The 72,089-nt window shown below is 42.9% G+C and overlaps 2 protein-coding genes across 2 annotated transcripts in view; one reads left to right on the forward strand and one right to left on the reverse strand.

The window, feature by feature from the left end:
- Positions 1-11,393: 11,393 nt before the first annotated feature.
- LOC311134681 (cytohesin-1-like) lies at positions 11,394-41,848 on the forward strand. Its single transcript, XM_084168434.1, has 13 exons — positions 11,394-11,458; positions 21,574-21,656; positions 30,325-30,389; positions 31,453-31,519; positions 31,617-31,735; positions 32,097-32,177; positions 32,269-32,381; positions 32,463-32,611; positions 37,950-38,061; positions 39,523-39,599; positions 39,756-39,827; positions 39,947-40,101; positions 40,392-41,848. The coding sequence occupies exons 1-13, from the start codon at positions 11,431-11,433 to the stop codon at positions 40,468-40,470; spliced, it is 1,200 nt and encodes a 399-aa protein (XP_084024560.1). The 5' UTR covers positions 11,394-11,430; the 3' UTR covers positions 40,471-41,848.
- A 21,854-nt stretch (positions 41,849-63,702) lies between these two features.
- LOC311107774 (CDP-diacylglycerol--glycerol-3-phosphate 3-phosphatidyltransferase, mitochondrial-like) overlaps positions 63,703-72,089 on the reverse strand; it is an 18,239-nt gene continuing 9,852 nt past the window's right edge. The window contains exons 8-10 of the mRNA XM_084150312.1: positions 71,987-72,089; positions 71,557-71,693; positions 63,703-64,255 (exon numbers count right to left, since the gene is read on the reverse strand). The exon at positions 71,987-72,089 is cut by the window's right edge and continues 46 nt beyond it. Of these exons, the coding sequence (XP_084006438.1) occupies positions 71,574-71,693; positions 71,987-72,089 (223 nt within the window). The 3' untranslated portion in view covers positions 63,703-64,255; positions 71,557-71,573. The remainder of the gene's footprint in view (positions 64,256-71,556; positions 71,694-71,986) is intronic.

Consider the following 72,089-nt stretch of genomic DNA (forward strand, 5'->3'; position numbering starts at 1 on the left):
GGAGAGAGTGTGGGTAAGCAGTACATTGAAAAATAGAGAGGTCAAATGAATGAATGAGATTGAAGAGGAGAGAGAGAGAGAGAGAGAGAGAGAGAGAGAGAGAGAGAGAGAGAGAGAGAGAGAGAGAGAGAGAGAGAGAGAGGTGGGTGAGAGAGAAAAGGAGAGCGCACTAATAGTAGAGACAGTGTGTGGCAGGAGGGGAGAGAGCACTGGAGTCTGGAGAGCTGAACCTAGAGACGGTGCCTCGGCTTTGGGATTCTGTGCATGGAGGGGGGGGGGGGGGGGGCTGCCTGGAGGGACAGACAGAGACACAAGAAGAGAGAAAAAGAAGAGAGAGGACAGCGAAAAGAGGAGAGACGCTAAGAACGTTGGGGCTCTTTGCTTCAACACCTAGTTCAACTCACACAGACACACACACACACAGTGCAATGATGGGGACGGTTAGTGAGCTGTGTGCCTCCAGTTTCCAGACGTTTCTCTGTCCAACAGCAAGACCTGCAGCAACTAAAGGTAGGTCACCTCTCACCTCTGATCATCCAGGATAACACAAGAGGGAGAGAGAAAGTGTGTCTGAGTGTGAGATGAGTATTTATCTTTGTCTTGCTTTCCACCCCCCTCTCTCCCACTACCTCTCTCTCCCTCACACTCTGCCATTTCTTTCTTTGAAGCCGAACTCTGTAAAGAAAGTTATAATTCAAGCACAAAGCTGCTAAGTCCCTCTCTACTTCCATCCTGTTTATCGGTCTCTCTTCTCAAGTGCAAGTGATATAAAACACCAAATATATAATTACATATTCACTGTTAGCAATTGCTAACAGTGAATATGTAACTATATTTTTATTACATTTACATTTTGGTCATTTAGCAGACGCTGTTATCCAGAGCGAAGTACAGTCAGTGTATTAAACTAAGGTAAACAAGAATATAGCAAGTAAAAATATTGTGTTACTGTTACCGAGAATGTTGTAGTTAAGCAGGCTACTTGCAAGTATATATTTGTATTAGAAAATACAAAAAACGTGTATTCTACTGTAAGTAAACTGTTACAAAATAGGCTACATGAATTGTAGTTCAGGCCAGTGAAATACAAATGACAAAATAGGTATTGAAAGTATTGAAAAACCTACTGTACTGTATATCAAATACATGTAACAGAAATACTGCCCGTCGTTGACACTAGCTACCTGCACTGTAAATCTGCAACAGTTTACTTAACACTGTGCTTCCAGTAATATGCTGTAAATTTGTGTTACAGTAAAGGTCCTGTAAATCTACAGTAATTTACTGGCTTCGGTGCTGCCAGTAATTTACAGTAAAGATGAAAGGATTTTTTTTACAGTGAATCTTTCGCTGACTAGGAGCATACACAAGACATTTTCAGATTTTCAACCTAGTATGGCAGGTAAGCATTCCTCTATATACATATACTTAATGTGATATGTTGCTGTATCATGTGTGTACTGTATCATAGCATGGTAATAAAGGGAGAGAACACACTCGACTCTTACCCTCTTGCAAATGAAAGGTTGCTTGGAACCAAAATAATCACATCAAAAGTGAAAAAGTACTAGTAAAGAGTGTTTTAAAGTACTAGTAAAGAGATTAAAGTAGTAAACATATTTATTTAACATGTTTGTTCTACATAATGGTCGCATTCCTGCCCGACAACATTGCAGACACATGCCAAATCTTACAACACCTGTATAGGTATTTAACATATCAGCAATGAGCTAACCACATCATATGATATAGCAATCTGGTGCCCGACAGCACGTATTAAATATGTAATAACAGGTTAACAGCAATGTATGCTAACAAGATGATATGTAGGCTAGCAGTGCAATGGAAGCAGTACAAAGACAGGTATGGCATAGGGCCTACATAGTGGCTAATGGCAACACAGGCTAGCAGGCTAAACGTAGCACTCAATATAAACAATATACGCAACAACTAGCATTAGCAGGGCTGGGCTAACAGTGTTGGCTAGTTAACACAGTATACAGTATATCAATTAACAGTGGGCTAGGGTCAAGGCTCTAAATGAACTTTTTTAATTGGTAGCACTGGTGCTCCTAATGTTAAAAAGTAAGGGGCACCAGACAAAATTTAGGAGAACAAGAAAAGTATTATTATTATTTTTTACTACAAATAACTGTCCTATCATTCTTTCTTAATGTAGAATGTAACATACAAAACTGAATATTGATTGTATTCAAAAGTGCAACAGCAAACATATTTATACCTTTATGTATTTAAAAGTACAACTGCAAACTGTTATTCATTACTCAAGTCAAATCAAATGTTATTTGTCACATACTGTCACGATCGTCAGGGAGAGACCAAGGCGCAGCATTGAATGCGAACATTATATTTATTAGAATGATCACACGATCAAAACAACAGACGAAAACGTGATGTCTACGGTTGAACACAAACCAAATAAGAACAAGAAACCACAAACACAAAGTGAAAGACAGACAGTTAAATATGGCTCCCAATCAGAGACAACCAGCTGACACTCGTTGCCTCTGATTGGGAGTCACTCAGGCCAACATAGAAATACAAACATAGAATTACACACCCTGGCTCAACATAACAGTGTCCCCAGAGCCAGGGCGTGACAGTACCCCCCCCTAAAGGCGCGGACTCCGACCGCGCCAACTAAATACCACAGGGGAGGGACCGGGTGGGCACTCTGCCTTGGCGGCGGATCCGGCTCCGGGCCTGATCCCCACTCCCTCTCCAACCCCCCAAAGTACCCCTGGTCCGGTCTGGCTCCGCTGGCCGGAGCTGGACTGCACACTGATGGAGCGGATTGCTCTAGCTCCGGCGTAACGCCTCTGACCGGTGCCGGACCAGGCACCAGTGGAACAGGCACGGGCCGTGCCGTGCCGGACCGACGACGCACACCACTGGCTTGGTGTGGGGAACAGGCACGGGCTGTGCTGGACTGACGACGCACACCACTGGCTTGGTGTGGGGAACAGGCACGGGCTGTGCTGGACTGACGACGCACACCACTGGCTTGGTGTGGGGAGCAGGAGCGGGCCGAGCCGGGCTGACGAAACGCACCACAGACTTGGTGCGGGGAGCAGGAATGGGCCGAGCCGGGCTGACGAAACGCACCACAGACTTGGTGCGGGGAGCAGGAATGGGCCGGACTGGGCTGGCGACGCGCACCACAGACTTGGTGCGGAGAGCAGGAACGGGCCGGACAGGGCTGACGAAACGCACCACAGACTTGGTGCGGGGAGCAGGAACGGGCCGAGCCGGGCTGACGAAGCGCACCACTGACTTGGTGCGGGGAGCAGGAACAGACCGGACCGTACTGGGGACACACACCACTGGCCCTACACCGGGATCTGGAACGGGCCGGACCGGACTGGTAACACACCCCAGTACCTCTCGCCGTGCCTCTCCACCTTCCATCCCCTCTTCGACCAGTGGCCCCCGTAACCTGGCGGCCTCCTCTGCCAACCCGCTGGACCGCTCTATCGCGGCCTCCTGCTGCCCCGACGTCGTGAGCCCCCCCCTAAAAAATTTCTGGGGGTCTCTCCTCCCCGTGGGCCAGGCCTCTATCGTTCTCGCCCAACTCTCGCTCTTCTGTCTCCAACTCCCGCTATTCAGCTCCTCAATGGGCTTGACCCAGTCGAAGCTCTTCCTCAACTGTTCCCAAGTCCACCCTCTCTGCTCCTCACTAGGCTTGACCCAGTCGAGGTTGCCACGGAGATCTGCTAGCGATGGCTCCTGGACACGCTGCTTGGTCCGGTTTTGGTGGTTTCTTCTGTCACGATCGTCAGGGAGAGACCAAGGCGCAGCGTTGAATGCGAACATTATATTTATTAGAATGATCACACGATCAAAACAACAGACGAAAACGTGATGTCTACGGTTGAACACAAACCAAATAAGAACAAGAAACCACAAACACAAAGTGAAAGACAGACAGTTAAATATGGCTCCCAATCAGAGACAACCAGCTGACACTCGTTGCCTCTGATTGGGAGTCACTCAGGCCAACATAGAAATACAAACATAGAATTACACACCCTGGCTCAACATAACAGTGTCCCCAGAGCCAGGGCATGACACATACACGTGTTTAGCAGATGTTATTGCAGGTGTAGCGAAATGCTTGTGCTTCTAGCTCCGACAGTGCAGTAATATCTAACAAGTAATATCTAACAATTTCACAACATATACCCAATACACACAAATCTAAGTAAGGAATGGAATTTATGAATATATACATATATGGACTAAGATACAGTAGAATATTATAGAATACAGTATATACATATGAGATGAGTAGTGCAAGATATGTAAACATTATTAAAGTGACTAGTGTTCCATTTCTTTAAGTGGCCAGTGATTTCAATAGGCAGCAGCAGCCTCTAATGTGCTAGTGATGGCTAGTTAACAGTCTGATGGCCTTGAGATAGAAGCTGTTTTTCATTCTCTCTGTCCCAGCTTTGATGCACCTGTACTGACCTCGCCTTCTGGATGATAGTGGGGTGAACAGGCAGTGGCTCGGGTGGTTGATGTCCTTGATGATATTTTTGGCCTTCCTGTGACATCGGGTGCTGTAGGTGTCCTGGAGGGCGGGTAGTTTGCCCCCGGTAACGCGTTCGGCAGACCGCACCACCCTCTGGAGAGCCCTGCGGTTGCGGGTGGTGCAGTTGCCGTACCAGGCGGTGATAAAGCCCGACAGGATGCTCTCAATTGTGCATCTGTAAAAGTTTTCCCAGATAGTGTCCTCAATGGTGCCAATAATGTTTGCGCAGGACACCTCGTTTCCATATGTCAGTGTTAAATTTAATCTCTAGCTCAGTTAGCTCCGCCTGTTAAACCAGCTTGGGCTGCCACCTGTTGCCTGTCAAATACGGCTACCTGGTAGTAGACATATTGATGCTGCTCTAGCCTTAGCCCTTGAACATGACTCTCATTTCCATTACATTACACATAAGAGTCATTGGACAAAGGCGTCTTCTGTATGGGGGAGTTTTGTTGTTGAATATTAACACGTTAAATTGATACACACCTTTTATAGGGTTAAGGTTAGTGTTCCCCCACGGCCATATCTCCATGTTACAGCACTAGTTTACGGGAAACAGACGGAAGACAGAGGCGACCCTACTCGGGAAGTGTAGCGGAAGTATAGTTTCATTGGATGGAGGCACCCTTAGCTGTTTGGATCAGTGCAAAACTGCTACAGTATGTGTATCTTTTTTATTTGAAGGATTCTTTCTCGCTGATGAAAAAGATGAGGGCCTTATGTTTCGAAACCCGTATCGCAAGCAATGATTGACGTTTCTAAACGTTAAAGTTAAAACACAGCGTCTGGATTGTAGTTCACATGAGCCAGTCGTGGGCGAAGCTAACCGCTGAAAACTGTAGGGAAAGGCAGAATGCCACCTAGAGTTTTCGAGAGCTACTCCAGCCCCTGCCCCGAAGCACTTGTCCCCGCACTTGATGTGCTTATGGCTTACGTTATGTTTTAGACTAGTGTTTTAGGTTGCTAGACCCAGTAGCAAAATAAGTATTCCCTGCTGCTATTACTCCACACTTTCGACAGTACTCACAGAACATTGTGCTGCTAGTTTTGTCCCTCCTTAGCCACTTGAATTCGCGAACCAACCCCTCTCGAAACATGTAGATATTTTTATGGATCGGTAGCAGTATCTCCGATATTGTCCTCATCTTTTTCTTCTGGTTGTGGTTGATCATTTCATAATTTGTTTTTTGTTTGTTAAAGAAAGCTTAAATTCCGCATCATTTCATTGTTGTTGTTCTTGCTTGCTAGCTAATGCCATTACTTAGCTGATAGAAAGGGTCGACTGAACAATACAATGTCATATACACACAAATAAATTAGGGTTCCTCAAGGGTTCTTTGGGAAGGGTGATGGTTCTATGTGAAACCATTATGACTCAAATAACTCTTTGAGCTCTTCAACTCAATATTAGGAAGATGTTCTTAATGCTTTGAACACTCAGTGTATGTGGAACCATAATGACTCAAAGAACCCTTTGAGGTCTTCAATGGTTCTTTACAGTTCACAAAAGGGTTCTTTGCTCTTTTAATGATAATTTAAATGTAAGTGGAGGCGGCTCATTCGTTGATTTTGGGGAGTGGTTTGTGCACAGCTTTTTTTGTGCAACCGTGAGTGATGGTGTCATTCCAGCTTATCTAATGTGTTGTGTTATGCTTTTACACATTATATATGATTATGGCCAGTGAAGCTATCCTGTGGAAGATTCTGGTATGGCCTTATGTCAAATGAGAATGGTTGACTAAATCAGACAGTGGTTTTCAATTCTCTACTCGGGGACCCCCAGCTGTTTCAGAGGTAGCTCACCTGATTCAAATTGTCAATGAACACAATAATAACACCTATGGAATATTAACAATATAATATGGCTGACCAGAATAAAAAACCCAGTATGGTTCTTCAAAAGGATCTACCATTGTCCATAAAGGTTCTATAAAGAATCATAAAAAAATAGTTATATATAGCCCCAAAATGGGTTGTGACCATAGCGGAACCCTTTTTTGGTGCTATATAGAAACTTTTTAATGGTTATTTATAGAACCTTAGGAAAGAGTCCTTTATAGCACCATACAGGTTCCATTTAGAACCTTATGAGCATGGTTCTATATAGAACTTTCAAAAAAGGGTTCCATATACAGTAGCACCAAAAAGGGTTCTGCTATGGTTACAAGCCAAATAACCCCTATCTGGTACTATTTAGAACCATCATTGTTTTGTGTGTACATGTTAAAACTCAAATGACAATTTGCTTATTCTTCACTCTGCCTGCTCCACCCAGAGCCATAGAACCTGACATTCTCCACTGTGTGCCACATTTATGCATAGACAAATGTAGCTGTTTTAAAACAAACTCACCAAATAGAATTTAACAGTGAGCTTGAAGAACAGTAATTCTATCTAGTGCCTATTCCTGTACTTAAAACCATGCTCAATAAAAATGTCCATTGAAGGGGTTTTTAGTCCTCTCTCTTTCTTAGCGTTTGCCCTCTCCTGCCACTGTGGTAAATTCACCATTCACCATGGTTTAAATAATTTTACTGATAAACTCCTTAAGCAAAAAGTCAGATTTGCTATTTAAATATATTCCTTTCAGAGACTTATCTATTAATACAGTGCATTCGGAAAGTATTCAGACCCCTTGACTTTTTCCACATTTTGTTAGGTTACAGCCTTATTCTAAAATTGATTCAATTGTTTTTTCCCTTCATCAATCTACACACAATACCCCATAATGACAAAGCAAAAACAGGTTCGTAGAAATTTTTACATAAGTATTCAGACCCTTTACTCAGTACTTTGTTGAAGCACCTTTGGCAACGATTACAGCCTCGAGTCTTATTGGGTATGACGCTACAAGCTTGGCACACCTGTATTTGGGGAGTTTATCCCATTCTTCTCTGCAGATCCTCTCAAGCGCTGTCAGGTTGGATGGGGAGCATTGTTGCACAGCTATTTTCAGATCTCTCCAGAGTTGTTCGATCAGGTTCAAGTTCGGGCTCTGGCTGGGCCACTCAAGGACATTCAGAGACTTGTCCCGAAGCCACTCCTGCGTTGTCTTGGCTGTGTGCTTAGGGTCGCTGTCCTGTTGGAAGGTGAACCTTCGCCCCAGTCTGAGGTCCTGAGCGCTCTGGAGTAGGTTTTCATCAAGGATCTCTCTGTACTTTGCTCTGTTAATCTTTCCCTCGATCCTGACTAGTCTCCTAGTCCCTGCTGCTGAAAAACATCCCCACAGCATGATGCTGCCACCACCATGCTTCACCGTAGGGATGGTGACAGGTTTTCTCCAGACGTGACGCTTGGCATTCAGGCCAAAGAGTTCTTGGTTTCATCAGACCAGAGAATCTTGTTTCACATGGTCTGAGAGTCTTTAGGTGCCTTTTGGCAAACTCCAAGCGGGCTGTCATGTGCCTTTTACTGAGGAGTGGCTTCCGTCTGGCCACTCTACCATAAAGGCCTGATTGGTGGAGTGCTGCAGAAAAGTTTTGGTACCCTTCCCCAGATCTGTGCCTCGACACAATCCTGTCTCAGAGCTCTATGGACAATTCCTTTGACCTCATGGCTTGGTTTTTGCTCTGACATGCACTGGCAACTGTGGGACCTTATATAGATACAGTGGGGAGAACAAGTATTTGATACACTGCCGATTTTGCAGGTTTTCCTACTTACAAAGCATGTAGAGGTCTGTAATTTTTATCATAGGTACACTTCAACTGTGAGAGACGGATTCTAAAACAAAAATCCAGAAAATCACATTGTATGATTTTTAAGTAATTAATTAGCATTTTATTGCATGACATAAGTATTTGATCACCTACCAACCAGTAAGAATTCCGGCTCTCACATACCTGTTAGTTTTTATTTAAGAAGCCCTCCTGTTCTCCACTCTTTACCTGTATTAACTGCACCTGTTTGAACTCGTTACCTGTATAAAAGACAACTGTCCACACACTCAATCAAACAGACTCCAACCTCTCCACAATGGCCAAGACCAGAGAGCTGTGTAAGGACATCAGGGATAAAATTGTAGACCTGCACAAGGCTGGGATGGGCTACAGGACAATAGGCAAGCAGCTTGGTGAGAAGGCAACAACTGTTGGCGCAATTATTAGAAAATGGAAGAAGTTCAAGATGACGGTCAATCACCCTCGGTCTGGGGCTCCATGCAAGATCTCACCTCGTGGGGCATCAATGATCATGAGGAAGGTGAGGGATCAGCCCAGAACTACACGGCAGGACCTGGTCAATGACCTGAAGAGAGCTGGGACCACAGTCTCAAAGAAAACCATTAGTAACACACTACGCCGTCATGGATTAAAATCCTGCAGCGCACGCAAGGTCCCCCTGCTCAAGCCAGCGCATGTCCAGGCCCGTCTGAAGTTTGCCAATGACCATCTGGATGATCCAGAGGAGGAATGGGAGAAGGTCATGTGGTCTGATGAGACAAAAATAGAGCTTTTTGGTCTAAACTCCACTCACCGTGTTTGGAGGAAGAAGAAGGATGAGTACAACCCCAAGAACACCATCCCAACCGTGAAGCATGGAGGTGGAAACATCATTCTTTGGGGATGCTTTTCTGCAAAGGGGACAGGACGACTGGACCGTATTGAGGGGAGGATGGATGGGGCCATGTATCGCGAGATCTTGGCCAACAACCTCCTTCCCTCAGTAAGAGCATTGAAGATGGGTCGTGGCTGGGTCTTCCAGCATGACAACGACCCGAAACACACAGCCAGGGCAACTAAGGAGTGGCTCCGTAAGAAGCATCTCAAGGTCCTGGAGTGGCCTAGCCAGTCTCCAGACCTGAACCCAATAGAAAATCTTTGGAGGGAGCTGAAAGTCCGTATTGCCCAGCGACAGCCCTGAAACCTGAAGGATCTGGAGAAGGTCTGTATGGAGGAGTGGGCCAAAATCCCTGCTGCAGTGTGTGCAAACCTGGTCAAGACCTACAGGAAACGTATGATCTCTGTAATTGCAAACAAAGGTTTCTGTACCAAATATTAAGTTCTGCTTTTCTGATGTATCAAATACTTATGTCATGCAATAAAATGCAAATTAATTAGTTAAAAATCATACAATGTGATTTTCTGGATTTTTGTTTTAGATTCCGTCTCTCACAGTTGAAGTGTACCTATGATAAAAAATTACAGACCTCTACATGCTTTGTAAGTAGGAAAACCTGCAAAATCGGCAGTGTATCAAATACTTGTGTGTGCCTTTCCAAATCATGTCCAATCAATTGAATTTACCACAGGTGGACTCCAATCAAGTTGTAGAAACATCTCAAGGATGATCAATGGAAACAGGATGCACCTGACCTCAATTTCGTGTCTCATAGCAAAGGGTCTGAATACTTCTGTAAATAAGGTATTAGTTTTTTATTTTTAATAAATGTCCATAAATATCTAAAAACCAGTTTTCGCTTCGTCATTATGGGGTATTGTGTGTAGATTGCTGAGGATTTGTATTTATTTAATCAATTTTAGAATAAGGCTGTAACTTAACAAAATGTGGAAAAAGTCAAGGGGTCTGAATACTTTCCGAAGACACTGTATTCAGACCCCTTGGATTTCTTCACATTTTATTGTGTTACAAAGTGGGACTAAAATGTATTTAATTGGCATTCTTTGTCAACAATCTACACAAAATGCTCTGTAATGTCAAAGAGGAAGAAAAAAGTATATATTTTTTAAAAGATGAATATAAATGATTTTGTATACTTGTATTCTTCTTCTCACTCTGCCATTTACGTCATTATTGTGGATTCACTACAATGTTGTTGATCCATCATCAGTTTTCTACCATCACAGACATTGAACTCTGTAGCTGTTTTCAAATCATGGTAACATCCCGGAGCAGTTTCATTCCTGTCCTGCACCTCAGTTCAGTAGGACAACTGTATCTTTGATGCGTCTGGGTGGTTTAATATATAATCCACAACATAATTATTAACTTGACCATGCTTAAAGAGATATTCAATGTCTGAATTGTTATTGTTACCCATCTACCAATCACTGCCCATCTACCAATCACTGGTCTTTGCAGTTGAATCTGTGCTTGAAATTCAAACCTTGACAGAGGAAGGGTTAGTCATTAAAAAATCATGTCAAACCGAGTCCAAGTAACTTATTATGTGATATGTTAAGCAAAATTTTACTCCTGAACTATTTTAGTCTTGCCTAAACAAAGGGGCTGAACACTTATGCAACAACTATATTTTAGTTAATTTAAATCTAAAAAATTACAATTAAATCTATTTCAATCCCACTTCGTAACACAATAACATTCGAAGAAATCCAAGGGGTCTATATACTTTTGCAAGGCACTGTATATATACAGATGTATACCTTATTTTAATAAACTTTTCCTCCTTGGTTCTGCAGATATCAGTGGCATATCCTGTAATGCTCTCTATGACTATATTCCTCCCCTCTCTCAGCATGCAGCATATCCTGTTTTCCTCTCTCTGTGGCCAAACTTAGTGAATGAAGCTCTGATTCAAGCACCCAGCTGCTCTATAAAAACCCTCTCCCTCCATTGTCCCATTTTTCTCCCTCTTACTCTTTCTCTTCCTCTCTCGTCTATCATTTTCTACTGTCGTTGCATACTCTCACCTCGCTCTCTTTCTATCTCTCGCTCCATATAGAAAAGCATCTGATTCTCTACCCAGTAGTAACTGTTCCTAAACCACGCCTCGTTTCTACAGCATGGGACGCCCCAGTTCAGATTCAATTCACAGCTGTTACATTTGAAGATAGAAAGTCGACAAAAAGAATTCCTCAAAATTATTTCTAATCTGAGCTCTCCAATAAAGTGGTGCTACGTAAGTAGCAATCTGTAAAGTTTTTGAAAGGATTCGTAGTTTACAGAACGGCTAGACGATGGTTCTGAAGTCGGAAGACGGAGTGGGTAAGTAGCGATCGACCTAATTAGCCTAACGTTATCTAGCTGAGGCTATTTGATGTAGGCCCTAGCTTTATAAACAGTTAATACTTGTAGGCTATTTCTCTTTCATCTAAGTTATTGCTACATTGTTTCTGTTGGCTGTTAGTCAAATGTTTTAGCTGTACCTTTTCAGGTTGACTGGCTAAAAAGTTAATTTACGCAGCCTTCAGAGCAACAGGTCTATAGTCTGGCTTCCTTCTTATGCTAATTTCCAGACGACCTTAGAACAATAGGTTTATTGAGCGGACTGAATTGAGGCCATGCAACTATGTGTGCATTGTGTAACACTGAATTCATAATGCGTGTGTCTATAAATATGATGAAAGGGTCCATTGATTAAGTTAAAAGGATATACAGAGGCTGCATTTAAAGGTGTGTGTGTGTGTGTGTGTGTGTGTGTACACATATGTTGTGGGGATGCTCTTCTGCTCTTAAAGGTTGTGTTGTGTGGGGTGGTAGGTGTCAATTTAATCAATCAAATGTGTATTTGTATAGGTAAACAGTTGTCACAAAGTGTGTGTGATTTGTGTGCAGTATTGCCACTGGTGAGTGGTTTGTTTTGGCCTATATGTGTGCCTGGATCAATATGAATTTTCCCAATTGACAGACAGACAGTGAGAATTTTAGAGAACATTTTAAAGGCCCCCATCTTGTATTTCTTTTTTGTGTGTGCAATTTGCATATTTTTTTTGCCAATTTCCTGCAATTTTCCATGAGAGAAAATGTTGCAGTTTTCAAGCTAATTTCTAGGGATTCTACATATTCTGCCATGGAGCTGAGTTGAGCTGCAATTCTATGCATTTTGCCATGGCTAATGCTGTGTTCTTTTGCTCGAACTTAATAACAAAATCAATACTGCTAAATTAATTGTTTTGGGAATTTTCAAATCCCTTGACTGTCTAGCTTTTTTATTTTGGTGATTGTTAGTTCTCAAAGATAAAAAAAAAAAAAAAAGGTCTGTTATCTTTTCTGCATACATTATATCTGGTTTAAGTTTACACTGAAAGCGTTTTTCCATCCCGAACATTGGGAAAAAAAAAAAAAAAACGCTTACAAGGGTTTCTATGGCAGAAAAATCCCTGCCTACTTCAGCAGAGGATGCACTAGAGTATCCTCCCGGCAACTAGCGCGGAAGTTTTTTAAATCCTCCACACGCCCATTGAATTGGCTGTTGTTTTCTCGAAGGAGAAAAGCATGCAAACATTTAATAATGATACCATACTTTTCCTTTTATCTATAAAATGTCTTGCACATCTAGCTACATTTGTTTTTATCACTTTACACATTTATTTTGGGATTCCACCCCTGTAAACGTAATTTGCCTGATGACCTGCGAGTGGAGGAGAGTCTCATTTCATACAAGGGCACTTGTTTCCACATTCCCTCTCCTCGATTACCTTTGACCTTTTTCAAAAGCAGGAGAGGATGGAGGAGAGAGGCGATAGGAGTCGAGTAAAACTTATTGAGACTTACCCACTCTCTCTCTCTCTCTCTCTCTCTCTCTGTGTCTCTCTCTCTCTCTGTGTCTCTCTCTCTCTCCACTCTATCTGTATCTCTCTCTCTCCACTCTATCTGTATCTCTCTCTCCACTCTATCTGTATCTCTCTCCTCTCTCTCTCTCCACTCTATCTGTATCTATAATAATAATAATAATAATAATATGCCATTTAGCAGACGCTTTTATCCAAAGCGACTTACAGTCATGCGTGCATACATTTTTGTGTATGGGTGGTCCCGGGGATTGAACCCACTACCTTGGCGTTACAAGTGCCGTGCTCTACCAGCTGAGCTACAGAGGACCACTCCTCTCTCTCGCTCTCTCCACTCTATCTGTATCTCTCTCTCTCCCAGTCTCTCTCTCTCTCCACTCTATCTATATATCTCTCTCTCCCAGTCTCTCTCTCTCTCCACTCTATCTGAATCTCCTCTCATCCCTCTCTCTTTCCCTTTGGCCTCATCTTTCTCAGTATCAGACACAGAGGGTGTGTGTGACCAGGGAGCTCACCACAACCACATGATTGTGTGTGTGTGTGCCAGTTAGCCAGTGGTTGGGGAACCTCTCAGTCATGGCACACAACACCTTAATGAGCAATCAGCAGATCAGTGCGCTAACACAAGTCTTCAGGTCTCAGGCAAGGTTAGTCACCAATGCATGTCTAGTTCACCTAACTGGAGTTGAGCTCAGTGGTGCAGTGAGGAGAGGGGGACCCCTAGTGGCTGAATAACAGTATCAATACTAATACTATATCTAGCATTTTGACACTGCTAATAGGCCTATACAGGTCTTTCCAGGACTTAATAGGTTCTTTGCAGATTTATATCAGAAACTGAGACTGTAGCTAATGGACTCACAGCAGTCCAACCTAAGAGCACACATTGAGTAATAGGAGACTGCTCAGTGGAGGAAGGGGAGGACCATCAGCAAAATAGTGAAAATAGTGAATTTCAGCAAAATAAAAATAGTGAAACATTAAAGTTATCCTTTTTAGATAAAACATACTAAATATATCACATGTCACCAAATAATTGATTAAAAGACGCTGTTTTGCAATGAAGGTCTACAGTAGCCTCAGCAGCACTCTGTAGGGTAGCACCATGGTGTAGCCGGAGGACAGCTAGCTTCTGTCCTCTTCTGGGTACATTGACTTCAATACAAAACCTAGGAGGCTCATGGTTCTCACCCCCTTCCATAGACTTACACAGTAATTATGACAACTTCCGGAGGATGTCCTCCATCCTATCAGAGCTCTTGCAGCATGAACTGACATGTTGTCCACCCAATCAAAGGATCAGAGAATGAATCTAGTACTGAAAGCATAAGCTACAGCTAGCTAGCACTGCAGTGCATAAAATGTGGTGAGTAGTTGACTCAAAGAGAGAAAGACAATAGTTGAACAGTTTTTAACAAATTAATTTATTCAGAGAGAGGTTTGTTTGTATTTTTTAAAACGTTCACTTAGCTAGTGAATGCAGATAGCTAGTTTAGCCTACTCAAAATACCCGGCTCAAACAGAGAGGGATGCTATGTTAGCTAGCTGGCTATGGCTAGCCAATACTGGAACTCTTCCAAGTTAAGGTAAGCTTTTGGTTGTATTAATGTATTGCCACCAGGGCCCGCCGTTGTAACTGCTAAACGTCTTTCTGACTGTACGCTGTACTGCATGATTGTAGTGCATTTACTAACGCACTAGTTCTAGTAGCTATGTTGACTTTGACGTGACAACGATGTAGGTTGTGTGTAGGTTGTGTTTTTTTTCCGGCTGGTCACAGACTGCTGATTTGTTGTGCACTGAAGTCCACAAGCGAAGGGAAAAGGTGAGAAGAGGAGAGTGCGTAGATAGTTGCTAGAAGGAATTATATATATATATATAGAATGAGCAAAGTGATCATGCTGCTATGAAAGTGAACTGTGTTTGTGTATGATCAGGGGTGTATTCATTCCACCGATTCTGTTGAAAAACATTTCTGAAACGGGGATAAACATACCTGAATTCCTCCAATATAAATTAATTTGCAACTGTTGGACTAATGATTACACCCTAGATCAGCTCGATGCAGGCAGGAGTGTGCAAGGCGGTATTGAATGTGTCACTGTCTTTCCACCTTGATGACTCAAAATTCTCTCGACCTGTGCACCTATCTATGTTGTAAACTTTAATTCATAAGCTAGGTTGTAGCAACCTCATGATGGGTACAGGGAAAATTCAAGTATCATGTAGTAGCCTAAACCTATCAATGTTACATTGAGCTGGGTGAATGGAATATGAATGACAGTCATGCTCATAAAAAAAATAATCATCCTCTCTCATGTTAAACAGCACCGACCACCACTGAATAGTTTTTTTTAGCGTCTCTTGGAGGGCAAGTTGTTCATGTTGCCTGATAAAAAAATAGTAGATAATGAAATAATTCACCCACTGTTCATATGAGCTGTGTGTGTGTTCACATTCATGTGATTTTGTGGAACAGAGGACCCCTTGTTACATGATGGTTTGTTTATAAGTCAGAGATCATATTCAGAGCTGGAGGATATTGGTGTACAATTCGACAGTCATGAGTGTAGAGTAGAACCACACACACACACACACACACACACATATCTAGGCCTATGTGTGTGTGTCCACAGGATGGAGACTGTGTATAGGCCTAATGCTTGGCAGGAAAGAGGGAGGAGTTGAGCTTGAGGGAGGGTTTCAGTGGTCTTTCAACAAAAGGTTAGAGCGATTGAGCTGAACACTCCTCTGGCTCACACTCACACACTTGCTCTCGCTCTCTGTCTCTGGTGGGGTGGAGCAGCTAGCCTCTTACCTTGTTCTTTGTCATCCTCCTGTCTCTCTGTGTCTGTGTCTCTCTGTGTCTCTCTCTGTCTCTGTGTTGGATTAGGAGTATGTAGTGTGGTGGTGTGACAGACAGATGGTAAGCCTGGTAGGTTAAGAGTTAAGGACAGTCTGCCCAGCTGCTGAGGGGAGAGGTGGGCCGTGTTGGTTATTTTAGTATCGCACCACAGGATTGGAGGGCCAGACTGGGGCAGGAGGCTCAGAGGGACTGGGACAGTCGGTTATACAGCCAGTACTGGACTGGACTGGGATACAATTGGGTTATACTGGGAAAGAAGAACTAATACTGGGTTGCTGTACTGGGAGAGAAGTCTGGACTATATTATTGAGAGAGTACTGCTACTGTGAGAATGGATTAGACAAGGACTAAGACTGGACTAGATTTAAACTGGACTAGATTTAATCTGGACTGGACTAATTTTTAAACTGGACTGGACTATATTTAAACTGGACTGGACTCGGGCATAACTCTTAACTGCGAGACTCGCTGATACTAGTGAGCTATCCTGAGCTGGACTGGAGTATTTCTGGGCTGGACTGGGACAACTGTCTACTACTGGAACTGCACGTCTCCTGGCACAGTAGACAAGGCTAGAGAGTGTGTGAGAGTGGGGTCTGTGGATACTCGTAGACAGAATAAAGGGTGTACTGGGAGACACCTGTGTCTGGACCTGTGTTAGACTGGGAACAGTGGGAGGACTGGGAGAGACAAACTCACTCCGGTAGGAACGTGTGTGTGTGTGTGTGTGTGTGTGTGTGTGTGTGTGTGTGTGTGTGTGTGTGTGTGTGTGTGTGTGTGTGTGTGTGTGTGTGTGTGTGTGTGTGTGTGTGGCTCAGTTGGTAGAGAATGGCGCTTGCAACGCCAGGGTTTTGGGTTCGATTCCCACGGGGACCAGTATGGAGACAAAAAAAAATAAATGTATGCACTCACCACTGTAAGTCACTCTGCTAAATGACGTAAATGTAAAATGTGTGTACTAGGGCTGTCCGACAAAAATAATAAACAATAGGACATCATGAAAATGATCGGAGAGGTTGAGAGTAGAAGAAGTTCAGGAGCAAAAAATAATAATAATTATATATATATATAATATAATTATTGTAAAATTAACTCTGTCCATAAGGTGTAGATACTAAGTATAGATCGGAAGTAGAGGCCTGTGCATTGTTGTTCACTAATTTACTCCAAGTAGGGAAAGGATGGCGGGGTTGAAAAGTAATAAAGGGGAGTATATATATAAAACACATGGGGGATTGGAAGTGATGCAGACAATTACATTGATAGAAGATACAATCTATCTGCAATATTAAGCTGATCCATTCCCCCCCCCCCCAATTTTTTATATATTTTTTTTTATTAAAAAAACTAGTCGTCTGTTCTTTCAACCAATCGAGTGGTCAAAATGTTTAAACGTGTATTTTTCCATATATAGACACATCCTATGTGTTTTAATCAAATCAACTATATGCACTGAGCTTGTCTGATGCTTTAAGCAAACTGTTTGATGAAATAATTAAGACACACAATTGACTAGAGGGAGTCCGACCGCAATTGTTTTGATTGTGCTGGACCTGGCTCAAACTTGCTGCACTGTGTTAAAAAAAACAACGAGTGACTGTGTGACTAGCACCCGTTGTCTCTTACTCCTCCCTGTTGCAGCGACCACCACAGAACATCAATAGTGTGTATCGCGCTGTCCATGTTGCTGAAACTGCAACATAATTACAGCTATTATTGACTGAAAAGTTATGTTACCGAAATCCCTAATTTGTTTAGGAAAAACATTACTTCAACCCTTGCGTGACACGTATGCATCGCATGTGACCAATAGGGCCTGACCTATAGCATATGTGACTTGTTTCAGGAAACTTGGCATATGTCGCGGGTCACTACTTCACAGTAGAGCCGTTTTTTGGCAGATATACCTTCTGGAATATGTGAACTTTTATGTGCCTTAATAACAAACTTGTATGCTATCTGTGAATATGTATAAAATTGTTAAATTACAAGCGTAGTTGGTTTAGCCACAGAAAAATACCTCAACCTCATTATCTCAGCCATGATTGGCTGAGATAATGAGTGGGCTGGACATGCCGAGAGATGAGTTTGGATTGGTCTGCCATATAGCACGCTTCTGTCTATTAGGCTGGTCAGTATGTGTAGGTAATCCTGTCTAACGCTGCTTAAAAAAATATATACATCGTGTAGTAGAACTGCATAAGTGTTGCTCTCCACTTTCGGGAGGACAGAGTTTTGAAATCAGTGGAATTGGAGTATGATAGCTGAGGAGATGGAGAAAACACCTGTCTCCGGATTACATCTTCAAACTAAGGGCAACCATAGCATCCGTGACAGGGAGAAGCGTCCAACCATGATGTATACGGGTAAGATAGTCTAGCTATCTACATTTTCAGATATTACACGTTTCTAATTTTGACAGTCGTTTTCATTTCAAGTTAAAGTGTACTGTTAGCTAGCTAGCTACTGTTAGCTGGCTGGCTCGCTAGCTAACGTTACATGTATGATCTTATTATTCGTATCTCAGAGCCTTTTGCTTTGCTAGTTATAGCCTAATGTTAGCTAGCAAACATTGAACCTGGTTGGTTATCTACCTGCAGATTCATGCAGGGTAGTAACGTAATGAGTTGGGGTTATGGTTCATTGTTTAGCTAGCTACATGTCTTAACAAAAAACTCCACTATGCAAGTATCAATTTCAATAGAATGACAGTTGATAGACGTAGCTGGTAAATTCGCTCTGGCTATCTACTCCGATTTCAGAGCACTCTCGTCTGAGTGTGCCAGAGCGCAGAATAACTGACGAATTTACGAATGCTCAACACCCGTTGAAAATGGCCGGTGTCAGTAAACGTTGGCAAAAAAGCGTAAATTGTTGCAAGCAGCACAGTTGCAGTCACCAATGCTCTGGATAACATAAAAACAGCCTAACCAGCTCTGCTAGGGTGAGTAAAATGGTCAGTGAGCTGTTCTCTCATTTGTGTCTGGAAGTTGCTAGCAAGCTAGCCAACGTTACCTAGTTAGCTTGGGTGCTTGACTGCTGTTGTTAGGACAGAACGCTCGGATCAACCCGTAGAGAGATTGTTGGAGCTTTAAGAGGGTGTGAGCGATGCTGAATGGGTGTAGACAAAGAAGAGCTCTCCAGTATGTACCAAAACATTGAAAGGCCATTTTCTCAAAAGTGAGGTTACAAGTTTATAAACTTTCAAAGCAGAATTACTTTCCCATTGTTCCTCAAATGCACTGTATGATATACCATTTTGTAGCTCTGTGTCTCTGCTTTTATCCAATGTAAAAAAAAATATTGTTACGGTATTAAGACTAAACAGGATGCGCTCTTAGGCCTACAGCTTGATGGTGGTTATACAAAGCTGCTATACTAAGCCTACTAATGATGACATTACTTATTATTATAATGATGATCATAATAGTAATAATAACAATAAGAAGATCAAGGGAAAAGTAAAATTAAAAATAAAATAAAAATAATCTGTCTTATTTCTGTAGATACAATTGAAGTCGGAAGTTTACATACACTTAGGTTGGAGTCATTAAAACTCGTTTTTCTACCACTCCACAAATTTCTTGTTAACAAACTATAGTTTTGGCATGTCGGTTAGGACATCTTTGTGCATGGCACAAGTAATTTTTCCAACAATTGTTTACAGACAGATTATTATTCAAGGCCTACCTCCAAACTCAGTGCCTCTTTGCTTGACATCATGGGAAAATCAAAAGAAATCAGCCAAGAAAATGGTAGACCTTGTCTGGTTCATCCTTGGGAGCAATTTCCAAACGCCTGAAGGTACCACGTTCATCTGTACAAACAATAGTACGCAAGTATAAACACCATGGGACCACGCAGCCGTCATACCGCTCAGGAAGGAGATGCGTTCTGTCTCCTAGAGATGAACGTACTCTGGTGCCAAAAGTACAAATCAATCCCAGAACAACAGCAAAGGACCTTGTGAAGATGCTGGAGGAAACAGGTACAAAAGTATCTATAGCCACAGTAAAATGAGTCCTATATCGACATAACCTGAAAGGCCGCTCAGCAAGGAAGAAGCCACTGCTCCAAAACCGCCATAAAAAAGCCTGACTACAGTTTGCAACTGCACATGGGGACAAAGATTGTACTTTTTGGAGAAATGTCCTCTGGTCTGATGAAACAAAAATATAACTGTTTGGCCATAATGACCATCGTTATGTTTGGAGGAAAAAGGGGGACGCTTGCAAGCCGAAGAACACCATCCCAACCGTGAAGCACGGGGGTGGCAGCATCATGCTGTGGGGGTGCTTTGCTGTAGGAGGGACTGGTGCACTTCACAAAATAGATAGAACGTTATGTGGATATATTGAAGCAACATCTCAAGACATCAGTCAGAAAGTTAAAGCTTGGTCGCAAATGGGTCTTCCAAATGGACAATGACCCCAAGCATACTTCCAAAGTTGTGGCAAAACGGCTTAAGGACAACAAAGTCAAGGTATTGGAGTGGCCATCACAAAGCCCTGACCTCAATCCAATAGAACATTTGTGGGCAGAACTGAAAAAGTGTGTGCGAGCAAGGAGGCCTACAAACCTGACTCAGTTACACCAGCTCTGTCAGGAGGAATGGGCCAAAATTCACCCAGGTTATTGTGGGAAGCTTGTGGAAGGCTACCCGAAACGTTTGACCCAAGTTAAACAATTTAAAGGCAATGCTACCGAATACTAATTGAGTGTCTACGGACAATTCCTTTGACCTCATGGCTTGGTTTTTGCTCTGACATGCACTGTCAACTGTGGGACCTTATATAGACAGGTGTGTGCCTTTCCAAATCATGTCCAATCAATTGAATTTACCACAGGTGGACTCCAATCAAGTTGTAGAAACATCTCAAGGATGATCAATGGAAACAGGATGCACCTGACCTCAATTTCATGTCTCATAGCAAAGGGTCTGAATACTTATGTAAATAAGGTATTAGTTTTTTTTTTTTAATAAATGTGCATAAATATCTAAAAACCAGTTTTTGCTTCGGCATTATGGGGTATTGTGTGTAGATTTTATTTATTTAATCAATTTTAGAGTTACGGTGTAACTTAACAAAATGTGGAAAAAGTGAAGGGGTCTGAATATACACACCTCTTAGTTGAGTACTAGGCCTACGTGTACAAAAGACACGTCACACCAGTCTTCAATAGATAAAATTGAGAACGTTTGAGAACTTTAGCAGGTCATTTCAATTTATGTTGTAGAATACCTTGAGAAGTCTGCAACTGTTGTTTAGTAGCCTAAATAACCTACCTGTGGTTCTGTACATTTCGTGGATATTTCTCAATTGTATCTGTGTGTGCGTGTGTGCGTGTGTGTGTGTGTGTGTGTGTGTGTGTAAGGACTGTAAACAGGCAGAGGCCTACAGTGTTGAAGGTGTAGCCACCACACAGCCAGTGGCAGTAGTGCTATGAAAGGGGGGCCTGTTACACACATTGACCTCTAAACTATGCCGCTGTGGTCTGATAGGAGCTGCCATGAGAGAGATTACTTCATAAGCTTGTATGTAAATCCATTCTGTTCTCTTCTCCTCCCCTGATGAAATAGCACATGGATTTGCTACTCATGTTTGGAGTTTGGGGTGTAATTTGATGGATGTAGGCTGTGCGTTGCCATGGTGACCCAGAGCACTGTTATCCTCACTCTCTACTTCTCTCTCCCTTTATCTCTCTTCCTCTCCCTGTCTCAGTGCCTGACGATCTGAGTCCCGAGGAGAAACAGGAGTTGGAGAGCATACGCCGCAGGAAACAAGAACTACTGCAGGACATACAGGTAACATACACTTCAGTAGCGGCCGATGGAGCCTCAAACCATTACTGCCAAATGCAAAGCAGCTGATTCTGTTATTGAATGTCAATTTTCTCTCTCTGCGGTTTTAATTGTTTAAACCTGAAAGAGCATGTCCTGAGAATTAGGACGACCTCCTCCTCCACGCTGGGCCTGATTTCTACTCGCACGGTATGCCCTCTTCACTGGCCGATCATGAAAGCGGTAGAGAAGGAGAGAGGAAGAGGGAGGGTGCTGAAGGAACACATTTGTCCAATAGAGCGTTACACTCTAGATCAGGGGTTCCTAACCGTTTTCCCCAGGGCCCCCTTATTCACTTTTGTAGTATTGTTTATCGAGATAGCCTATATTAAATATACCACCAGCTTGATTTTGTTTAATTTGAGGGGCCTATGCATTTCTGGGAGTTTTGAACCTAATTTCCTGCAATTCTACCTGGTTTTACAAGACTCGTGATATATTTTAGGCAGGCTATTTAATAAAAGTAATAATAATAATAATAATAATAATAATAATAGATAAGGAAAATAGTCTAGAACCGATTTCCCCAAATGTTATTCCACTACCAAATATGTTTTGTTATGATCATTTATAGTGGGGAAAAAAAGTATTTAGTCAGCCACCAATTGTGCAAGTTCTCCCACTTAAAAAGATGAGAGAGGCCTGTAATTTTCATCATAGGTACACGTCAACTATGACAGACAAATTGAGAATTCTTTTCTCCAGAAAATCACATTGTAGGATTTTTTATGAATTTATTTGCAAATTATGGTGGAATATAAGTATTTGGTCACCTACAAACAAGCAAGATTTCTGGCTCTCACAGACCTGTAACTTCTTCTTTAAGAGGCTCCTCTGTCCTCCACTCGTTACCTTTATTAATGGCACCTGTTTGAACTTGTTATCAGTATAAAAGACACCTGTCCACAACCTCAAACAGTCACACTCCAAACTCCACTATGGCCAAGACCAAAGAGCTGTCAAAGGACACCAGAAACAAAATTGTAGACCTGCACCAGGCTGGGAAGACTGAATCTGCAATAGGTAAGCAGCTTGGTTTGAAGAAATCAACTGTGGGAGCAATTATTAGGAAATAGAAGACATACAAGACCACTGATAATCTCCCTCGATCTGGGGCTCCACGCAAGATCTCACCCGTGGGGTCAAAATGATCACAAGAACGGTGAGCAAAAATCCCAGAAACACACAGGGGGACCTAGTGAATGACCTACAGAGAGCTGGGACCAAAGTAACAAAGCCTACCATCAGTAACACACTACGCCGCCAGGGACTCAAATCCTGCAGTGCCAGACGTGTCCCCCTGCTTAAGCCAGTACATGTCCAGGCCCGTCTGAAGTTTGCTAGAGTGCATTTGGATGATCCAGAAGAGGATTGGGAGAATGTCATATGGTCAGATGAAACCAAAATATAACTTTTTGGTAAAAACTCAACTCGTCGTGTTTGGAGGACAAAGAATGCTGAGTTGCATCCCAATAACACCATCCCAACCGTGAAGCATGGAGGTGGAAACATCATTCTTTGGGGATGCTTTTCTGCAAAGGGGACAGGACGACTGCACCGTATTGAGGGGAGGATGGATGGGGCCATGTATCACGAGATCTTGGCCAACAACCTCCTTCCCTCAGTAAGAGCATTGAAGATGGGTCGTGGCTGGGTCTTCCAGCATGACAACGACCCGAAACACACAGCCAGGGCAACTAAGGAGTGGCTCCGTAAGAAGCATCTCAAGTTCCTGGAGTGGCCTAGCCAGTCTCCAGACCTGAACCCAATAGAAAATCTTTGGAGGGAGCTGAAAGTCCGTATTGCCCAGCGACAGCCCCAAAACCTGAAAGATCTGGAGAAGGTATGGAGGAGTGGGCCAAAATCCCTGCTGCAGTGTGTGCAAACCTGGTCAAGACCTACAGGAAACATATGATCTCTGTAATTGCAAACAAAGGTTTCTGTACCAAATATTAAGTTCTGCTTTACTGATGTATCAAATACTTATGTCATGCAATAAAATGCAAATTAATTACTTAAAAATCATACAATGTGATTTTCTGGATTTTTGTTGAAGTGTACCTATGATAAAAATGACTAGACCTCTATATGCTTTGTAAGTAGGAAAACCTGCAAAATTTGTTGCACCTATTAATGAGAAAGCTGTACACACAGAATACAGTACCATACCATAATTTTGGAATCTAAAAACCTTTTCCTGTAAATCAACAGTAATTTACTGGCTACTGTGCTGCCTGTAATTTACTGTAAATCAGTACCACCCCACAGAATACAGTACCATACTGTATCTTTGGAGCGCCAAATACATTTTGAACACTAGTGGGTGCATGGTATTGTTTTTTCTGGCTTATTGACATATTTTGTGGCGTGCCTTGTAAGAGGCTATATTTGTTGCACCCACTACATTTTACATTTACATTTTAGTCATTTAGCAGACGCTCTTATCCAGAGCGACTTACAGTTAGTGAGTGCATACATTTTTCATACTGGCCCCCCGTGGGAAACGAACCCACAACCCTGGCGTTGCAAGCGCCATGCTCTACCAACTGAGCTACAAGGAGTGCTGTACCAATTTAACTGAAATGTGGTAGTAGTTCCCTAAAAATGTAATGTGTATAGGGGACAGATGAGTGGCAACAAGTCTCAAACATTTAATGGTTGAGTGTTTAGCCATGTCCTTTTGGTCTGTAGCCCTTTGTTAAGGCCTCTACAAGTGCAAGTGATATAAAACACCAAATATTAATTGGTATGCTGTAATATATAAGCTCCTGAGTGGCGCAGTGGTCTAAGGCACTGCATCGCAGTGCTAACTGTGCCACTAGAGATCCTGGTTCGAATCCAGGCTCTGTCGCAGCCGGCCGTGACCGGGAGACTCATGGGCGGCGCACAATTGGCCCAGCGTTGTCCAGGGTAGGGGAGGGAATGGCCGGCAGGGATGTAGCTCAGTTGATAGAGCATGGCGTTCGCAACGCCAAGGTTGTGGGTTTGATTCCCACGGGGGGCCAGTATAAAAAAAAAATATATATATATGTATTCACTAACTGTAAGTCACTCTGGATAAGAGTGTCTGCTAAATGACTAAAATGTAAATGTAAAATATACACTGTGGCCAGTTTATTAAATACACCTAGTACCAGGTCGGAACCCCTTTGCCTCCAGAACAGCCTGAATTCTTCGGGGCATGGCATTTTTGCTCAATTGGTATCAAGGGACTAACGTGTGCCAGGAAAACATTCCCCACACCATTACGCCACCAGCCTGTACCGTTGACACCAGGCATGTTGGGGCCATGGAATCATGCTTACGCCAAATCCTGACTCTGCCAACAGCATGACGCAACAGGAACCGGGATTCATTGGACCAGGCCATGTTTTTCCACTCCTCAATTGTCCAGTGTTGGAGCCGCTTCTTCTTGTTTTTAGCTGATAGGAGTGGAACCCGGTGTGGTCGTCTGCTGCAATAGCCCATCCGTGACAAGGACCCCGACGAGTTGTGCGTTCCGAGATACCGTTCTGCACACCACTGTTGTACTGTTCCGTTATTTGCCTGTTTGTGGCCCGCCTGTTAGCTTGCACGATTCTTTCCATTCTCCTTCAACCTTTTATCAACAAGTTGTTTTCGCCCACAGGACTGCCGTTAACTGGATGTTTTTTGTTTGTCGCACCATTCTCGGTAAACCCTAGACACTGTCGCGCGTGGAAAGTCCAGGAGGCCGGCTGTTTCTGAGATAATTGAACCGGCACGCCTGGCACCAACGATCATACCAAGCTCAAGGTCGCTTAGATCACTCGTTTTGCCCATTCTAATGTTCAATTGAACAGTAAGTGGATGCCTGTCTGCCTGCTTTATATAGCAAGCCACGGCCACTTGACTCACTGTCTGTAGGAGCGAACCATTTTCATAAATGGGGTAGTGTACCTAATAAAATAATTACACTGTTAGCAATTGCTGTAATTTTATTACAGTACAGTTTAACAATAAAATACTGTTGCTGTTTTGCTGTATATTTACTGCTGCATTCTGTAAATTATGGTGTTTTGTGAAAAGATTTTGTAGGAAGGGAAAGAATTGCTGACCTCATTAACATATTTCGAGTCGTGGCAATATTTGTTGCACCCGTTAGTGAGAATGCTGTACCAATTGAACTGATATGTGGTCATAGTGCCCTATCAATTCAATGTGTATAGGGCAGCAAGTCTTAAACCTTTACGTGTTTTGGCAAATCCTTTTTGTCTGTTTTGTGCTGTAGTCACGGCCAGTTTGGAAGCCTTTGTTTAGCCCTCTAGAGGTGCAAGTGATATAAAACACAAAATATTCATAAATATGTTGTAATTTACAAATACCTAGCAGCCAACCTGCTTGCACCAATCTCATGTAATTACAGTAAAATACTGGAAAAATACCAATATTATGAGTATAGTAGCATTTCTTACAGTATAGTAGGTTAATTCTACAGTTTTGTACTCTATCGTTGCTCTGATATTACAGTAACTTACAGGAAGCTGGTGGCAAGTTCCTGTGAATATTACAGTAATGTACTTGGCACTAGCCAAAAGGTATCTTGTTAGAAATACAAAATACCTTGAAGGCCAATGTATCCTTAATTACAACAAAATTCTCAGTAATGGTTACAGAAAGGTTTTACATGCTATGACGTGTTTTCTTATCAACCTTAGTTTAATGCACTGACTAAGTCGCTCTGGACAAGAGCGCCTGTTAAATTACCTAAATGTAAAAATTAAATTGCAAAGCACACAGCTGGGTATTATTCTGAGATCCACCCTTAGACTATTTGTATTTTGATCAAATTAGCCCTAGTTCGGGGGCGGAGCTAATTAGAATGATACCCAGGCGTGTTCTTTGCAAGTGTTCATTTTTACATTTAGGTAATTTAGCAGACACTCTGATCCACAGTGACTTACAGTCAGTGCATTAAACTAAGGTACCGGTAAATAAACAAGAACATAGCACAGTCATAGCAAGTAAAAATATTGTTACCGAGAATGTTGTTATAGTTAAGTGGGCTATTTGCAAGTTTATTTTTGTATTAGGAAATCATGCATTCTAATTAAACTGTTACAAAATACATAAATTGTAGTTCAGGCCAGTGAAATACAAATGACAAAATAGCTATTGAAACTATTGAAATACCTATATCAAATACATGGAACAGAAATACTGCCCATCGTTGGCACTAGTTGCCTGGACTGTAAGTCTGCAACAGTTTACTTACCACTGTGCTTCCAGTAATGCACTGTAAATTCTAGAAATACAGCATGTTGCTGTAGACAGGTGTTCCAGTAATATGCTGTACATTTGTGTTTCAGTAGATTTGATGCAATAACGCTAAATGGAACGGTAGCCAGTAGGTTACTGAAAATTACTGGCAGCACAGAAGCGGCAGGTAGCAATAGTGGTTAGAGCGTTGCGCCACTAATCAAAAGGTCGCTAGTTTGAATCCCCGTGCCGACTTGGTGAAAAATCTGCTGATGTGCCCTTGAGCAAGGCACTTAACCGTAATTGCTCCTGTAAGTTGCTCTGGATAAGAGCGTCTGCTAAATTACTCATTTTTATATTTATAAGCCAGTAAATTAAATTCATTTAGCAGACGCTCTTATCCTGTGGGTGTGTGCAAACATTAGTATTAGTTAGTATTAGTATTGTGTTAGAGTTGAGTCTATTGATAAAGGATGGTAGGGCCCCAGGGGGACTGATGGGTAATGGAGTGTGTAATGTCCCTGTAACCAAGACTGGCGACCGTGGTGGTTTCCATGGTGAGGGGACAGAAGCCGGGGCTGTCGAAATGGTAACCCATACACAGATGAAGGATACATCAGTCAGGCGCTATGTGTCTCATCTCATCTCACCCTCGCTCTCTTATTCCTTCATCCTCCCTCTCTCTGTTGCTCTCTCCACCTTATTTATCGCTCTCAAGTTTCTCTACCCCCCTCTGACTGTTCCTCCTCTCTCTACATTCATAAAAATATATTTTCAATACCCCCCCCCCCTCCTCCTCTTTGTTTCGTCTCTCTGTTTTTGTGTCTTTGATCTCAGTGGCTCTGATTAGCCAGCTAGGGGCTTAGATCTTGACCCGCCCTTTAACCTGACCCTGAAAGGGACTGTGTTTGTGTGTGAAAGGTAGAGGTGGGACCAAGTCACTATAATCCGAGTCACAAGCAAGTCTCAAGTCACAAGGTCCGAGTCCCAAGTATAATAGGTCAAGACTCGAGTCAAGTCCAAGTCGTGCATTCTAAGAGCAAGTCAAGTCGAGTCAGAAGTTTTCAAGTCTTAAATCAAGTTTAAAAAAGATCTATACATGCAACGACTTGTTCAACTCCAAATCTTTGTCTATTTATTGAGGCTACCAGACAGCCCTTTTCATGATTTAGTCTCCAACACATTTTGACTAGCCTATGTAATTGTAAAATATGAACCTTGTAGCAGTCATAAGGGCATGAAATCAGCAGAAGGCAACGCAGGATGACGTGCTCAGAGCGTAGATTTATTTACAGGTCTTGGTGATCCAATGGTGAAAGCGCCATACAAAACATACAAGTAGATTTACCAAATATACACAGGCAATAGCCCAAAATAAATAGCCTCAGGACAGGTTAAGCCTGATACAATTTGAACAGACACAGGTAGAGGGCAACGCTGTACAGCCTCCCCTTGAGAAAATATATCTGTCTAACAGGAGCTTAAACAGGTAGGCCTACATAATATAAGCACTTGGCCCCCAGGACCATACAATTACCCAATTGGCAATTACAACCAATAAACTGGTTTTACAATGTAAATGGGAATTTCCACATCTATTGTTACATTGGTACATTCGTCTTAATCAGACTTAATGATTATTAATGATATTTCAACAACATGCATACATGGAACAATCCTTTTCTCTTATTCAATGTTCTGACTCCAAAGCGTGGAGCGAAGGCCACTGAGCACTATGCGCTCCTATTACGCACAACCATAATGGCAGAGACAAAGGACACAGACACACGGAACTCCGACATAACCCGGAAAATATGAACGAAGGAAACCGTACATTGAATTAAATAAACAGAACTTCTACCTCATTAATCTTGCGAACGTTCATGTGCACTGTAAACATTGCGCCCACTCAGAGTAGGGTACAAAATGGTTGGCTAAATGAAAATGTATTGTAGGCCTATCAAACATGAAACAGAAATGTCTGTGTTGCAATAAATGGTACAGGGATGGAATGATGAAACGCTAGCAATTATTGTAGTATTGGATGAAATATAGATTGACCACATAGGGCCTATGTATTTAAATGTGTGAAAGCAACAGCAAACATTTCAACAAGAGAAAAAAGCCCTCTCCACTGGTGGAGTTTGGCGAGCGCAAGTGAAGAACCTCGCCTATGGTGCGTCTCCGCCACAGTAATAATTTATTTTAACAGCAAATTCCAAATGCAAGCTTCATAACTAAATGATCAATTTCAAGCAATTGTTACATACCAAAAGACCAGTAGGCCTATGCTAGTAATTGTTGCTCCATTGCTGGTGAGCTTGCAAAGTAAACAGTTCATATTCTTGATCACCAAACAATTTTTGGAGCTGCATATTTATTTATTATGGCAATCCTCTCTTCCTACAATTTTATGTTTGCGCTGCACCCGACCCTACAGCTGTATGCTACAGCAAATCAGCAATCTGTTCGCTAGCTCATCGACCTGTGTTGATTGACAGTTTCGCTAGCCAATCTATTGCAGGTTTCTTTTGCAAGGGCGATGCTGCGGCTACTGTCTCTGGCTGGTTGTAGAGTAATCCACATAGACTCCGTGCCACAAAGTGAGTGACGAAACATTACAAAACCTGGCCAGATAATTAAAAGTAATCAGTCTCAAGTCAAAGTCGAGTCCCGAATGTTGAGGCTCCAAGTCAAGTCTCAAGTTATTTTATTTTCTATCACGTCGAGTCTCAAGTCATCAAATTTGTGACTAGAGTCAGACTCGAGTCCAAGTCATGTAACTGGAGTCCACAACTCTGGTGAAAGGGAGAGAGAGAGCGACAGAGAGAGTATGATAAATGGGGGTAAAGGGTAGATCTGGGTCAGGTGAAGGAGAGTAGGCTGGAGGGAGGGGGGGAGGTATGGAAAGAGAGGGGGAGGGTTGTCTGGTTTGACCCTAGCTAGCAGCAGGTGCATCAGTTCCCAGTGGGACCATCTATAGAAGATTCCCCTACTTAGTCCTATGGGTTGTGTGGGAGGAGTTGTCTCCACTTAGCTCCTCCTACACAACCCATAGGACTGTCTCCACTTAACTCCTCCCACACAACATATAAAGTATGTCTCCTGTCAGAACCCTGGAAACCCCTTGTTCAAAGGCAGATATTTCAGTTGGTTTACTTCTTGTTAACACACACTCCATCTATACACCAATTACACATACACCACAAACTTCTCTCACTCTTCTCTCTCTCCCGCCTTTATTCTCCTCCCTCCCTCCCTCCCTCCCTCCCTTAGTGCCATGGGTATGAGGATTAGCTGAGGCTGCATCAAAGCTGCTCTGTGGGGTTGAGGGATGGTCAGACATCACGAGACAGATGGAGTAATGTGATCTCACTGTACCATACACTCATCTTCTCTCTCTCTCTCTCTCTAGAGGCTGAAGGATGAGATAGCAGAGGTGACGAATGAAATTGACAACCTGGGCATTACCAAAGAGAGGTATGATCTGTGTGTGTGTGTTTCCATGTCTGTTATTGTGATTGTGTGTCACTCTACTGAGGAATGTCCTGTGTCTGTGTGTTTTACCCTTTATGTGTGTGTTCTACCCTTTGTGTGCGTTCTACCCTTTATGTGTGCGTTCTACCCTTTATGTGTGCGTTCTACCCTTTATGTGTGCGTTCTACCCTTTATGTGTGCGTTCTACCCTTTGTGTGTGTTCTACCCTTGACGTGTGTGTTCTACCCTTGACGTGTGTGTTTGTGTGCGTTCTACCCTTTATGTGTGCGTTCTACCCTTTATGTGTGCGTTCTACCCTTTGTGTGTGTTCTACCCTTGACGTGTGTGTTTGTGTGCGTTCTAGCCTTTGTGTGTGTTCTACCCTTTGTGTGTGTTCTACCCTTTATGTGGTGATGGCTTTGGGTGTAGCGGAACTGCCCCTCCCTATCTTCAGGCTATGGTCAAACCCTACACCCAACCCAATCACTCTGTTCTGCCACCTCTGGTCTCAAGGGCCGTCCCACCCCACTTGTCTTTTCCTACGTCTTTATTGAGGAAAGAATGACTCACTACTACTGTGATATGTGGTTGTCTCACCTAGCTATCGTAAGATGAATGCACTAACTGTTAGTCGCTCTGGATAAGAGCGTCTGCTAAATGACTAAAATGTAAAAAATGTTGGGAGAGGGAGAAGAATCATCCTTAGTGAAGAGTCCCCATACCCCCACCCATGGTATTGGTAATGATGTCAGTGATCGGGTGTGTGTGTGTGGTGGTGTCTGTGTATCTCCTTTAAGAGTGATGGGTCTGGGCCAGTGGTTGCCCCGAAACTACAGACACCTGAATGGGTTAATGGGGCTGTTAACTGAGTGATGGTCTTAATAACATGTATGAAGTGTGTGTATAAAGGCTTTATAAATGGTTTACAAAGATTCTATAAACAGTTTACAAAGATTTTTCAGTCTGTTATAAAGGCCATTGGAATTGTGTTTGAAGGTCCTATGTAGTGTTTACGTAGGCTCTATGAATGTGTTAAACAGACTTCATAACTGTGTTGTGGCTGTAGGAAAAGCATGCAGAGAAACAAGCAGGTGTCCATGGGCCGCAAGAAGTTCAACATGGACCCCAAGAAGGTGAGAGAGAAACCCGATCGCAAACCAGCCCCTAGCCCCCACTCTGTGCTATGGTTGTGGTTCTGTGTTCTGATTGGTTGTGTGTACCATCAATCAGGGGATCCGGTTTTTGATTGACAGCGGTCTGCTGAAGAACACCAGCGATGACATCGCCCAGTTCCTATACAAAGGGGAGGGGCTTAACAAGACCGCCATCGGAGACTATCTGGGGGAGAGGTGAGAAACTGGTGGGTGGGTGGGTGAGCAACATTGAGTGAGGAAGAGAGTGAGAGAGATTGATGGATGACCTCTTAAGTGGGTTAATGCATTCTCAACTCAGTGATATTGATTTGGCCCATCTTCCCTAGAGACACACACACACACACACACACACACACACACACACATTGGCCACAGAAAGGAGGTCAGTATTAGGAGATTATAGATTATATTTGGGTTTCTGGTTGCAGAGCTGTTCTCTGAGAAATCTCACAAATGTTTTGAAACAAGGAGAAACAGAATGAACAGGAAATGCTCATTTCTGGTTTTAAAATGTCCATAAACCTGAATACTGTCTGTTGGTATGCGTTTTCTGTAGAAATGACTTCAATCTTGAGGTTCTACATGCCTTCGTGGAGCTGCATGAATTCACAGACCTCAACCTGGTCCAGGCACTCAGGTAACATACACACGCTCACCACACACACGCTCACCACACACACACACACACACACACACACACTCTTATGATTGCATGTCCTCTCACCCAGGCAGTTCCTTTGGAGTTTCCGGTTGCCAGGCGAAGCTCAGAAGATTGACAGGATGATGGAGGCGTTCGCCCAGAGATACTGTCACTGTAACCCTGGGGTCTTCCAGCACAGCGGTATAGAAAGGCCACCATTCAGTCACACACACACGCATACACACGCATACACTAACCTTCCCGTCCCTGTCTGTGTTCCAGATACGTGTTATGTGTTGTCGTTTGCTGTAATCATGCTGAACACCAGTCTCCATAACCCCAATGTGAAGGACAAACCCTCCCACCAGAGATTCACCGCCATGAACAGAGGAATCAACGATGGAGGTGACCTGCCTGAGGACCTACTCAGGGTAACTATCACACTCTATACTATCTGTATGACTTTCTCCATCCCTCTGTCCTTCTAGAAAGCTCTCTCTCTTCCCCTCCCTTTATCTATCTCTGTCTCTTCCACCCATACTATACTAGAGGTTGAGGACCTGGTCACACATGAGAAACCATCCTTTGTTTGCAGCAAACGTTCTCTCTCTCTCTCTCTCTCTCTCGCTCTCGCTCTCTCTATTCAATTGGCTTTATTGGCATGGGAAACGTATGTTTACATTGCCAAAGCAAGTGAAATGGATAATAAACGAAAGTGAAATAAACAATAAAAATGAACAGTAAACATTACACTCACAAAAGTTCCAAAGGAATAGAGACATTTCAAATGTCATCATAGCTATATACAGTGTTGAAACGATGTGCAAATAGTTAAAGTACAAAAGGGAAAATAAATAAACATAAATATGGGTTGTGTTTACAATGGTGTTTGTTATTCACTGGTTGCCCTTTTCTTGTGGCAACAGGTCACAAATCTTGCACCCAATAGATCAATCAAATCAAATTATATTGGTGGCATGCACATATTTAGCAGATGTTATTGCGGGTGTAGTGAAATGCTTGTGTTCTTGTGAATTTTGGCCCATTCCTCCTGACAGAACTGGTGTAACTGAGTCAGGTTTGTAGGCCTCCTTGCTCGCACACGCTTTTTCAGTTCTGCCCACAAATGTTCTATAGGCTTGAGGTCAGGGCTTTGTGATGGCCACTCCAATACCTTGACTTTGTTGTCCTTAAGACATTTTGCCACAACTTTGGAAGTATGCTTGGGGTCATTGTCCATTTAGAAGACCCATTTGCGACCAAGCTTTAACTTCCTGACTGATGTCTTGAGATGTTGCTTCAATATATCCAGATGATACCTTCAGGCATTTGGAAATTGCTCCCAAGGATGAACCAGACTTGTGGAGGTCAACAAATGTTCTTCTGAGGTCTTGGCTGGTTTCTTGTGATTTTCCCATGATGTCAAGCAAAGGGGCACTGAGTTTGAAGGTAGGCCTTGAAATACATCCACAGGTACACCTCCAATTGACTCAAATGATGTCAATTAGCCTACCAGAAGCTTCTAAAGCTATGACATCATTTTCTGGAATTTTCCAAGCTGTTTAAAGGCACAGTCAACTTAGTGTATGTAAACTTCTGACCCACTGGAATTGTGTTAGTGAATTATAAGTGAAATAATCTGTCTGTAAACAATTGTTGGAAAAATGACTTGTGTCATGGACAAAGTAGATGTCCTAACCGACTTGCCAAAACTATAGTTTGTTAACAAGAAATTTGTGGAGTGGTTGAAAAACGAGTTTGAAACTTCCGACTTCAACTGTATATAAATATTAGGATGAGCGAAGTGGCATTGACTAAAATACAGTATATACATTGAAATGAGTAAAGCAGTATTTAAAGATTATTAAAGTGACCAGTGATTCCATGTCTATGTATATAGAGCAGCAGCCTCTAAGGAGCAGGGTTGAGTAACCGGGTGGTAGTCGGCTAGTGATGGCTATTTAACAGTCTGATGGCCTTGAGATAGAAGCTGTTTTTCAGTCTCTTGGTCCCAGCTTTGATGCACCTGTACTGACCTCGCCTTCTGGATGATAGCGGGGTGAACAGGCCGTGGCTCGGTTGGTGTTGGTTGATGTCCTTGATGATCTTTTTGGCCTTCCTGTGACTTTGGCCGTTGTAGGTGCGCTGAAGGGCAGACAGTGTGCCCCCGGTGATGCGTTGGGCCAACCGCACCACCCTCTGGAGAGCCCTGCGGTTGCGGGAGGTGCAGTTGCCGTACCAGGCGGTGATACAGCCCGACAGGATGCTTTCAAGTGTGCATTTGTAAAAGTTTGTGAGGGTCTTTGGGGCCAAGCCACATTTCTTCAGCCTCCTGAGGTTGAAGAGGTGCTGTTGCGCCTTCTTCACCACAGTGTCTGTGTGGGTGGACCATTTCAGATTGTCAGTGATTTGTACTCCGAGGAACTTGAAGCTTTTCACCCTCCACTGCGATCCCGTCAATGTGGATAGGGGTGTGCTGTCTCCTGAAGTCCAAGATCAGCTCCTTCGTTTTGTTGAGGGAGAGGTTATTTTCCTGGCACGACTTGTTTTCGAATTCTTTGTGGGTCTGTGTAATCTGAGGAAAATATGTGTCTCTAATATGGTCATACATTTGGCAGGAGGTTAGGAAGTGCAGCTCACTTTCCACCTCATTTTGTGGGCAGTCTCTCTCTCTCCATATCTCTCTCTCTCTCTCCATATCTCTCTCCCTCTCTTTCTCACTCCATATATCTCTCACTCCATATCTCTCTCTCTCTCTTTAATTCAATTCAATTTGCTTTATTGGCATGACGCAACAATGTACATATTGTCAAAGCATACTTTGGTGATTAAATGTACAATATTAACATTGTTAAAATAATAAGAATCAAGATTGTCAACGGGACAATCAGTAACAACAATAATCAAGGGGGAAAAAAACATACAATAACAATGGCATAGAGGACATGTGCAGGTTGGTTGGCCTGTACTTTGTCAAGGTTTTTCTAAGGTTTTGATTAGTAACCATGGTCAAATAGTTTGCCATGGTGTACTGTCGATTTAGGGCCAGATAGTACTGCATTTTGCTTTGTGCTTGTATTTACCTAATAGGTAATGTAGTTTTGTTTTGACTGTGTTGTAATTTGGTTTATTCTGATTCATTGGATCTTTGGTCCTGAGGCTTCAGTGTGTTAGTAAAACAGGTTTGTGAACTCAGGACCAGCTGGATGAGGGGACTCTTTGCTCAGCTCTTGGCATTGCAGGGCTTGGTAATGATATGAGAGGGGGTCACTGTATTTTAGATGTTTCCAAAACTTAATTGCTATTTGTTTGTAGTTTTCCCCTGTACAATCTTACAGAACTCTGCATGCAGGGTTTCAATGGGGTGTTTGTCCCATTGGGTGAAATCTTGTTTTGCAAGTGGACCCCACACCTCGCTGCCATAAAGTGCAATTGGTTCAATGACACATTAAATTCGTTTTAGCCAAATTTTAATAGGTATTTACATTTGAATTAGTTTTTTAATGGCGTAGAATGCCCTGTGTGCTTTCTCTCTCAGTTCATTCACTGCCTCATTTAGGTGTCCAGTTGAGCTTATTTTTAAACCTAAGTAATTCTAGTGTGTGCAGTACTCAATATATTTTGTACCAATTGAGAACTTTGGTCTAATTCCCTGAGATCTGGATCTTCTCTGGAAAATGCATTATTTTTGTCCTATTTGGTTATACTGCCAGGGCCCAGGTCTGGCAGTACTGCTCTAGCAGGTCCAGGCTCTGCTGTAGGCCATGTGCTGTGGGTGACAGCAGGCACAGGTCATCTGCGAAGAGCAGGCATTTAACCTCTGAATTGTGGAGACTAACATCAGGGGCTGAGGATTGTTCTAGAATAGTGGCCAATTCGTTGATGTAAATATTGAAGAGCGTGGGGCTCAGATTGCAACCCCGCCTCTGGTTAAATAATTCTGTTATTTTCTTGCCAATTTTTATGCTGCACGTAGTATTGCCAGTTGATTTATTGATTTAATAATGTTGTATGTTTTACCCCCTACACCGCTTTCAAAAACTTCCGGTCCTGTATGCAAAATAGAATCAAATGCATTTTTGAAGTCGATAAAGCAAGTGTACATTTTGGTATTATTTTGGTGGACATGTTTATCTATCAGGGTGTGTAGGGTGTAAATATGATTGGTCGTGCGACGTTTTGGTATAAATCCAATTTGGCTTTTACTCAAGACATTGTGCTTATTAAGGAAGTTTAGAACTCTTATAATACTACAGAAAACCTTCCTCAGGCTACTGTTCACAGAAATGCCTCTGTAATTGTTAGGGTCAAATCTGTCCCTGTTCTTAAAGATTGGGGCTATGAGTCCTTGATTCCAGATGTCAGGAAAATAACCTACAGTCAGGATCAAATTAAACAGTTTTAATATAGCGAATTGAAATTTTGCACTAGTGAATTTGAGCATCTCATTTAGGATGCCATCAGGTCCACATGCTTTTTTTAATTTGAGTGCCTGAAGTTTCTTATAGAGCTCCTGGTCAGTAATTGGGGTGTCCAATGGATTTTGATTGTTCTTTTATAGTTTTTTCTAATCCATTCAACTTCTCATGAATTTGGCATTGTTCTGCGTTTGCATCAGTTTGAACGGTGTTGTAGAGTGTTTTAAAATGGGTTGTCCATATGTCACCATTTTGTATTGCTAATTCCTCTAGTTTTTCCAATTTTGCCAGAAGTTGTTTGTGTTTATGGACTCCTCAATTAGTGTCAGCTGCTTGCTGTTGTACTGGGCTTTTTTGGTTCTGAGTATATGTTTAAAGAGTTTTAAAGTCTCACAGTAATGAAGGCATAATTCACCATTATTTGGGTCTCTGTGCTTTTGGTTGGATAGTTGTCTAAGTTTTTTCCTTATAATTTTACAATCTGCATCAAAACAGTTGTCATCTGTGGTCTTTTTTGGTTTGTTTTTTATTAATTTCAGTTGTGCTTCTTTTGCCGTTTGCCTGACTATATTGTTGATGTTTTTTACTGCCAGATTGATGCCTTCTTTACTGTGAGTGGATGTGGTATCCAGAAAGCTATCTAAGAGTGTTTGGATTTTTTCTCTTGCTCTCTCGCTCTCTCTCGCTCTCTCTTTCCATATCTCGCTCCATATCTCTCTCTCTCCATATCCCCCTCTCTCCATCTCTCTTTCTCTCTCCATCTTTTTCTCTCTCTCCATATCTCACTGTAACTCTCTCCATATCTCTTGCTCTCTCCCTCGCTCTCTCTCGCCATATCTCTTTCTATCGCTCTCTCTCAATTCAACTCTCTCTCCATATCGCTCTCTCCATATCTCTTTCTCAATTCAATTAAACTCTCTCTCTCCATCTCTTTCTATCTCTCCCTCACTCACTCTCTCTCTCAATCTCTTTCTCCATATCTCTCTCTCTCTCTCTCTCTTTCCATATCTCTCTCTCTCCATATCTCTCTCTCTCCATACCTCTCTCTCTCCATATCTCACTGTATCTCTATCCCTCTCTCTCTCGCTCTCTCCCTCGCTCTCTCTCTCGCCATATCTCTCTCTATCGCTCTCTCTCTCAATTCAACTCAATCTATATCTCTCTCTCCATATCTCTCCCTCTCCATATCTCTCTCCATATCTCTCTCTCTCCATATTTCTCTCTTTCCATATCTCTTTCTCTCCGTATCCCCCTCTCTCTATATATATATAAATATATATATATATATCTCTCTCTCTCTCTCTCTCTCTGTCTCTCTGTGTCTGTCGTCTGTCTGTCTGTCTGTCTGTAGAACCTGTATGAGGGTATAAAGAATGAGCCCTTTAAGATCCCAGAGGATGATGGGAATGACCTCACACACACTTTCTTCAACCCCGACCGGGAGGGTTGGCTACTCAAACGAGGTGAGAGAGTCAACTTTGCTGTAAAAGTCTAGTAGAGCACAGGACAGCTAGTTTTATTGATGCTTCTACTCCCTCGGGTGGACAGATGTAGAACTACACTCTCCTGTTTGGCCTTCTCATTCATACCAAGAATATAGCCTATATAATGAGTATAAAAATATATAATGGGTATAAGTATTTATGACTCAATGTAGTTTGACTTTGTGTTTTTTCTTCCTCATTTGTTTTGGGTGATTTTGGTCTCCAGGAGGTATGTAAATATGTATGGATTGGAAACCTGACGCCTCGATCACACCGACAGCGTCATTGCATTTTGGTACACCAGAAGTACATTCATTTCCGATGGGAATGCTGCGTTTGCCTTGCAGCATTGCATTGCAGAGGCAGTTGCAGTGCGTTCTGTGTGGTGCATACGTTGGATTTATCGAACGTATGCGTCAAACTGTATGCGTAGACGGCTTGACAGAAATGGTAGCAGAAGGTGAATGTTGAACTTTGTTGCACACATATCCAGATGATTCTGCATACTATTTTGCGCAATAATACTATCGGTGTGATCAAGGCGTTACCCTCCTCAGCCTCTGTGCTTTGCTTCATGGTACTGCTTCCTATACTCTGCCATGCTACCCAAAGCTTTGTCCAATGAAAATCTACTGTTAACTATGATTTCATTATAAAGAATGAAAGAATTGTTGGTAAAATGGGATTTATCTGCTCTTTAATCTGTGCAAGATGTCATTGACCTCAACGCAAATAACCTTTAAACCTAACCCTACCATCCAATCAGTATCTCAACCATAGAGATATATAGAGGACTCTAGTGCTCAAAATCCAGTTTCAGCGCGGGCAGCGCCATTGAGGACTACCATTTTGAATTAGTCAACTGGGTGGGACTTCCTATGGGTTAAGGAAGGATCACATAATTCCATCCGGGTCATCAGGAGGGATCAGCCAATTAATTATACTTGTGAGCAAACGTTCCATAACTGCAGGTGGCAGTAAATCGCCAACCTTGGCTTTATACCAGTTCAAGTAACACACTCCAGGTGGCAGTATGCAAACTTTTAGTTTGTTTACCAACTCATAGAAGTAGTAGAAGAAGAATATGTACTACTTCAAAATAGAGATGGCCTCAATGGCGCTGCCTGTGCGCTCACAGACGCCATAATGGGACAGATACAAAGAAGAGTCCTCTATCATTCTGTATGATCTCAACTAATGCATTGCATTCATGGTCGACTTTGTTGCCGTCATGCTGTGTCTTCTGAGAAGCATGACTGCATTAAAGACGACTTGGAACGCGTCCATAGGCTCCTTCCTGGTACTGGCTAATGTCTGTGCTGCCATCTGTCTGTCTGGACCGTCTAGGGGCACCTTTTAATCTGTGCATTTTGCTTGTTCTGACCCTTTCATTTTATGAATCCTGATTGAACTCTGACCTTTAACCTCTAACCCCCTCAGGAGGGCGCGTGAAGACGTGGAAGAGACGATGGTTCATCCTCACAGACAACTGCCTGTACTACTTTGAGTACACTACTGTGAGTTGTTTTCTCTCTCTGTCTATTCCTCGCTCTTTTTCTGTTATGCTTTTTTCTCCATTACATTCAATGTACCAGTTGTGAGCTGTAATGCTCTCTCCTTGTTTCTTTCTCCTGGTTTCTCTCTCCTGGTTTCTCCTCCCTCCCTCTCTCCAGGATAAGGAGCCTAGGGGTATCATCCCTCTGGAGAATCTGAGTATTAGAGAGGTGGACGACTCCAAGAAAGCAGTAAGTTACTCTCTCTTTCCCTGTGCTCTTTCTCCAGCTTTTCTCCCTGTTTCCTTTTAGAAGCCTTCTGAGTCACATCTCTCTCTCTCTCTCTCTCTCTCTCTCTCTCTCTCTCTCAGAACTGTTTTGAGCTGTTCATCCCAGACCACAGGGATCAGGTGATCAAGGCGTGTAAGACCGAGGCGGACGGACGTGTTGTCGAGGGCAACCACACCTTCTATCGAATCTCCGCCCCCACAGCCGAGGAAAAGGAGGAGTGGATCACCAGCATCAAGTGAATTCTTGGCGGTGTCCCAATAACCTCTCCTTCTTCCTGAAGTGTACATACATTCACATTGGATTGGTGTAGGCATGGGCTAGAGGGACTTTCCATATACCAGTCATTTACTTTCAAATCCATTCAGGGAAGTGAACAAGTGCACACTTTGGGAGAAAGGAGAGAGTTTTGGGACTAAAGTCTTATTTCTTACTTCCAAGTCATGTCCTATCCTTCCTCTATGCGATCCTGCTCTAGTATCATGCCAAAAATGAAAATTCATATTGCTCTCCCCTCTCTTAATGTAGAAAAGCCATCAGCAGGGACCCCTTCTACGAGATGCTGGCAGCCCGGAAGAAAAAGGTGTCTGCCCTGACAAGCCTGTAGGAAAGACCCAGGCTCCAGCACTTCAGCAGGAGGAGCAGGCCTCACTCTACTCTACAACCCAGTGTTTGTGCCCATGGACCTGAACTAAAGGACCTATGGAACTGTGTACACAAGAAAGCAGAAGATCCCCAAAGCCTGTTGAAAGTCTAGGTGGAAGCTGTCATCATATTGATCTTGCTTTCTTCAGATTCACAAACACTGGAGTGAAAGGATTATGAAGGGGCACAGGTTTGGGACAGAGATCAGGAATGCAGAGAGGATTAGATTTCCTTTTTCAGCGCCCTCTACAGGAAGTTACGTCATGCAATATTATGCTTTGATACAAAATTAACAGAGGAAGGTAACATGAATCTATTTTTACACAAACCTCTTTTTCTGAGGGTTCTTCTCATAGTGCTGTTGTTACTACAGAGCATAATCTCTTTCTGAATAGTTCCCATAACAAACCACCACTGTTTCTCCTTTCTCTCTCTCTGTCTTTCTTTCTTTGTTTCCATGTTTGTTTACATTTACATTTTAGTCATTTAGCAGATACTCTTATCCAGAGCGACTTACAGTTAGTGAGTGCATACATTAAATTAAATTGTGTCCGGGTAATTGGCAGGGCTGGGAATTGCCAGGGACTGACCTCACGATGCAATATCACGCTACTTAGCTGCCGATACGATATGTATTGCGATTATCATGATTCTATATTGAGATTTTATTGCGATTTGATGTTCTAAACATATTTCTCATGAAATGTCTGCTGCAGAGGGACAAGAGAGCCATGAGAAAACGAGTTCACTAGTAATTGGGCTGTGTCAGTGATCTGGGGCTTGAGATATGGGAGCTGAGTCAGCAGAATAGTTGAAAAAATCTGTCTCTGCCCAAAGCCTGTCTGCCCAAAGCCTGTCTCTGCCATCACTGTATTAGTTCTGCTCTTCATTTAGTTTTGATACCTCTGTTACTACAACTGCAGAGTGGAATGAGGAGGAATGGCACACAAAGGAAGGGTTGAAATATTCAGTGTTTTATTCTGATATGGTGACAATTAAAAGTACGTTTGCAGAGAAAGTGAATAAATAAAATACCTTATTACAGTTGTCTGTTAAATGTGTTATCATATGAGATGCATTTCTGTCATATCAATGTGCTCTTTGGAGGGCTGTGTTTTAGTTTTTATATTGGCAAATAAATTAATCGCCAATTGTTTTGTTCTCAATGCACTGATTTATGAAACGCAAGTCAAGCTTGAATTATATTAGTTTATTTACCAATAATGCATATCATTCATTGTGAAGGTTTTGTATCAAAAAGGTTTGTGCTGTTTATACCCTTATGCCATCATGTTTTTCTTCATTTGATTTCAGATTACCAGAAATAAATCTCTGATGCTAGTCTCATTTTTCCTTTCTTTGGTTAAGATTTGACTTGACAAGTGAGGTTAACACAGTAAAAACTTTATTTTTTACATTGGATATAACCACACTAGACACAAAGAGAGACAGTGATATAGAGGGAAAAAAGTATTTGATCCCCTGCTGATTTTGTACGTTTGCCCACTGACAAAGAAATTATCAGTCTATAATTTTAATGGTAGGTTTATTTGAACAGTGAGAGACAGAATAACAACAAAAAAATCCAGAAAACGCATCTCAAAAATGTTATAAATTGATTTGCATTTTAATGAGGGAAATAAGTATTTGACCCCCTCTCAATCAGAACGATTTCTGGCACGCAGGTGTCTTTTATACAGGTAACAAACTGAGATTAGGAGCACACTCTTAAAGGGAGTGCTCCTAATCTCAGTTTGTTACCTGTATAAAAGACACCTGTCCACAGAAGCAATCAATCACTCAGATTCCAAACTCTCCACCATGGCCAAGACCAAAGAGCTCTCCAAGGATGTCAGGGACAAGATTGTAGACCTACACAAGGCTGGAATGGGCTACAAGACCATCGCCAAGCAGCTTGGTGTGATTATTCGCAAATGGAAGAAACACAAAATAACTGTCAATCTCCCTCGGCCTGGGGCTCCATGCAAGATCTCACCTCGTGGAGTTGCAATGATCATGAGAACGGTGAGGAATCAGCCCAGAACTACAAGGGAGGATCTTGTCAATGATCTCAAGGCAGCTGGGACCATAGTCACCAAGAAAACAATTGGTAACACTACACCGTGAAGGACTGAAATCCTGCAGCGCCCACAAGGTCCCCCTGCTCAAGAAAGCACATATACAGGCCCGTCTGAAGTTTGCCAATGAACATCTGAATGATTCAGAGGAGAACTGGGTGAAAGTGTTGTGGTCAGATGAGACCAAAATGGAGCTCTTTGGCATCAACTCAACTCGCCATGTTTGGAGGAGAAGGAATGCTGCCTATGACCCCAAGAACACCATCCCCACCGTCAAACATGGAGGTGGAAACATTATGCTTTGGGGGTGTTTTTCTGCTAAGGGGACAGGACAACTTCACCGCATCAAAGGGACGATGGACGGGGCCATGTACCATCAAATCTTGGGTAACCTCCTTCCCTCAGCTAGGGCATTGAAAATGGGTCGTGGATGGGTATTCCAGCATGACAATGACCCAAAGCACACGGCCAAGGCAACAAAGTAGTGGCTCAAGAAGAAGCACATTAAGGTCCTGGAGTGGCCTAGCCAGTCTCCAGACCTTAATCCCATAGTAAATCTGTGGAGGGAGCTGAAGGTTCGAGTTGCCAAACGTCAGCCTCGAAACCTTAATGACTTGGAGAAGATCTGCAAAGAGGAGTGGGACAAAATCCCTCCTGAGATGTGTGCAAACCTGGTGGCCAACTACAAGAAACATCTGACCTCTGTGATTGCCAACAAGGGTTTTGCCACCAAGTACTAAGTCATGTTTTGCAGAGGGGTCAAATACTTATTTCCCTCATTAAAATGCAAATCAATTTATAACATTTTTTACATGCGTTTTTCTGGATTTTGTTGTTGTTATTCTGTCTCTCACTGTTCAAATAAACCTACCATTAAAATTATAGACTGATCATGTCTTTGTCAGTGGGCAAACGTACAAAATCAGCAGGGGATCAAATACTTCTTTCCCTCACTGTATGGTCCACGTTTCATAGCGCAAGCCTTTTGTGCTGATTGACAGGCCGAACAAAAAGCGTTTGGAATGGGTGAACTTGAGATTTTTAGGACAACGTTTTGTCAGTTGAAGTTTGGATGTTTAGCTAGCTAGTAAGATTGATGTCCACCGAAAATGCGGGAATAACTAGCTGGCTAGCTTGCAAACAGCTGACGGTGGCTGTCAAAAAACTAAGATAACATGGAAGGAGAAGACAAGAGGGTTGAGTTTTTACAGAACGTCACATTAATAACACTAGAATTGAAGCCAGACAAATGGCAGAAATGTATTGCGGGGATACCTTACAGAAATTAAATATATTACAGTACAGTGCATTCGGAAAGTATTCAGACCCCTTTACTTTTTCAACATTTTGTTATGTTACAGCCTTATTCTAAAATTGATTAAATTGTTTTTTTTCCCCTTATCAATCTACACACAATACCCCATAATGACAAAGCAAAAACCGTTTTTTAGAAATGTTTAGAAATGTATTACAAATAAAAAATTGAAATATTACATTTACATAAGTATTCAGACCCTTTACTCAGTACTTTGTTGAAGCACCTTGGCAGCGATTACAGCCTTGAGTCTTCTTGGGTATGACACTACAAGCTTGGCACACCTGTATTTGGGGAGTTTCTCCCATTCTTCTCTGCAGATCCTCTCAAGCTCTGTTAGGTTGGATGGGGAGTGTCGCTGCACAGCTATTTTCAGATTTCTCCAGAGATGATAGATCGAGTTCAAGTCCGGGCTCTGGCTGGACCACTCGGACATTCAGAAACTTGTCCCGAAGCCACTTCTGCGTTGTTTTGGCTGTGTGCTTAGGGTCGTTGTCCTGTTGGAAGGTGAACCTTCGCCCCAGTCTGATGTCCTGAGCGCTCTGGAGCAGGTTTTCATCAAGGAGCTCTCTGTACTTTGCTCCGTTCATCTTTCCCTCGATCCTGACTAGTCCCCCAGTCCCTGCCGCTGAAAAACATCCCCACAGCATGATGCTGCCACCACCATACTTCACCGTAGGGATGGTGCCAGGTTTCCTCCAGACGTGACGCTTGGCATTCAGGTCAAAGTGTTCAATCTTGGTCAATCTGATCAATTGAATTTACCACAGGTGGACTCCAATCATGTTGTAGAAACATCTCAAGGATGATCAATGGAAACAGGATGGAACTGAGCTCAATTTCGAGTCTAATAGCAAAGGGTCTAAATACTTATGTAAATAAGGTATTTCTGTTTGTTTTATTTTTTAGCAAAAATGTCTAAACAACTTTTCGCTTTGTAATTATGGGGTATTGTGTGTAGATTGATGAGGATTTTATTTTATCCATTTTAGAAGGCTGTAAAGTAACAAAATGTGGAAGAAGTCAAGGGATACTTTCCGAATGCACTGTATATCTTGAATATATTTACATTTTGTTAAATGTATTGTGGAATATATTAGAGTAACAATATGCAAAAATATATTGTACATAATATATAAATAATATATATTTGAGATATCTTTTTGGTAATATATCCAGTGTTGAGACCATATTCTACATGTATTATTCACAATATATTTGAAAATGTATTGATATAAAATATTCCTATATCATTTGAACTATCACCATTCATATAACATTTTGACACTTAACAAATATATAAACACCTCAACGCCAAGAGGCCTGAACCTCTTGACAAGGTTCCTAGGTGTTGGGTTAAGGTTGCTACATTAACCCCTACCTCCTCCGATGGCCTCCATCCCAGTTCAGACACCAATGTAGCAAATTCAGGGGGTTTCCCCGACCGGGACTCAAACCCTGGTCTAGCAATTGTCAAACTAACACTTTAACCGTTACGCCAAGAGGTCTGAACATCCTGACAAGGTCGCTAGGTGTTGGGTTAAGATCGCTACAATATACTGAAACATTTTCAGATAATGCTTAATTATTGATTGCTGTACACTGAGAATTCACAAAAAAAAGCACATATATTTGTATTTATTTATAAAAGGCAGCAGATACACGTTAATATGTTTATTTTGAATAGGCAGCAGATATATGTTAATATGTTAATATAAATATGTCCGGACCTTGACAAACTTAGCAGTGAATGAGTGATGACCATGAAAACGACTGATGGGTATAGCTATGCTCAACAAGTAAATCATTCTTCTGGCTTTATCTAGCTCTATTTGTGATATTTTACCTGGCACTGCTGACCTGCTACTTGCTAGGGTAAAAACAACATATAATAGAGGCACATGTGAGGTCAGTTGTGCACATGTGAAACAGTATGTTCACGTATTAAATGTAAAGTTCACATGTTAACACCACCTTTTCACATGTGAAGAGAATAACATGTTTTCACCTCACGTCAATTGCAGATTCACAAGTGGAATTGCAAGTTCACATGTGGGGGTGAAATAATGTTATTCTCCTCACATGGGAAAAGGTGGCATGAACATGTTGCAGTAACAATTTTTCCAAATGTGGAATTGCAAGTTCTGTAATGCTATTCTGTAAAAAAGGTCATTTAGCCCGCCACTGGAACTTTCCCAGGAACTTTCCCAATGAACTTTTCCTACTCTTATACGTAAAGAAATCGTATTTCCTATTTCTGAGCCACACAATGCATTAATACTGCTGTCCTCCATGGTGTTGCATTAATATACATATACAATGCCTTCAGAAAGTATTCACACCCCTTGACTTTTCCACATTTTGTTGTGTTACAGCCTGAATTTAAAATGGATTAAATTGAGATCTTTTTGTCACTGGCATACACACAATACCCCATAATGTCAAAGTAGAATTATGTAAAAATGTGCTTAACAAGTCACATAATACGTTGCATGGACTCACACTTTGTGCAATATTAGTGTTTAACATGATTTTTGAATGACTACCTCATCTCTGTACCACACACATACAATTACAGTGCCTTCAGAAATTATTCATACACATTGACTTATTCCACATTTTGTTGTGAATTCAAAATGGATTAAATAGATTAAGGAGCGAGCTAGGACGGACATATTCAATATAACTATTTGTTCAGCACTTTTGAAATGTACAGCGACAGAATTCAGACATGGGTCGTTCTTACAGTATTCTCCCTGTACACCAAGTCAGAACCGTAGGATAAATAAAGGGGGCATATAAGCAGATAATGAAAGCTCTTACAATATTCGATGATGACATTTCTCTAAAACAGGCTATAGGCTCAAGTCAGAACAGTAGGCTAAGTTACGAGGGGAAAAGGGACCAAATTATTAGGGTGAGGCACATGGGCTACTAACAGCTTACTAAACAACATACACTTAGTATTACTTTCTTGGCTACAGTATACATATCTCCCTAGCATATTACATCATTTATGCAGCAGCATACAATACATTTTTGGACTCACCTTGTTGTGATGTGCTCACTTGAACAGGAAGGTTGCGCAGCGTCCTTCGTGGTCAAATTTTGTCATCAAACTTTGTCATCAAAGTCTGGCATTCTCTGGATTGATGGTGCTTTCAAGACAACTGGGAACTCAGTAAAAAACAAGGTTGAATCATGAGGTCAGTGTTCTTCAGGTCGGAGCTCTAGAAAGAGGCCCAGTTCCCGACTTCCTATTCCGAGTTGGATGACCGTTCAAAACGTATTTTCCCATTCGGAGCTTGCTTTTTTCCGAGTTCCCAGTTGTCTTGAACTCACTGAAGTCTGAGATTTCCCAGTTCCGAGTTTCCAGTTGTTTGGAATGCAGTAGAAGTCATGCTGGATTGACAGCATGGCCAATGTTGACTGTTTATCCTTTTAAGCTTGGAAAAGAGACCGTTAAACCCAGACTTGGACCACACACCCACTCCACTGAATAGCAGGCTAGTGATTGCTATGCTTGCAGTTAGCCACTGATTCCTTCCAAACCACTCATTGTTGAATTTGTGATTTCCAACTTATTGGGTAATGTTTATGTCCAATGGCCGTTTTATCTATAATTTCTCTTAATTATGTATCTTCATATGACAAGGATTGAACAGGATTTGCCAGTAGATTGTCGACTTGATTCATGATGATGACTGCTAGTGTAACAGTTGTTAAAGTACTTTGTGAATATCACCAGGTTCATATATTAATATAGCATGTTGATTTGTTATTATGCATGCCTGCATCCTGGGAATAGGGGAGTGTGTACTTACGTTTTGCCCTGCGTGCTCATGCTCAAATAATTTTGATATACTATGAGAGGTAGGCACGCTTTTTCTGTCGTCTTCAGGAAAGTTACATTCCTTTAAGCACAAAGTCATACACACAGTGTTTTGTTCATGAATAATGTTGTATATTTAGAGTTTACTCATAAGTGGATGGTATTGTTAAGATGCAATTGTAATGGTACTTTTTAGGATGATATTAACATTCTGAATTCAACATGTGGTTACTAGCTAGCTAAGATATTGTATGTGCGAATGATGGCTTGCTCCTCGACTGATCCCAGTCCTTTGTATTGTGCGGCAGGTAGCTTAGTGGGTAAGAGCGTTGTGCCAGTAACCGAAAGGTCGCTGGTTCTAATCCCCGAGCCGACTAGGTTAAAAATCTGTCGATGTGCCCTTAAGCAAGGCACTTAACCCTAATTGCTCCTGTAAGTCGCTCTGGATAAGAGCGTCTGCTAAATGACGTAAATGTATGTTGTAGAAAGAGGCGACAATGGGCAGAACATATTTGTGCTCTACAAATGTTTTGTATTTTCTTTTGGATTCAGCTATGTGGTTTTATCTATGTAAAATGTATGTTGTGTGTTGATACATTATAAGGAGAGGCTGTACTCATTTTTGTATTCTAAAAATAATTTTGATGCACTATGAGAGAAAGTTGCGACAATGGGCAGAACATATTTGTGCTCTACAAATGTTTTGTCTTTTCTTTTGGATGCAGAGAGAATTCTGATTTATTAAAACAGCCTGATCCCCGAAGTCCATGTCTATAGTCCCAATCAATCACACACAACGCAGAGCTATAGCAGGCAGGACAACACCGGTTACATTGGTGCCTTCTAAACCCGGATTCATCGTTGATCGACGTCAGTTTAATCACCACGGCGCTGCTGCTCTAGAGACTCTGTTTACATCATTGAGGTACTCCTGCCGCATTGTGGCAAAAAGCGGATCTGCAGTCTATATTCTCTCCTGTTTATTTTTTTCTGAAAACGATGTATTGAGAATGCTGTTTATGGTTAACTAATATAGAAGTGTGTTCATCAACAGAAATGTTAACATAACAGTGGTTTGGTGACATGGCATCTTATATTGGTGATGATGAACCCAAAATCACTGCTGGGAGGGGGAGGTTTTTCTCATACCCTGATCAAACCCCTGTAAAGCGTGTAGATGCAGTAGGTTCCCCCATGTTTTGCTCCACTAAAAATACTGATGAAAGCCCTTCATCTAGTGTTAATCAAAATGCCCCTGTAGATGGTTTAGCTGAGCTGGTCACTCAGCTAGCCCGGGAAATAGGGAGCTCCATTAGGGAGGAAATACAGAGTGGCAGGTCCGGCACTCATGAGCCACCAGTAAGTACAGAGAAGATAAGTGATCATCAATCAGAGTCAGCAGGATATGTAGACCTCAGTAAAATGAAGTTCATCATGCAATCAGATGTGAAGGAACCTCCTACATATAGAGGAGATGGTACAGACAAATGCTCCATTCATGAATGGGAGGAGTTGATGAGAATATACTTGAGGAGGAAGGGATGTCCTGTTGGGGAACAATGGGATGAGAGGATTTGTCGATTATCTGGCAAAGCAAGAGACATGGTAAAGATACATTTACGCAATGAGACAACTGTTGATCCTAAAAAGAAGCCAGAGATTGCATTTGACATTCTGAAACAGAATTTCAGCGAATTGGCCTACTCATGCATGCCTTTAGCTGAATTGTACAATACTAAACTTGTACCCGGAGAGGCTGTTATGGAGTATTGGGTTCGATTGAACAAGGCTGTAGATGTCGCTGACGAGGGTCTTAAGAGACAAGGTAAGAAGATTGACAGCTCCAACTCAGATGTTTGTAACATACTGCCCTGACCCCAAACTGGCAGCAGTATTCCAATACAAGTCTGCTGAGAAATGGACTGCGAGTGAAGTACAGGAGAGAATCTATGAACATGAACGCCGCAGAAAGGCCACTATGTGTCATTCTACTGCTGTATCCTCAAAGCAAGTAACAGTACATCCCCAGACAACTCTGTTTGAAGGCGGGGCCAATGCTGGTGCGTGCAGTGACACAAGATGGGCAGAGTGCAAGTATCGAGAGGCTCATTCACCTGCTTGAACGTACCTTAGAGAAGAGCTTACCACCTGTTATGGTTTCACAGCCCTTCAGGCGTAGGGAATGCAGGGTTTGTGGCTCAACAGATCACTCCACTGTGATGCACTGTAAACATGAGAACCTGTGCTTCTGGTGCTTTTCTCCAGATCATTGGAAGTCAAATTGTCCAAAACAGGGGGAACGCTATGCCAATCCCGGCGGTGAGAGACGCCCAACACAGCAGCAGAGAAACCCACCACAGCAGCAACTGTTAAACTGAGTGTCAGTTTAACGCCCACAGGTGAAGGGGGGAAATGGGGGTGTTCAACTGTCTACCCCCAAGAAAGAATCTGATGATCTTGAGAAAATATATGAAATTTTGTGCTCTGATGCGAAAGAAGGAGAGAAAATTGTTATGTTAGGTTCACAAGAGGTTGAGGCTTTTTCAGATTTGTTTTACACCTCTGTGTCTGTACATGGGAAAGTGCAGTGTAGGGCATGCTTGACACTGGGTCTATGGCCTGTACATTGAGTGAACATACTGAGCAGAGACTTTTGGAAGCAGGTGCCCTTCCTCAGCAATATCAGCCTCCTAAAGAGTTAGTGTTAGTTGGTTGTGGGGGGAAGAAGGCCTCAAAGTGTTTCTATGACTTGGAGATGCAAATCTATGGGATTGATGTTAAAGTGCCCACCCTAGTTGTTCCTGGACAGTGTGATGATCTTATCCTGTGATTGAATGTCATTAAGCATCTATTGCATGAGATGAAGGGCACTGACGAATATTGGAAGCTAGTCAACAACATGGATGGCCAGACTCACTCACCAGAGGGTGAGCAGTTTCTGCAGATGATGACAAGTGTCACAAGATGGAAGGTACAGCAAGTTGACTATTTTTCCCAAGACTGAACACTTAGTTTGGGGTAATCTTCCTAAAAATGTGGCATTGTCTCCAGGCAGCACTGTAATAGTCGAGCCTACCAGGTCAAAGGTCATGCCCAGCAACATACTTGTGGGTAGAGTTATTACACCCATGTGGGGAGATGGCTGGGTCCTTTTAAAGGTAGTAAACTGTTCAGATAAACATCTCACTCTAAGACGTAACATGAAGCTGGCCGATGTGTCTACATGCTTGGCTGTTGAGGATGCAACAAATTTCCAGGGCCTTCATGAGGTGAGGAAAACCCCAGTGGAACAGAAGCAGGATGACAATGGCTGCCACAACCTGAAACAAAGACTGTTTGATCTAGGATTAGGATACATCGACATTGATGGATGCCAAGTGACTGACCAGTGGAAGGAGAAGCTTGTGAATACAAAATATGAAGACATCTTCACAAGACATAATCTGGACTGCGGAGAAGCCAGGGGTTATGTTCACCGTATCCACCTGGTTGATGACAGACCCTTCCGCCTACCATACAGAAGGATTCCGCCTGCTCATTACCTGAAGCTGAGGAAGGTATTAACAGATCTGGAAGAAGTAGGCCTTATACGCAAGTCGGTTAGTGAGTATGCCTCCCCTTTAGTCATGGTATGGAAGAAAGATGGGAGTCTGAGGTTATGCACTGACTTCAGGTGGATGAATGCACGAACGGTGAAGGACGCTCATCCCCTTCCTCATCAAGCAGATTGCCTCGCAGCCCTTGGTGGCAGTGCATTTTTCAGCACCATGGACTTGACCTTAGGATTTTATAACATTCCATTTCATGAAGAGGACAAGAAGTACACAGCCTTTACCACACCGATGGGACTTTATGAGTACAATTGAATGCCACAGGGTCTGTGTAACAGCCCGGCCTCTTTCATGAGAATTATGTTAAGTATATTTGGGGACCTACATTTCTCAAATCTCCTTTGTTACCTAGATGACTTGTTGGTCTTTGCACCCACGAGGAACTGGCTCTGCAGCGACTTGAAGTTGTGTTTAGCCATCTAAGTGCCAACAATCTCAAACTAGCACCCAAGAAATGCCACTTCCTACGAAGAACAGTGAAATTCGTCTGACATATCATTAAAGAGGACGGTGTGTCAGTGGATGCTGAGAAGGTGGAGGCCATTGCCAAGATGAGCCAAGCTCAGCTGATGGAGGCAGACGGATGCACTCCCTCTGCTCTGAGGCTGAAATCCTTCTTGGATATGGTATTATATTACCAGCACTTCATTCCTGATTGTTCCTCATAGCCAAGCCTTTGTTTGCACTCACTGGGGGTCAAAAGAGAAGAGGAAGAGATGGGAGGAAGAAGGGCAACAGTGGGATTTTCCAGAAGCTGACGCTATCGGATTGGACTGAGGAGTGTGTCGTTGCATTCCAGAAGCTGAAGGATGCTCTTCTGAATTGTGTCGTGCTGGCTCACCCTGATTTTGAGAGGCCGTTCATTCTCTTCACTGACGCTTCTTTGGATGGTCTCGGGGCTGTGCTTTGTCAAGTGCCTGAAGGTGAAGATAAAGCAAGGCACATAGCATTCGCGAGCAAGACCCTGAGTAAGTCGCAGAGAAGGTATCCAGCACACAGACTTGAATTTCTAGCACTGAAATGGAGCGTGTGTGAGAAATTCAGTCACTGGCTTAAGGGGCACGAGTTCACTGTCTGGACAGATAGTAACCCGTTAACGTACATCATGACAAAACCCAAGCTGGACGTTTGCAAGCAAAGATGGGTTGCCAAGCCTGCACCGTACAACTTCGATTTGAAGCGTATCCCAGACAGCAGTGACTGTCGTGCAGAGACTGATGAGGGTCCTACCTAGCACTTCTGTCTGAGGCTTTTGGGACGCTGAATGATGATGTCCAAGATGCCTTCCGGTGGGCTTCTTATCCCCAGGAGATAACCTCCTTGACCACTGCTGAAGTGAAAGCTATATGTCAGCTCCATATTGACTGGGAATGTTCAACGGAGATGCAAGCAATCCAGCTTGGTTCCAACATCCAACAGCTGCTTTCTCCTGGTTCTGACACTTTGCCTGAACTCTCGCATGAGGAACTTCTAGGTCTCCAGCTGCAAGACTCTGTGATTTCCAAGGTCATCCCTTTCGTCTTCAATAAGAAACGGCCCACCAGACGAGACCGATATGATGTTTCTTCTGAAGTGTTGTTGCTGATGAAGCAGTGGGACCGCTTGATCCTAAGAGAGGGAGTTCTGTATCGTGTCATTAAGGAGAGTCACACAAACCGGAGAAAGTGTCTTACCAGAGGTGTTACGACTCAAAGCAATGACCGGCATTCATGACCTTGCAGGACATCAAGGCCAGGCTAGAACTCTAGCCCTGACCAGACAGAGGTTTTTCTGGCCTGCAATGGAGAGACACATCAAGGAGTATGTACACTGCTGCCAGAGATGCAGCCGTGCAGTACAGCACCGGTTACACTAGCTTGCTAGCTAAGATTTTGAAAGTATGATGTTGACATGATCAGTCCATTCAAAGCTACGGTAGATATAACATGATTTGACGTCATTTTATCTATGGCCAATGACCTTGAGCCTTCTTGGATGGGCACTTCTAATGTAACTATGGCAGCACCCAAGGGGCTTGAATGTTCGAGCTCTCCCCGTAGATTTTGCGGTGACGTAGTGTCCCCATGAGTGACAGAACACTGAGCAAATCACGGCGCAACTAGAGAACATTACCAACCCCTACGCTCCGTATTTTCCGCTGCTGCCCCATCACCACAGAAAGCACTGAGCTAGGCTGAACCACCTACATTTTGGAGAGACCATGTTTGTATGCAGCTTTATTAACTCAATTATTGTATTTATTTTTTACATTGTTTGCAAACTGATATGTGACACATATTAATGCCAAAATAACATGCACAACAGGCACCCCAAAAAAATGACGGGTCTCCACTGACACTGACCCATAGAGATGTACAGAGAGCACACTTGCCACTAGATGGAAAAGCCTTCTATAATAATAATATGCCATTTAGCAGACGCTTTTATCCAAAGTGACTTACAGTCATGTGTGCATACATTTTTGTGTATGGGTGGTCCCGGGGGTCGAACCCACTACCTTGGCGTTACAAGCGCCGTGCTCTACCAGCTGAGCTACAGAGGACCACATGGGATTTGCTATCACAGAAGCGATCAATGGCAAATATCAGAGGTGAGCTTGCACGAGAACTAAATGAGAAAACAAGTCGAGATCGGATCATGGAAACACATGCCCGGTAGAGATATGATTCTGAAAGTAACGCATGCATTGCTTGACAATAATTTGAGGAGAGCAGCTTGTCTACTCCCATGTTCTTCATCCTCTCCCCTGGATTCGACCCCCCTCAATGACGTGGAAGGTCTGTACACCTGCACGCAGGCATACACACACAAGCACGCACACACTTACTTGCTATAGCATCTTGAATCCTGTCTGTTTCATATCTAACCAGCCATCCTGTCCTTTGGTCCAGGTAAAAAGATGGGCTTCACCTTTAACAACAGGAAGTTCTACAGCGTGTCTCTGGGTCAGGGCCAGGAGGATATGGCCGAGGCTGCTCTAGACATGGTGGCTACACTCTTAGAAAAAAGGGTTCTTTGCAGCAGGATAGGGTTCTGCCAATAACCGTTTTCGATCAGAAGAACCCTTTTTGGAAAACAAGGGTTCTTTGTAAGGCAAAGGGTTGTACCGAGAACCTTTAACATCCTAAGAACCGTTTTTGAAGAAAGGGTTCTTTGATGATTCTTTGGAAGGCAAGAATGGTTCTACATAGAACCATATATAATATTTCCCAGCATGTTCTACTGCAGGGAGATTTTCAGAATTGTTTGTTTTACTGTAATATCTGTGTTTTTGCATTTACATTGATTGGTTGATCAATTTTATGCTACCCAAAGATAAATAACATACAGTTTTCTAAACTAATCCAATCTGTTGGATTTATTGCACCCGTTACTGAGATGGTTGTTCCAGTTTAGATGATTGAGGTAATCTCAGTAGACAATCTTCCCTACCTTGGCAGTCATTCTGAATGCAGGTTGCGGGTGATTAACAATTCCACTTGTTGGATATTCTAACTCTGTCTGGAATCCAATAGGAATTACACATCACTTTGCAAGCCAGCATAATGTGACTTGCAAACCCGGAGATTCCTAACCCGGAGATTCCTAAAAATAAAATGTTAAAGGCTAATAAGGCTGGTGGAACCGTTCATAGAGGGTTCTAGGAAGAATCCTCCAAAAGATAAAAGGTTCTCGGTAGAACCCTTCATAGAGGGATCTAGGAAGAACCTTTAGATGATAAAATGGTTCTTGGTAGAACCCTTCATAGAATGTTCTAGATGGAACCCTCTGCAAAGGGTTTTACCCAGCACCAAAAAGGGTTCCCCTATGGGGACAAACCGAAGAACCCTGTATGGTTCTACTTAGCACCTTTTATTCTAAGCGTGTAGAGGGACACTGGGTTATACTGCAGGTACACTGTCTGTATGGGAACCACTTACTTTCTACTCACGGGCTGGAGTATAAACAGCCAGCAAGTTACTGTCTTCGTCTCAAATGACGCCGTATTTCACTTTAAAGGGAATGAGGGTGCCATTTGGGACGCAATCATTGTCATGGAATATTTTGTGCCAACATGAAGGATCTTTTTCCCTAATGCTTTATATGGCTCTGGTTGTTATTAAACTACAACCTCATAGTCTACTTATATACTAACTATACAGTATAGACTACTTGCCAGGTATTAAATAATAAACCTTCTCCTTTTGTAATGACAGACAGGAAGCAAGTACAGGATGAGGATTTAATAATAAATAGACATTAAACAAAGCAAGAACAGCGTCTGGACAAGAGAAACAAAACATCAATGCAGACACGGGGATCAAACTGAGGAACAGACAGATATAGGGGAGGAAATTAAGCAGTGATGAAGTCCAGGTGAGTCCAATGAAGCGCTGATGCATGTAACGATGGTGACAGGTGTGCGTAATGATGGGCAGCCTGGCGCGAGCGGGAGCAGGTGTGACAGTACCCCCCCCCCCCCCTCCCCTCCCCTCTAGGGACACCACCCGGCTTCCCACCTGGGCGAGCCTGACGGGCTGGCCGTGGCGCGGGAACCCGTCGAGCCAGATGGGCCGGCCGAGGCGTAGGAGCCTGACGAGCCGGCTGAGGCATGGAAACCTGACGAGCCGGCCGAGGCGTGGGGTGAGAGCCTGCCGAGCCAACCGAGGCTTGTGAGCCTCTCGAGCCAGCTGAGGTATCCCCGGTTGCTTCGGCAGCGGCACCCGGACCCGACGTCGCCAACAACAACAACAAAAAACTCCCTGATGCTTCCAATTGTGGTGTCTGCATTCTGTAAGGACAGACGCTGGGAGACAGTAAGCAAGTACAGAGTGAGGTTTGAATAATAAATAGACATGAAACAAAGCAAGAACAGCGTCTGGCCGAGAGAAACAAAACAACATCAATGCAGACACGGGGATCAAACTGAGGAACAGACAGATATAGAGGAGGAAATTAAGCAGTGATGAAGTCCATGTGTGTCCAATGAGCAGGAGCAGGCGTGACACCTTTGTAGAACATCCACCTGGTGGCCAAGTGGCTGGGCAGCCTGGATAAACTAGTGGAGCGCTACAGCATGGGTAGCCATGACGACTACATGTCAGCTGAGCCTTCACCCATGCCAGGGTTGAACTACATCCCCCAGGGCCTTCTGGAGAACGGCATCAAGATCACCAACATGCAAGCTAATCTGCACAAAGCCCTGTATCTCTTCAACTAGATAACACACATGGACGCACACACATACAGTACACACACTGTGTGCATTAGGACACCCTGGAGATGTGTCAGAGTTCAAGGTGGTCCTGTTTGTGTTGTGCTACTTCCACGCCATGGTGGCTGAGAGAAGGAAGTTTGGAACTCAGTGCTGGAACAGATCTTACCCCTTCAACAACGGAGATCTCACCATCTCCTTCGATGTGCTCCACAACTACCTGGAGGCCAACTGCAAGGAGTGTGTGTGTGACTGACCACACCATCTCTCATTCAGCCTAGAGCTTTACGGCCCTGCTACACTACAGCCATCAGGCGTCCAGCATTGCCATCAGCCATTGAGGGAACGCTTCCTTTGAAATCAATGAAAGCTGCTATACTGCTTGAGTTGCGTCGTGTCCAATGGCAGCGTCCATGCTCAAGAATCGCCAAGGTTCAATTCCCGATGGCTGACGCTCGCGTTAATTTTATCTTGTGAATTGAAATAATGAGAAATAAGTTGATTTTGATTGGTTTCTGTGTAGCAGGTAGAACGTCAAGTTGTGTCGTACCTACCTGGATGAGTATGTTAGACCTGAGATGCTGGAGGGAGAGCTGTACCTCGCACCCAGATTCCCTGTACAACTCTGACTAAGGTTTGGAACACACAAACACACACTATTTCACTACACACCAAGACATCACCCTTGAAAACTACAAATATTGTAATCTTTCAGGATCCCCCAATGTGTGTGTCCAGGGCTACTATACGTACATAGATGAGGTACGGCCTCCACCCCAATGCTGAGATAGCTTCTCTGAGGTGATGGTGAGGAAGCCTGTTCCGCACTGTGCTGGAGATGCAGCCCAAAGAGTCTGCCGCAGCCGTGGGAGGGGTGTCCAGAGAGAAGGTATGAGAGACAGACACTGTCATACTGTCACTCCACCTCAGAGCCTTTAATGATCCTCCCCCCACTAAAGTCCTGACCCTGTGTGTGCCTCTGCCTGTGTGTGTGTGTGTGTTTTCCCCTACAGGCGAAGGGCATCTTGGATGAGATCTTGGAGAAGCATGTGTGTTGAGCTTGGAAACAGCATGAAAAAACTCTGCTGCACCACAGTACATCTTTCTCACGGTCCCACTGTTCCTAGGAAGCTCCACTAGAGGGCAACCTGTACCAGCATGGCTAGTACATACATCAGAGGCACAGTACAGTACACACACGCACTCACACACACACACAACACCTCAGTGATAACCCTTTGAATGGGAAAGTGAGGTTTGTTTATTGGCGAGCTTCCAGCCTACTGTTAGCACAGTGTAACAATAGAACTCCTGTAGATAAGAAAATCTATCTTTAACGCCTCAGCTATTGTTAGAGCTAGGCTTGTTTATTCCTCTGCCAGATCACCAGATAGCAGCGAAGCGCTTCAACCACAGACTTATATAACCAAGTTTCTCTTTTATTTATAAAACAATTATCTGGGCTCCTGAAAGGACTGATCTCTATAATATATAAACAACTTTTGGAAAGTTCATATTCTGAGCTAGCAATTAAAAAAGTATGGTCCACAGATCTAAGTGAATCTAAACAACCCTTTAACTGGAACAGAATATGGAAAAATATTACCTTTGCCGAACCATCAACCTATACATTTTACATTTGTTCACAGACTGTACTTAACACCCCGGAAGAAATGTATGATGAAATTGGCCCCAACTCCCAACTTTTCACTGTGTCCCCTAAATAAGGCAGGCACATTCCTTAATATGATGTGGGAGTGCCCTGCAGTTAAATGCTTCTGGGACAAAGTTACCAAATGAATTTAGTAGTGCATGAACGTAAATATGAAATGCGTTGCAACTGCTATGTTACTTAACGATGATAGCTCCTTGAAACTCTCAACTAATCAGAGACAATTACTATTAGCAGGCAGCACTGTCGCAAAAAAAAATGTTGGCTCTTAGATAGCAATCACCCCACTCTCTCCCAATCAGCCAGTGGATACAGTTACTATTAGAAGTTATAACATTAGAATTATCGACAGCGAGAATGAATGGTGCTAGTCATGGGAAAATTGAGGCCTGGACAAATATACTTGACTCTGTAAAGAAGAATCTCAGCTAAAGCCCAACACATACAAATAAACAATCGTTAAAGCTCAACACATATACTGAGAGTACAAAACATTAGGAACACCTTCCTAATATTGAGTTGCTACCCCTTTTGCCCTCAGAACAGCCTCAATTCATCGGGGCATGGTCTCTACAAAGTGTTGAAAGTGTTCCACAGGGATGCTGGCCCATGTTGCCTCCAATGCTTCCCACAGTTGTGTCAAGTTAGCTGGATGTCCTTTTGGTGGTGGACCATTCTTCATACACACAGGAAACTGTTGAGCATGAAAAACTCAGCAGCGTTGCAGCACTTACTACCATACCCTGTTCAAAGGCACTTAAATATTTTGTCTTGCCCATTCACCCTCTGAATGGCAAACAGACACAATCCATGTCTCAACTGACTCAATGATTAAAAATCCTTCTTTAAACTGTCTCCTCCCCTTCATCTACACTGACTGACGTGGATTTAACAAGTGACATCAATAAGGGATCATAGCTTTCACCTGGATTCACCTGATCAGTCTATGTCATGGAAGGAGCAGGTGTCCTTAATGTTTTGTACACAAACGAAAATATGAACACAACATGTAATGTGTTGGTCTAATGTTTCATGAGCTGAAATAAAAGATCCCAGAAATGTCCATGCGCACAAAAAGCTTATTTCTCTCAAATTTAGTGTTAGTGAGCATTTCTCCTTTGCCAAGATAATCGATCCACCTGACAGGTGTGGCATATCAAGAAGCTGATTCAACAGAATTATCATTACAAAGATGCACCTTGTGCTGTGGACAATAAAAGGCCACTTTAAAATGTGCAGTTCTGTCACACAACACAATGCCACAGATGTCTCAAGTTTTGAGGGAGAGTGCAATTGGCATGCTGACTGCAGGAATGTCCACCAGAGCTGTTGCCAGATAATTACATTTTTCTACCATAAGCCGCTTCCATTGCGTTTTAGAGAATTTGGCAGTACGTCCAATCGGCCTCCGCAGACCACGTGTATGGCATTGTGTGGGCGAGCAGTTTGCTGATGTCAACATTGTAAACAAAGTGCCACATGGTGGCGGTGGGGTTATGGTATCGGAAGGCATAAACTATCGACAACGAACACAATTGCATTTTATTAATGGCAATTTGAATGCACAGAGATACCGTGACGAGATCCTGAGGCCCGATGTCGTGCCATTCATCCGCTGCCATTGCCTCATGTTTCAGCATGATAATGCACAGCCCTATGTCGCAAGGATCGGTACACAATTCCTGGAAGCTGGAAATGTCCCAGTTCTTCCATGGCTTGCATACTCACCAGACATGACACCCATTGAGCATGTTTGGGATGCTCTGGATCGACGTGTACGACAGCGTGTTCCAGTTCATGCCAATACCCAGCAACTTCGCACAGCCATTGAAGAGGAGTGGGACAACATTCCACAATCAACAGCCTGATCAACTTTATGCGAAAGAGATGTATCACGCTGCATGAGGCAAATGGTGGTCACACCAGATACTGACTGGTTTTCTGATCCACGCCCCTAACTATTTTTTAAAGGTATCTGTGACCAACAGATGCATATCTGTATTCCCAGTCATGTGAAATACATAGATTAGGGTCTAATTTATTTAAATTGACTGATTTCCTTATATGAACTGTAACTCAGTAAGATCTTTGAAATTGTTGCATATTGCGTTTATATTTTTGTTCAGTAATATAAAGTGCATTCGGAAAGTATTCAGACCCCTTAACTTTATCCTCATTTTGTTACGTTACAGCCTTATTCTAAAATTGATTAAATTGTTCCCCCCCCTCATCAATCTACAAACAATACCCCATAATGACAAAGCAAAAACAGGTTATACATTTTTGCAAATGTATTAAAAATAAAAAACTGAAATATTATATTTACATAAGTATTCAGACCCTTTACTCAGTACTTTGTTGAAGCACCTTTGACAGCGTCGAGTCTTCTTGGATATGACGCTACAAGCATGGCACACCTGTATTTGGGGAATTTCTCCCATTCTTCTCTGCAGATCCTTTCAAGCTCTGTCAGGTTGGATGGGGAGCGCCGCTGCACAGCTATTTTCAGGTCTCTCCAGAGATGTTCGATCAGGTTCAAGTCCGGGCTCTGGCTGGGCCACTTAAGGACATTCAAAGACTTGTCCTGAAGCCACTCTTGCGTTGTCTTGGCTTTGTGCTTAGTTTCGTTGTCCTGTTGGAAGGTGAACCTTCGCCCTAGTCGGAGGTAAAATCAAATCAAATCAGGTCCTGAGCAATCTGGAGCAGGTTTTCATCAAGGATTTCTCTGTACTTCGCTCCGTTGATCTTTCCCTTGATCCTAGTCTCCCAGTCCCTGCCGCTGAAAAACATCCCCACAGCATGATGCTGCCACCAGCATGCTTCACCATAGGGATGGTGCCAGGTTTCCTCCAGACGTGACGCTTGGCATTCAGTCCAAAGAGTTTAATCTTGGTTTCATGGTCTGAGAGTCCTTTAGGTGCCGTTTGGCAAACTCTAAGCGGGCTGTCATATGCCTTTTATTGAAGAGTGTCATCCGTCTGGCCACTCTACCATAAAGGCCTGATTGTTGGAGTGCTGCAGAGATGATTGTCCTTCTGGAAGGTTCCCCCATCTCCAAAGAGGAACTCTGGAGCTCTGTCAGTGTGACCATCAGGCTCTTGGTCACCTCCCTGAACAATGCCCTTCTCCCCCAATTGCTCAGTTTGGCCAGGTGGCCAGCTCTAGGAAGAGTCTTGGTGGTTCCAAACTTCTTCCATTTAAGAATGATGGAGGCCACTGTGTTCTTGAGGACCTTCAATGCTGCAGACATTTTTTGGCACCCTTCCCCAGATCTGTGCCTCGACACAATCATGTCTCGGAACTCTACGAACAATTCCTTCGAACTCATGGCTTGGTTTTTGCTCTGACATGCATGGTAAACTGTGGGACCTTATATAGACAGGTGTGTGCCTTTCCAAATCATGTCCAATCAATTGAATTTACCACAGGTGGACTCCAATCAAGTTGTAGAAATATCTCAAGGATGATTAATGGAAACAGGATCCACCTGAGCTCAATTTCAAGTCTCATACCAAAGGGTATGAATACTTATGTAAATAAGATATCTGTTTTTATTTTTAATAAAAATTGCAAGGGGTCTGAATATTTTCCGAATGCTGTGTGTATGTGTGTATATATATATATATATATATATATATATATATATATATATATATATATATATATATATATATATACACACACACACACACATACACACATACCGCCTTACACACTCTTGCCTGCATCTAGCTTATCTAGGGTGTAATCATTAGTACAACAGTTGCAAACAAGTTTCTATTGGACAAATTCAGGCATTTTTATCCCCGTTTTGTTTAAGAAACGTTTTTCAACAGAGTCGGCGGAATGAATACACCTCTGATCACACATAAACACAGTTTACTTTCATAGTAGCCATGTTGTATTCCTTCTTGCCTCTATGCACTCTCCTCCTCTCACCTTTTCCCTTTGTTTGTGGACTAAAAGGAACAACACATCAGCTGTATGTGAGCAGGCGAAAAAAACGTTCCAAGCCAAATCATGTCATAACTGCTACACACAGCCTACATTGTTTTCCCCATATTAGCGAAAGTAACGTCCTAGTCAACATAGCTAATAACGTCCTAGTCAACATAGGGCGGCAGGTAGCTTGTGCCAGTAACCGAAAGGTCGCTGGTTCTAATCCCCGAGCCGACTAGGTGAAAAATCTGTCGATGTGCCCTTGAGCAAGGCACTTAACCCTAATTGCTCCTGTAAGTCGCTCTGGATAAGAGCGTCTGCTAAATGACAAAATAAAATAAAAAATAAACTAATGCGTTAGTAAACCCGCTACAATCATGCAGTAACGTTAGTGTATAGTCAGTAAGCAGTTACACCGGTGGGCCACGGTGGCAATAAATTAATAAAACCAAAAGCTTACCTTGACTTGGAAGAGTTCCAGTGTTGTGTTGGATAGTCATAGCCAGCTAGCTAACATAGCTAGCAAATGCAGCTGGCTAGTTTAGTTACTCAAACAGAGGGATGCTAAGTAAGTGAAACTGAAAAAAATGAAATCTCTCTCTTGCTTCTCCTTCATCTCTGAATAAATTAATTTATTGAAAACTGTTCAACTATTGTCTTTCTCTCTCTCTGAGTCAACTACTCACATTTTATGCACTGCAGTGCTAGCTAGCTGTAGCTTATGCTTTGAGTACTACATTTAGATTAATTCTCTGATCCTTTGATTGGGTGGACAACACGTCAGTTCATGTTGCAAGAGCTCTGATAGGTTGGAGGATGTCCTCCAGAAGTTGTCATAATTACTGGGTAAATCTATGGAAGGGGGTGAGAACCATGATCCTCCTAGGTTTTGTATTGAAGTCAATGTACCCAGAGGAGGACAGAAGCTAGCTGTCCTCCGGCTACACCATGGCGTTACCCTACAGTGCTGTTGAGGATACTGTATACCTTCATTGCAAAACAGTGTTTTTTAATCAATTATTTGGTGACGTGAATATATTTAGTATAGTTTCATCTAAAAAGGAAAAATAATGCAATGTTTAACCATTTTTATGAAATTCACTGATGGTCCTCCCCTTCCTCCTCTGCGGAGCCTCCACTGCTCAAATCACATTCTCTTTGAGGTTGCAAAGATAGTCATACAGCCACACACACAGTCCAGTTCAGTTAATTGGGTGACTCACTGTATGAGCTGGGTAGAGTAGTAAACACTAATACCGCAGTTCGCATCTCAATTGTCCTTAAAGGGAAAATCCACACAAAAAAATGTATTAGTCCACTGTTGATACAGTCCCAAAATGTTTTGCATGTCTGCATTCAAGTTTTCAAGAAGCAAAGTGTCACCGGCCACATCATGATGCAAAATATATTTAAGTGGATTTTCACTTTAAGGCTCCTCCAGGGATCTCAACACTCCACACACACACACCTATCTAGTCACCTTCACACTTGTATATTTACCTTCAGAACCACACCTGGCTATTTACCGTCACACAGACTCTTCACTCATCATGTACCAGATTTCACTCTGTCAATATAGAACTACTGAGAGTTTATTGACTGTACAAAACATGTTTAAGTTCCTCCTGCTGGTCTATACATGGTAAATGTTTGTAGTTCAATGAAAACACACAGCAGTAAAAACTCAGTGCTAGATCTCAGGCATTGGTAAACTAAGTGGTCCGTTTGTACAGTACTGTAGATATACACAAACACACGTGGCGATGAAGAGAGTCAGTCACAGGGGTTGGAGTGACGACAGATGTTACTACGTTCAATCCTTTATACGGTGTTTGTGTGTGTGTGTCTGGTTGTGTGCATGTGGGTGCAGGGGTGCGCTGGGACACCCAGACAGGGATGATAGCAGACACTCGTCTGAAGGAGCTGACCCCCAACATGCCGGTGATCTTCATCAAGGCTGTACCGGTGGACCATCAGGAGACCAAGAATGTGTACAACGAGTGTCCCGTCTACAAGACCCGTATGAGGGGCCCCACCTTCATCTGGACCTTCAACCTCAAGACCAAGGAGAAGCCTGCCAAGTGGGTATTGGCCGCAGTCTGCTTCCTGCTCAGCGTTTAACAGAGAGGAGAGAGAAACACAAAAACAGACTCAGAGCACTTTCATCTGAAATACTTTATTAAATAAAACAAAAACATCAATGTTGCTAAAAAAAAACTACGATATAAAAGATTCCTGTCATCCATGTCTGTTGGAGGGATGTGATGCTGAATACAGCTATCAGTGAGGTAAGAGGATGTGTGGGAGAAGGATGTGTGTGGGAGAAAGATGTATCACAGTACAGCTGTACCACTGTTCCTAGGACGCTCCAACCTCTACCAGCTAGTACACACAGAGGCACAGTACAGTACACACCTGCCTGCACGCATACACACACCTCAGTGATAAGGTGAGGTTTGTTTATTGGCGAGCTTCCAGCCTACTGTTAGCACAGTGTAACAATAGAACTCCTGTATATAAGAAAATCTATCTTTAACCCCTCAGCTATTGTTAGAGCTAGGCTTGTTTTTTTACTCTGCCAGATCACCAGATATCAGCTAAGTACTTAAACTACAACCACAGACTTACAGTGCATTCAGAAAGTATTCACACCCCTTGAATTTATCCACATTGTTGTTACATCCTGAATTTAAAATAGATTAAATTGAGATTTGTCACTAGCCTACACACAATACCCCATAATGTCGAAATATAATTATTGTTTTTGATGTCTTGAGTCAATAAGTATTCAACCCCATTGTTATGGCCTAAATAAGTTCAGGAGTAAACATTTGCTTAACAAGTCACATAATAAGTTGTGTGGACTCACTGTGTGCAATAAGTGTTTAACAGGATTTTTGAATATCTTCCTCATCTCTGTACCCCACACATATAGCTAATTGTAAGGTCCCTCAGTCGAGCATTGAATTTCGAACACAGATTCAACCACAAAGACCAGGGAGGTTTTCCGATGCCTCGCAAAGAAGGGCACCCATTGGTAGAAGACAAAGAAGAAAATACATTGAATATCCCTTTGAGAATGGTGAAGTTACTCATTACACTTTGGATGGCGCATCACTACACCCAGTCACTACAAAGATACAGGCATCCTTCCTAACTCAGTTGCCAGAGAGGAAGAAAACCGCTCAGGGATTTCACCATGAGGCCAATGGTGACTTTAAAACAGTTACAGAGTTTAATGGCTGTGATAGGAGAAAACTGAGGATGGATCAACAACGTAGTTACTTCACAATACTAACCTAATTGACAGAGTAAAAAGGAAGCCTGTACAGAATAAAAATATTCCAATAATAACAAGGTAATACTGCAAAAAAAATGGCAAAGAAATTAACACTTTATTTTCAAGACAAAAAGTTGTTTTCTGCTAAATCAAATACGACACAGAGTACCACTCCCCATATTTTCAAGCATAGTGGTGGCTGCATCATGTTATGAGTATGCTTGTAATCGTTAAGGACTGGTGAGTTTGTCAGGATAAAAAAATTAACGGAACGGAGCTAAGCACAGGCAAAAATCCTAGAGGAAAACCTGGTTCAGTCTGCTTTCTAACAGACACTGGGCGATTAAATTCACCTTTCTGCAGGACAATAACCTAAAACACAAGGCCAAATCTACATTGGAGTTGCTTACCAAGAGTTACAGTTTTGACTTAAATCTACTTGAAAATCTATGGCAAGACCTGAAAATTGTTGTCTAGCAATGATCAACAACCAATTTGACAACTTGAAGCATTTTTTTATTTATTTTTTTAAGGCAAATGTTGCACAATCCAGGTCTGGAAAGCTCATTTTAAGAGACTTACCCAGAAAGACTCACAGCTCTAAAATCTCTGCCAAAAGGTGCTTCTACAAAGTATTGACTCAGGGGTGTGAATAGTTATGTAAATGAGAGATTCCTGCATTTTATTTAATACATTTGCAAACACTTCTAAAAACATGATTTCACATTGTCATTATAGGGTAATGTGTGTAGATGGGTGACAAAAAACAAATTATTTAATCCACTTTGAATTCAGTCTGTAAGACAAAAGTCAAGGGGTATGAATACTTTCTGAAGGCACATTACCGGATACCACAGTGGTGTTGGGAATTGCCAGGGACCTCACAATACAATTTTATCATGGTACTTTGGTGCCGACGCGATATGTATTGCAATTCTCATGATTTTATATGTATTACAAGTCCATACTGTGATTTTACTGCGATGTTCCAAACCAATTGTCTGCTGTAGCAGGACAAGAGAGCCATGAGAAAATAAGTTTTGATCAGTTACGAAAATAAAAGTGATGAAAACAAAATTGTCTCCCTGTTAACAAAGAAGATGGAGAACAAGCTATGAAGGAAAAATACTGCAGTTTTGGTGCAAGTACAGCCAACAATAATATTGCGATGTTGTTCCAACGATACGATCAGTGCTAATTTGTAAATCTGGAGGTCCCGGATCACATAATGAGCGCAAGAGGGGCGGGGTTATCCGAGGGGGCGGGGTTATACGGGGGTCTCATGAGAAGAAAAGTCACAAACACAACGTAGCAGCGCAGCAGGCAGAGTAAACAGTCAAGTAGAAGACTATGGTGGTGAAATTGACAGCGTGCTACAAGACATCACTGCAAAACACCCACACTTTGCATAAAATAAAAAACAATTTGATTGGTCGCATTGACATATTTAGCAGATGTTATTGCGGGTGTAGTGCTTGTATCTGGTTGAAATGCTGGTGAGAGTTACCACCGCTCCGATATCCCAAAAACGTTTTGGGCTAATAATGTGAGAAATAACCAATAAAATAAAAAAATACTGCAAAGTTGTGTAGGAGCTAGAAACAGGGTGGCCATGTCTATTGGCGCCATCTTGAAACTGACCCATAGCCTATATTATGCCCACATACTCGAGTATAGCAGTGGGGCATACACAAGTCCGAATTTCTTACACCAACACTTTGATGTCAATGCAGAACACCTGCCATATGCATACAGTGCATTCAGAAAGTATTCAGACCCCTTCACTTTTTTCACACTTTGTTACGTTACAGCCGTATTCTAAAATGGATTTCCCCCCTCATCTCCACACAATACCCCATAATGACAAAGCAAAAACAGTTTAGAAATGTTTGCAAATGTAATTAAAAAAGTATTCAGACCCTTAACTCAGTACTTTGTTGAAGCACCTTTGGCCGTGATTACAGCCTCGAGTCTTCTTGGGTATGATGCTACAAGCTTGGCACACCTGTATTTGGGGAGTTTGTCCCATTCTTCTCTGCAGATCCTCTCAAGCTCTGTCAGGTTGGATGGGGAGCGTCGCTGCACAGCTATTTTCAGGTCTCTCCAGAGATGTTCGATCAGGTTCAAGTCTGGGCTCTGGCTGGGCCACTCAAGGACATTCAGAGACTTGTCCCGAAGCCACTCCTGCGTGGTCTTGGCTGTGTGCTTAGGGTCGTTGTCCTGTTGGAAGGTGAACCTTCACCCCAGTCTGAGGTCCTGATCACTCTGGAGCAGGTTTCATCAAGGATCTCTCTGTACTTTTCTCCGTTCATTTTTCCCTTGATCCCGACTAGTCTCCCAGTCCCTGCCGCTGAAAAACATCCCCATAGCATGATGCTGCCGCCACCATGCTTCATCGTAGGGATGGTGCCAGGTTTCCTCCAGACGTGACGCTTGGCATTCAGGCCAAATAGTTCAATCTTGGCTTCATCAGACCAGAGAATCTTGTTTCTCATGGTCTGGAGAGTCCTTTAGGTGCCTTTTGGCAAACGGTCACAGACACCTTAAAATAAAAAGGCAGGGGTGTGGATCAGAAAATCAGTATGTATCTGGTGTGACCACCATTTGCCTCATGCAGTGCAACACATCTCCTTTGCATAACGTTGATCAGGCTGTTTGATTGTGGCCTGTGGAATGTTGGCCCCCTCCTCGTCAATGGCTGTGCGAAGTCACTAGATATTGGCAGGAACTGGAACGCGCTGTCGTACACGTCAATCCAGAGCATCCCAAACATGCTCAATGTGTGACATGTCAGGTGAGTATGCAGGCCATGCAAGAACTGGGACATTTCAGCTTCCAGGAATTGTGTAAAGATCCTTGCGACATTGGGCCGTGCATTATCATGCTGAAACATGAGGTGATGGTGGCGGATGTATGGCACGACAGTGGGCCAAAGTATCTCGTCACTGTATCTCTGTGCATTCAAATATCCATCGATAAATTGCAATTGTGTTCGTTGTCCGTAGCTTATGCCTGCCTATACCATATCCCCACCATGGTCCTGTGTAGCTCAGTTGGTAGAGCATGGCGTTTGCAACGCCAGGGTTGTGGGTTCGATTCTCACAGGGGGCCAGTATGAAAAAATGTATGCACTCACTAACTGCAAGTCGCTCTGGATAAGAGCGTCTGCTAAATGACAAATATATGGGGCACTGTTCACAACGTTTACGTCAGCAAACCACTCGCCCACGACACCATACACGCGGTCTGCCATCTGCCTGGTACATTTGAAACCGGGATTCATCCGTGAAGAGCACACTACTCCAGTGTGCCAGTGGCCATCGAAGGTGAGCATTTACCCACTGAAGTCAATTATGACGCCGAACTGCAGTCAGTTCAAGACCCTGGTGAGGACGACGCGCATGCAGATGAGCTTCCCTGAGACGGTTTCTGACAGTTTGTGCATAAATTCTTCTGTTGCGAAAACCCACAGTTTCATCGGGTGGCTGGTCTCAGACGATTCTGCAGGTGAAGAAGCTCGATGTGGAGGTCTTGGGCTAGCATGGATACACATGGTCTGCGGTTGTGAGGCATGTTGGACTTACTGCCAAATTCTCTAAAACGACAGTGGAGGCGGCTTTTGGTAGAGAAATTAACATTACATTCTCTGGCAACAGCTCTGGTGGACATTCCTGCAGTCAGCATGCCAATTGCACGCTCCCTCAAAACTTGACACATCTGTGGCATTGTGTTGTGACAAAATTGCACCTGTGTAATGATCATGCTGTTTAATCAGCTTCTTGATATGGCACACCTGTCAGGTGGATGGATTATCTTGGCAAAGGAGAAATGCTCACTAACAGGGATGTAAACAAATTTGTGCACAACATTTGAGAGAAATAAGCTTTTTGTGCATATGCAAACATTTCTGGGGATCTTCTATTTCAGCTCATGAAACATGGGACCAACACTTTACATGTTGTATTATATTTTTGTTCAGTGTAATTTAAGATATCAAAACGTCCCATAATGACTCTTCCCATGTCAAGTCCATTTAACTCCTGACAGTCAATTTCTTGCTTAAAGCCATGTGGCTGTGACAGTTAGCCTCCATGAGTGTTAACTATAACCTGGGTGTCCTCTAGCCTCGTCAACAATGCTTGCTACCACTAAATGTGCTGTGGTTAGGGCATGTTCAAAAACCTTTTTTTCTGAGGGCTCTTTGTTGTGGTTTTTAATTTCATGGAGGCAGTGGACATTCCTGTACATTCCACCCACTCTTTTGCTAGTTTAATCCCTCCAGTCTTTTCTAGACCCATGCTCCCTACCTTTTTGCATGTTGTACAGCCCAGCTTAGAATTTTGCATGACAAACCAGGGTTTATGCGGGTTTGTTCTTGAACTGAGCTTCCGTCCAAATTGCACCTGCTCCGAGCACTTCGTCGGTGGATGCACTGTCCCACCCGGCTCCCCGTCTCCCTCTCCAGTCGAGTCTGACTTGCTAGTAGGCCTACTAGCTAGTGGAGGTGCCGGTGGTGATGCTGAACTGGCGGGATTAGCAGCGCTGCTAGCTAAGGCATTGCCATCAGGAGGAGTTTGCCCCTCACTCCTCTCCTCCGGCACTGACAGTTCTCTGGCTCGTTTCGTGTTCGATTCGCCTTCTTTCTCTGGACTTTGGGATTTGAAAAACTATTGCCTTATCTTATCAATTATTTTTTTGGATTTCTCATGTTTTAAATTCAGTAGGGAGACGACTAGCCTAGGCTACATGACGTGTTTACGTAGGGACCTTTTCACTAGCTGACCACCACTACCAAGACCTGTATCAAGATCAGTTACTTACCCCACCAGCCCTCCCCATAACATCTATGTACAAATAAGACAGCTGATCTGGAATCAGTGTGGCAGGATAGGATGATAATACAGAAAGATCCCTGTGCTTTTACATTATGGTTTTCTGGGGGGGCGGGAGAAATAACGAGGAGGCAATTTAATTTCACTCTGATCGCTTTTATTAGAATGTTTACAGTGCCCACAGTGAAACAATAATTCATGCGGCGTAAGGTACTGGATCCAGGAAAATAGGTGCCGGAACGAACTAAGACAAATCTGAGAGGTGCCGGATCCTGTTCCTCAAATTAAGCACTGGATACAATATATATTCTAAAAATATCGGATGTCCATAGATAACGCTGTTTCGCGGACAAGGTCGTTCAAAGGTCAATTACCTTTAGTGACCCTGATCCCACCTCACATGCTCAGTGAGAGTGAGAGAGTGAGTGAGTGAGGTGCACTATGTGTGTTTCAATTTCCATTTCTAAATTCTTATCATTTACCAGAACTGATTGTAGAGTAACAAAAACAAACTCTATAGCATTTTTCTTCATGTACTAGCATGCTTGTGGTGTCAGTTTTAAGAGTGTGAGGAGGAATGTGTGGGCCCCATCCATCATTGTTCCCTCATGGCAGCTGATCAGACACACTGACACTTTGTCTCACTGAGTGACATGTTGTGGTTACACGAGACACCTCCCATTCACCATTTACAGTCACCATAAAACATTTAACTCAGCACTTCCTACTAGGCAATTCTACATCCCTGTTAGAACACACACACATCAGGCCACCCTCTTAGCCTCCCTCTGACCCCACTGCATACGCTATCTGTCAAATCATCACCACAATGCCAAAATGAGAGGGGATTTAACTAGAGGGAGGAGAAACTCACATTCCTTTCTCTCACTCACAGCTGAATTGGTCCAGATGCTGACTGCAAAATCTTGATGCACTCAGCTGAGTGGTCAAGTTTCTCTCAGAGAGACGGGACATTGAGGAGGGAGCTTCCTCTACATGTATAATGGATAAAGGTCTGTGTGGTAGGGGTAGGATTCAAGCAAGGGTTGCTCGGTTTAGTTTCTGAGGTTGATGTGGCCTAGGGCAGGGCTAGATTGGAAGCTAGGATTGGAGTTTGGGTTGAGGGCTGGTACAAACAGCAGTGACTGATGACATTCTGCCATTCTGGACTGACAGGGTCTGTACTTCTGTGCGTGACTAAGAGATGATCGTTAAGTGGGAGTATGTGGGTGTGGTACCTGTGTTGGATTAGTACACTGTGTGCGCGCCTGTGCGCTCTTGTCTGTGCGTGTTACCTGTGTTAGGATGCGTCTCAGAAGAAGTTCTTGATGAGGGGAGTAACCAGTTTGACCCACAGTTTGACGTGGCGGTCTGGCTGCTGGAACGTAGAGCTGGACACCTCTGTAGACCTCTGGTACAACATCTCCTGCTCCTGTGTGTGTATGAGAGTGTGTGTACACGTGTGTGAGAGAGACAGCGATAGAGACGTAGCGAAGCTTCCATTGTCTCACATAGACATTTAGTACAAGTTCCTGAACAGGTTTCCCTCCTAGCTCAATCTCAGTCTGTGTTGCATATGCCAGCTCAGCATAGCTTATTATACTAGGAACTATCAGACCAGTTGAATTTTGTAGACAGGCCTTTGGTTGAGAGCTGTATAAAGCAGAGCCACAGTATTGAGCCATCAAGTCTGTTTAAATAAAGTTGTCGGTTTGAATGGCCTACCTCCTGCAGCTGGGCCTGTAGTTCCTGGTTCTCTGTTACTATGGCGATTTGGGCCTCCAGGTCCCGGTGCACAGATCGATAGCCAAAGTTAGGAGACCCAATC

Source organism: Coregonus lavaretus, assembly GCF_964263955.1.
Source record: "Coregonus lavaretus genome assembly, chromosome: 1".
Taxonomy (NCBI): domain Eukaryota; kingdom Metazoa; phylum Chordata; class Actinopteri; order Salmoniformes; family Salmonidae; genus Coregonus; species Coregonus lavaretus.

Excerpts from the sequence above, each read along its gene's own strand:
- LOC311134681 (XM_084168434.1), top strand. The coding sequence starts at position 11,431 with ATGGTTCTGAAGTCGGAAGACGGAGTGG. Across the intron at positions 31,520-31,616 it reads TCAACATGGACCCCAAGAAG|GGGATCCGGTTTTTGATTGA; the intron begins GTGAGAGAGAAA and ends ACCATCAATCAG. Across the intron at positions 32,612-37,949 it reads TGCCTGAGGACCTACTCAGG|AACCTGTATGAGGGTATAAA; the intron begins GTAACTATCACA and ends GTCTGTCTGTAG.